The sequence below is a fragment of the Rhinoraja longicauda genome, chromosome 1 (genome assembly GCF_053455715.1).
Source record: "Rhinoraja longicauda isolate Sanriku21f chromosome 1, sRhiLon1.1, whole genome shotgun sequence".
Taxonomy (NCBI): domain Eukaryota; kingdom Metazoa; phylum Chordata; class Chondrichthyes; order Rajiformes; family Arhynchobatidae; genus Rhinoraja; species Rhinoraja longicauda.
In genome coordinates, this window is record NC_135953.1 from 48,718,794 (window position 1) to 48,788,377 (window position 69,584).

General features: G+C 42.1%; 2 protein-coding genes across 2 annotated transcripts; both read right to left on the reverse strand.

The window, feature by feature from the left end:
* Positions 1-29,270: 29,270 nt before the first annotated feature.
* Positions 29,271-47,959, reverse strand: mcidas (multiciliate differentiation and DNA synthesis associated cell cycle protein). The gene is given in 6 exon segments (XM_078410151.1): positions 29,271-29,735; positions 31,062-31,172; positions 34,680-34,909; positions 37,573-37,639; positions 47,839-47,940; positions 47,942-47,959. Coding segments are annotated over 6 exon segments (993 nt in total).
* Positions 47,960-53,478: 5,519 nt separating this feature from the next.
* Positions 53,479-57,781, reverse strand: ccno (cyclin O). The gene is made up of 3 exons (XM_078410159.1): positions 57,356-57,781; positions 56,717-56,902; positions 53,479-54,468 (listed from the first exon to the last, which is right to left on the reverse strand). Exons 1-3 carry the CDS (start codon positions 57,779-57,781, stop codon positions 53,992-53,994), a joined length of 1,089 nt encoding a protein of 362 aa, XP_078266285.1. The 3' UTR covers positions 53,479-53,991.
* Between the last annotated feature and the right edge of the window lie 11,803 nt (positions 57,782-69,584).

Genomic DNA, 69,584 nt, shown 5'->3' on the forward strand with positions numbered 1-69,584 from the left:
CTATGGCAGTGATCAGCCATGTATTTGTACTCTCCAGGGGTAGAACTGCAGTTATACAATAACATTGTTTGCATGTCCGGAAAGAAATGTTGAATACTGAGCCTGGTGCTAGTCTCGAGTAACTGTCTTCTAAGTGCTCATAAACAATGCCACCCCATTGGTAGCAGTATAGCAGGTGGAAGGATGCTAACGTTCATGGCAGTCTGCAGATAGCTTTGGACTGTGCTTTGAATGAAGATCTTCATCTGATTTAAACCATCACAGCATGGATGCATTTAAGACCCTGCATTTCAATCTATAAGCTAACAAAAACATTCTAGCTGTAAAACCTCACTCCTAATTTTTATTACCTTGTTTATTGTCATAGAGTTCTTCCATTTGTTCACATTCAAATACTCTTTCCTCGGCCTCTGTAACAGTGGAAGGACAATTGACAACAGCTTGACTTGAACACTAGTCTTTCATCCCTCAGTTGTTGTAGATTTTAACCAATTGTGCTTTTTACTCAGAGATTCTCTGATTCTACAATACAACTCAAGCATTTCATGGCATGTGCTTCCTCTGTTTTCTCTATATTCTGGATTTTTTTTATTAAAACATTTTTTTTTTAGAGAGGAAGGAAACCGAAGATTTCGGAGAAAACCCATGCAGGTCACGGGGAGAACGTACAAACTCCATACAGATGGCGCCCGTAGTCAGTCATTCGCTGTAAGGCAGCAACTCTACCGCTGCGCCACCGTGCCGCCCCCTTAACCCAGCAAATACTGCTACTTAACAAAGGAAGAGAAAACAGATTGACCAACCTGTTAGCCTGACATCACTATAAAGGAAGACACTGGAATCAGTAAAGAAAGTTATGAAAATATAATTGATTAGAGGGAATGTAGATTTACAAAAGGGAAATCACTGATCTATTGGAGGTTTTTGAGGACTGCTCAGCTAGAATAGAGGAGATGGAACAAGTAGATCATTGTTTTGGGGGGATTTTCAGAAGACTTCCAACAGGTCTCATAGGAACTTGCTGAACCAAATTAGAGCATATGGAATTAAAGGTAATATACCAGGTTGAGATTTCATTAACTGTTAGAGAATTTAGAGTGACTCATTGGTTACTGCAATGATTTGGGTTTAGGTCTCAATTACAATTGAAGTGCAATATTCTTAGGGGGCGTGACAAAGTAGAAAGGGGGAGAGGAGATGTCGAAGGATTCTGGAACTAGAAATCACAGGCTCAAAATTAAGAATTAGGCCACCAAGGACTGAAATGAGGATCATTTTCTTCACTCAGATAATAATATGAATCTTTGGAATACTCTGCCATAAACGGCTCAGGTCACTGATTGCATTTAAATCTGAGAGTGTTAGTTTTCTGGGTATTAAACAAATGAAAGAATTTAAGGATATGGCAGGACATAGTGTTTGAAATAAAAGTCAGATATATTCTTGTTGAATGGCTCAAAGAAACAAATCTCTGAAAGTGGCATCACAGGTAGAGTCTCTGAAAATGGCATCACAGGTAGATGAGGTGGTCAAGAAGACTTTTGACAGGCCTTCATTAGTCAGGAAATTGCATTGGAATGTTGTATAAAATGTTGGTGAGGCCACACTTGGAGTAGTGGGTTCAGTTTTGGTCACCATGCAGTAGGAAAGATGCCATTAAGCTGGAAAGATCTTTCTGTATCTGGACTTTCAAAAAGCCTTTGACAATACAATACAATACAATACAATATATCTTTATTGTCATTGTACAGGGGTACAACGAGATTGGGAATGCGACTTCCATACGATGCAATAAATTAATTAGCTAATCAGCATAAATTTAGACAACCCAGCGAAACAAAATTAGAAACAGTTTTAAAACAGAATAAAGTGCAAATAGGTCTATGCCGGGTCACTGTGCGATGTGACCATCCGACTCAGCAGGACCGGTTCAGAGCAGCTATGGCCCTGGGGATGAAGCTGTTCCCGAGTCTGGAGGTGCGGGCGTAGAAGGCCTTGTAGCGTCTGCCAGATGGTAGAAGTTCGAACAGACTATTGCAGGGGTGTGAGGAGTCTTTGTGAATGCTGGTGGCTTTCCTGAGGCATCGTGTGTTGTAGATGCCCTCCAAGGCTGGTAGCTGTGTTCCGATAATCTTCTGAGCTCTATAGACTACCCGCTGAAGAGCTCTCCTCTCTGCTTCCATGCAGCTGAGATACCACACAGGGATGCCATGCGTTAGGATGCTCTCTATGATGCAGCGGTAGAAGGTCATCAGAAGCTGTTGGAGCAGACCAGACTTTTTCAGTGTTCTCAGGTAGAACAGTCGTTGCTGCGCCTTCTTGACCAGCGCAGCGGTGTTAGTGGACCATGTGAGGTCCTCCGAAATGTGAGTGCCCAGAAAGTTGAAGCTGGACACTCTCTCCACACTGTCCCCGTTGATAAAGATCAGAGCGTATTCCCCATTATGTGACCTTCGGAAGTTGATGATCAGCTCCTTGGTCTTCGAGGTGTTTAGGGACAGGTTGTTTTCTGAGCCCCAGTCCGCCAGGCTCTGTAGTGTGTTTCATCACAGTTGGTGATCAGCCCGATCACCGTTGTGTCGTCTGCAAACTTGACAATGGTGTTGGTGTCGAATGCAGGAACACAGTCGTGTGTGAATAGGGAGTAGAGCATAGGGCTCAAAACACAGCCCTGTGGTGATAGTGGAGGACAGGTGCGGGCCCATTCTCACTGCCTGCGGTCACTCCATCAAGAAATCCAGGATCCAGTCGCATAACGACGAGCTGAGGCCTAGCTGGTGGAGTTTGGTGATGAGCTTGGTGGGGATGACCGTGTTGAAGGCAGAGCTATAGTCAATGAATAGCATCCTCACGTACGTGCCCTGTCTCTCCAGGTCAGTCAGGACAGTGTGAAGAGCCAGAGAGATGGCGTCCTCTGTGGATCCGTTTGCCCTGTATGCAAATTGATGCGAGCCCAGTGAGGCAGGGATGCTGGATTTGATGTGTGAGAGGACCAGCCTTTCAAAGCACTTCATGATTATAGGAGTTAGGGCAACTGGACAGTAGTCGTTCAGCTTGGTGTCTTTTGCTTTTTTCGGCACTAGCACTATGATAGCCGACTTCAGGCACTTGGGGACCGTAGCCAGAGATAACGACAGGTTAAAGATCCTGGTGAATACCTCAGCCAGCTGTTCAGCACAGTCTCTAAGTACCCTTCCTTGAACTCCATCCGGGCCTGCAGCCTTGCGTGGGTTGACCCTTCGCAGAGCGCGCTGTACTTCCTGTGTGCTCAATGTTAAGGCCTGTCCCTCCGCCTTACTTCCACTCATGGTGGTGTTGGCAGTTTCGAAGCAGGCAAAGAAGGTGTTAAGCTCGTTGGTTAGTGTGACATCGCTGTGGGGGCAGGCAGGGCTGCTCTTGTAGTCAGTGATGTCCCTGACACCCTGCCACATGCTTCTGGTGTCCGTGGTATTGAAGTCCCAATGACAAGGTCCCAAACAAGAGATTAATGTGCAAAATTAGAACACATGGTATTGGGGTAGGGTATTGACATGGATAGAGAACTGGTTGGCCGACAGGAAGCAAAGAGTAGGAATTAACTGGTCCTTTTCAGAATGGCAGGTGTTAACTTGTGAGGTGCCGCAAGCTCGGTGCTGGGACCCCAGTTATTTACAATATATATTAATGATTTAGATGAGGGAATTAAATGTGACATCTCCAAGTTTGCAGATGACACAAAGCTGGGTGGCAATGTACGCTGCGATGAGGATGCTATGAGACTGCAGGGTGACTTGGATAGGTTGGGTGAGTGGACAGATGCATGGCAGATGCAGTATAATGTGGATAAATGTTAGGTTATCCACTTTGGTGGCAAGAACAGGAAGGCAGATTATTATCTGAATGATGTCACATTAGTAAAAGGTAAGGTGCAACGAGACCTTGTGTTTGTACATCAGTCACTGAAAGTAAGCATGCAGCCAGTGCAGAAAGCTAATGGCATGTTGGCCTTGATTGCGAGAGGATTTCAGTTTAGGAGCAAGGAGGTCCTACTGCAGTTGTACATGGCCCTGGTGAGACCGCATCTGGAGTATTGTGTGCAATTTTGGTCTCCTGATTTGAGGAAGGACATTATTGCTATTGAGGAAGTGCAGCATAGGTTCACCAGGTTAATTTCCGGGATGGCGAGACTAACATATGATGACAGAATGGGTCAACTGGGCTTGTATTCACTGGAATTTAGTAGAATGAGAGGAGATCTTATAGAACATATAACATTCCTAAAGGATTGGACAGGGTAGATGCAGGAAAAATGTTCCCGATGTTGGGGGAGTCCAGAACCACGGGTCACAGTTTAAGAATAAGCTGTAGGCTTTGAGGACTGAGATGAGGAAACACATTTTCACCCAGAGAGTTGTGAATCTGTGGAATTCTCTGCCACAGAGGGCAGTGGAGGCCATTTCACTGGATGTTTTCAAGAGAGAGTTAGATTTAGCTCTTAGGGCTAAAGGAATCAAGGGATATGGGGAAAAAGCAGGAACGGTGTATTGATTTTAGATGATCAGCCATGAGCTGGCTTGAAGGGCTGAATGGCCCACGCCTGCACCTTTTTTCTATGTTTCTAAGAGTCCAGAGAAGATTCACAAGGATGTTGACTGGATTCAAATGGAGAGGTTGGGCAGGTTGGGACTTTATTTCTTGCATCACAGGAGCCTGAGGGGTGTATAAAATCATAAAGGGAATAGAGAGGGTGACTGCACTCTCTTTTTTCAAGGATAGGAGGATCAAAAACTAGGGGACAAAGGTTTAAGGTAAGAGAGGAAAGATTTAATAGGTGTCTGAGGGGCAACCTTTTCACAGAGGGTAGTGGCAAAGGAGGTAACTGAAGCAGGTACAATAACAACATCTCAATGAAAAGATAAGTTAAAAGGCACAACTTTTAGCTTACATCAAGATAATTAGTTTGCATACAAAGATTGTTTACCTTTATCAGTCTTAACCACAGTACATAAGAAGTGTTGGAAAACCAAGACCTCAAAACCAACTCCAAATTCCTGGTCCAGTCTACTGAGTAATGCCCAGAAAAGGGCAGTGAGAATCCAGATTTCAAAGGTAATATAAAAAAAAAGAAGATGCAAGAATCTTCAGATGCCAGAATATTGAGCAAAACCCAAAGTACTGGAGGAACTAAATGGGTCGGGCAACATCTGGGGAGGGAATGGACAGATGGCATTTTGCGTCAGACCCTTAATGGCTCTTTATTGTCACGTATGCACAGCACAGTGAAATTCATTTGCACATCCACAAATACACAGTTGCCACAATCTTGGCACAGTTTAAAATAATAAAAGGTAGTGTGGGGAAGTGGGAAGTGGGGCTAGGTCTAGAGCAGGGAAATATTTCAGTCTTACCTGGATATCGTTTCTCTGTAGCTGTTTCGACAAAATAGATCTGATATCATGTTTATTGAAAATATCTGTTTAATCAAAATATTGTAAAGTTTAAAAAAATTGTTTTTGATACTCTGAATCTTTTAATTCTACTGCTCCTATTAGATTTGAAAGTAAGAGAAGCAAACTTCACATTCTGGCATGACATTATAAATCTCTGAAAGGAGTCGAAATATTAGGTATTAAGTATTACCGATAAAATTGTTACCTCTGAGCTGACGATGAGGGTTCGAGCTCCACACTGGAGGTGTAAGTGTATAATTTAAAATGACATTCCAGTGAAAGAGCAATTAACACCTAGCTTGCACCAGTATCATGGACCCATGGACTCAGACAACACAAAATCATAAATTATACATCAATGGATTGCACACAGGTTTTCCAAACGAGATTGGAGAAAGTCATAGTTTGCAGAAATATACAATACCAATACACCCAATCAACTCTCAAGCAATTGCTAGTGGAAATACTTTACATTCAAACACATTTACATAATCTGGTACTGTGGTAAATCTGTGCTCTGAGCAAAAGAAAATATGAAGGACGCCATTTCCTTACAGTCAACATTATTTTTGTACTTTAAGAAGCAATTTGCTGGAAACAAGAAGCATCAAGAATAAACGAACAGCATGATACTTCAGATAAACTTGCTCACTCCCTTGGGGAAGGTCATATTGAAAAACAATGTAGTCTAATAAGCCTCACAGATTGTTAATGTGAAAGCTGGTGGGAATTATCTAGCTTTACCCTCAAATGTACCTCATTTGTTAATGATTGCAAAGTATGTTATGCATCATGTGCATGGTGCATGCACATAAGGAGGTGATGACACAGTGATATTATCGCTGGGTTAATAATTTAGATACTCAGGGCAAAGTCCTGGGGACATGGCTTTGTATACCACCTTATTAAATGGTGATTAATTTGAATTCTGGCACTAAGTCAAATGATGACCACGAAGATCAGAGTTGATTGCTTTAAAGACCCATCTGATTCACTCATGTCCTGTAGAGGAGTAAATCTGCCATCCTTACTTAGTCTGGCTTACATATCACCTCAGACCCACAGCAATGTGTTTGACTCTTAACTGCCCTCTGAAATAGTCTAGCAAGCGATTCAGCAGCAATTAGCCATGAGAAAGCCACAAAGAAACTAAAGTGGATGGAAGGTTCAGAATTGACCTCAGCCACCAGAAATGACAACAGCAAAAATTGGCCTGCGCTTCACCATCACTGAGTAAAAGGCAAGGTCATTCAGGGGATAATGCAGGCTAATTGCAACAGAGTGTGTTTCTTATAATCCCCAGGATAACCTGTTGACAATTAGGAAAGAAGTATGGATAACAATGCTAATCATTTTGAATTAAAGAAAATGCTTAGTACAAAAAAACCTAATGGTGGGAAACCTTAATGGGTCAGGCTGCAACTGTGGAGGGAAAAGATGCAAATTGGTGTTTTGGGTTGAGACCCTGCAGCAGGACTGAGAGAGAAGAGGAATGGGAACCAATATAGAGCAGCATGGGGTGAAGAGAAGGGACAGAGAATGGTTGTGATAGGAGGAATCAGATGGTCAGATGGAACCAGGCGGAGGGAGGGGGAATAAGAGAGTCAAATAAACGGAGAAAACGAAGTTGTGTGTAGTTGTGGAGAATACCGTGGGTGTGGTTTACCCAAAATTAGAAACTCTGATGTTCATACCATTGGGTTGTGAGCCACACAAGAGGAACATGAGATGTTGTTCTTCCAATTTGCATTTGGCCTCTCCATCGCAACAGAGCAACTTGAGAACAGACAGATATGAGACTGGGAAGAGGAGTTAATATGACATGCAACTAGAAATTTGAGATGGCCAAACAGAGCGCACATGCTCTGCAAAATAGTTGTTAACAACGCACAGATTGTGGAGAGAGCACCTGGCCTCTCTCTACAGGGGTCATCTCCAGCTGCTACTTATACTAATTCTCCTTTGACTGACTATTTTGTTTACTTCCTTCATGCAGTGTTGTGTGCACTGAGATAGATTGTGAAATGCCTTTTTGAACTGCTGCAGTCCTCAAGGTGTGGATTTACCCACTGTGCTGTTAAGGAGGTAGTTTCAAGATTTTAACTCAGTTACTGTGAATAAATGCCCTTTCCCACCTCTCTGTTGGTTTGGGAGATTTCAAATTGAGTGGAGTCACTCAATTTTAGATGTGGGCTGTGGCCATTCCGTGGGTAGGGTCGTAACCAGTCTAACTGAATCTTAACTAGTGTAAAAGAATATAGAAAACACACAAGTGTAAGTGGTTTTGGGTGTAACATTTCAAGTTGTCTGATATTTTAAATAAAGGAGCTGATTTTTATCTGGATGGTATTCACATATTCTGTACTAAACAAGCAGAAAATCAATTATCTGGCAGAAAATGAATTGTTCTGCTGCTTAACGGTGGTAAGTTTCTGCAGTTTCTATTTTTTAATAGTGTCATGTATAAATAGAAGTGTCAAGGTACATTTCTTTTTCAAATAATTGTAAACATAAATTGAGTAAAGACGCTTTACTTAGGCACTCATCCAAACATAATAATAGCACAGGTGGCTTGACAATTTTTCTTGCATTGAACATTAGCTGAGACTCAGTATAAAATATGTGGCATTTATGATGGAATATGGTACGTGCCAAGAAACTCAAAACAACTTCCACTAAGAGCATGAAGATAAAGAACATAACATGAATTAAGTGCATGACATTTTTTTGAAGTGCGAGAGTGTATGATGTGTATGTGAGTTGAAAAGAGTGAAGGAAAGCTCATAATTTGGAAAACAAATTATTCAGAGTCTACCAGGCTGAGGTAAACTCTGGTGGTTAGCCAATATTGATAGCCAAGGATAAATATATTGGAAACAACTTCAGGACTCTTGGATTTGACAGGCTAACAATACAGGGCTCTTAAAAATAGGTTGTGGTTTGCTTAATTGGGGGTTGGAAAGAACCTGGGGGAAATTGTACTGAGAAACAATAACATTAATGATTTGGGATGGCAAATTTTGGAGCTTTATTTTTAAAGAAAATTTGCATAACAGTTAGGAAGCTGTCTCATGCACTGACAGGCCAAGAAGTTTTAGGATTCCCCCCTGGACTACTGGTCAAACTACGTAAGACATATTAATACAAAGGAATTAATTAGGTTGTACAAAGACAAGAGCCAGCAAGTGTTAGGAAGGGAATTCTTGAGCTTTGGATCCAGGCATTTGAAAATGTGGCTACAATGATGAAATGAATAATTAAATTAATAAAATCAGATGTAACAAGAAGCAAAGATATCAGATGGGGCGGAGAAGGTTACAGAGAATAGGAGGTGGTAGGCGTTGAGTGATTTATAAACAAAGATTTAAATGACAAGGAGAGGTGGCTTGGATCATTTTCATTAGAGTTGGTCAGTGCCTGGTATAGCTATGGCACAAGTGTTACTGGACACATTACTTCAACAATAAGGTTTTGCTATAATGTAGGCACAGGTGTGATCATTCCCAGAGGAGTAGCTGTTGAATTTAGCCTCCTACACTTTGAAATCTCAATGTTATCAGTTGCTCCCTGACTGCTCAGCTAGAAATTCCGCTCCCCTCCATTCCAGGTTATTTCATCTTTCCTTCATCCTCCTCAATTTCTTACTCTCCATGATCATAATTCTTTACCTTCCAGCTCCTCTCTCCAGCTGATGATAAATGCTAATTTGTGAGGGTGAAACAGGCAGCAATGAATTGAGACCCACCCACACTGCACCACAGGTGCCCCTAGCCATTGGGCAATTTGCTTGAGCACCCAATTCTTTCTTCTATAATGTTGGTGATGACAGCATGGCTCTTGATACGAAGCCAGATGTTTAGCAATAATCCTTTGCCTCCGTGTAAACACCCATTTGTCTAACGAGGTGCCTCTAAAATAATGGACAAGGCAGAATGTTGCAGGAGAAACAAGTCATGGCTGCTTTGATGAAAACAGATTAACTTCATATTTTTGACTATGGTTGCAAATATCTTAGGATTTGGGATTTGTACCCTTTAGGTGATGTGGGTACAATCAATACCATCTTGAAGCACATAATCCTTGAATGTCCCTTAAAATGTTCTGTTTGCACGGCTCTGTCCAAGAAAATAAATCCAGTTCTCCTGGAACTGCGAGCCCCCTGTTATATCTCTAATTCAGTAATGTGCTACGCACTGAGAGATTAGTATTTTCTTCAGTATCAGCCAGGAATGAGGGCAGGTATAAAATGCATTGTGACGGAGACATTCACAATTACTGGCTAAGCAGTTCTGGGTGTGTCTTTGCTTTTAGCTGCAACCTGATCAACCTCACATCATGACTGCTTGAAGAAACAGTCTCCTCAATCATTAGTCTTCTATGTTAGATGAAAATATACAGATTCCTTGAAACCCTTTATTGAATTAATCAGGTCACGCAATGTAGTATGACACTGAAGTCTGGTGTAGTGTTACCAGATTAGTAAACATTCTCCTCACAGGAAAGACTCAAATACATTTAGATTTTGAACTGAAGCAGTACACTTTTTAAATTAAACTGTTTCTTACAATTGGCAAAATGTTTTGAATTTAATTTCACAAGTCACTAAAGTGAAATTATTTGTCATTATTTTTTTTAAATTAAACTTGTGCCACACCCTTGGGTCAGAAGAAATTATTCTGGAAAGAATTCAGAAGAAGAAATTAAACAGGCCAACATGTCCCAGCTACACTAGTCCCACCAGCCTGCGTTTGGTTCATATCCCTCCAAACTTGTCCTATCCATGTACCTGTCTAACAGTTCCTTAAACTTTGGGATAGTCCCAGACTCAACTATCTCCTCTGGCAGCTTGTTCCATACACCCTCCACGCTTTGTGTGAAAAAGTTACCCCTCAGATTCCCCATTAAATCTTTTCCACTTCACCTTGAACCTATATCCTCTGGTCCTCGATTCCTCCACTCTGGGCAAGATATTCTGTTCTACCCGATTTATTCATCTCATGATTTTATACACCTCTACAAGATCACCCCTCATCCTCCTGGGCTCCAAGGAATAAATACCCAGCCTACTCAGCCTCTCTATATAGCTCAGACCGTCTGGTCCTGGCAACATCCCCGTAAATCTTCTCTGAACCCTTTCATGCTTGACAATATCTTTCCTATAACATGGTGCCCAGAACTGAACGCAATACTCTAAATGTGGTCTCACCAATGTCTTATACAACTGCAACATGACCTCCCAACTTCTATACTCAATACTCTGACTGATGAAGGCCAATGTGCCAAAAGTCTTATTGACCACCTTATCTACCTGCGACTCGACCTTCAAGGAACCATGCACCTGTTCTCCAAGATCCCTTTGCTCTACAACACTTCCCCGAGGCCTACCATTCACTGTGTAGGTCCTGCCCCTGTTAGACATCCCAAAAACACCTCACATTTCTCTGTATTAAATTCCATCAACCATTTCTCAGCCCACCTGGCCAATCGATCAAGATCCTGCTGCAATTTTTCACAACCATCCTCACTATCTGCAAAACCTCCCACTTGTGTATCATCAGCAAACTTGCTAATCTTGCCCAGTATGTTCTCATCCAAATCATTAATGTAGATGACAAATAGTAACGGGCCCAGCACCAAAATTTGAGGCACACCACTAGTCACAGGCCTCCAGCCCAAGAAGCAACCTTCCATCATCATACTCTGCTTCCATCCATGGAGCCAATTTGCTATCCATTCAGCTATCTCTCCTTAGATCCCATGCAATCTAACAATAGACAATAGGTGCAGGAGTAGGCCATTAAGCCCCTCGAGCCAGCATCGCCATTCAATGTAATCATGGCTGATCATTCTCAATCAGTACCCCATTCCTGCCTTCTCCCCATAACCTTCCAGAGCAGTCTACCATGCGGAACCTTGTCGAATGCTGTACTAAAATCCATGTACACAACATCCACAGCTCTGCCCTCATCAACCTTTTTGGTCACGTCTTCAAAAAACTCAATCAGATTTGTGAGACACGACCTCCCACATACAAAATCATGCTGACTATCCCGAATCAGACCTTGCCAATGCAAATACATGTATAACCTATCCCTCAGAATGCTGTCTAGTAACTTTCCAGCTACAGATGTTAAGTTCACCGGCCTATAGTTCCAAGCATTTTCCCTGCAGCCCTTCTTGAATAGAGGCACAACATTTGCCACCCTCCAGGGGAGAGGGGAGGGAGAGGGGGGAGGAGAGGGTGTTACGCCAATGCAGGTTTGGGCCCAACTTGGTCTAGTTTTCATAAAATTCAACTTTGCAATATTAATATAGCACCTAAACGTATATGGTGCATTTTAATCTATTTAACATCATGCATTCAAAGTCACATGGCTTTCAAGAACATAGAAAAGCCATGCCATTAAAGAGCAATTATCTTAGTTCAGTTTCAACGGAAAATAAAATTTAAAACATAATAACCCCAAAACAGAAAAAATATACATTAACAAAACTAGCTTGATGCTTTTGCCCGTTGATTCAGGTCAAGAGGAATGACTCCTTGAAGAGCGCACTATCGGTGTGATCAGTGCACGATGACAGCATTCTGAAAAGTGCCCAGTCCTGAACATGATTTTGGAGTTACAACTGTAATTCCACTGATGTTTTCCTCAAAGTCTAAGCCCTTCCCTGCTATAGGTAGTGGCTAAATCTCACAACATTTAATTCATTGTGTTACTATTGTTTCCCTTCCCTTTTATAAAGTTGTGTGAATTATGCCACAATTGTTGACCTAAACAGAGTAGCAATTAATAACAGGCAGGTCACAGGAAACAGTAAACAATTTAATCTTGCCATGATCTTTGCCTAAATGAAAAGAATATAGGGTTGGAACTTTCTTTTAAATCCATATTTAAACACCTGTTCACAGCTTCAGTAACTGTCATTAAAATATGCATATTACATTTATATGTATAAATCAATGAGTTTTACCTTCTAATGCCTTCAGATTTCCTGGAATATGTTTAACAAAAGATTGATAAACCATCAAAGTTTGGAGATTATTCATGTATTATCATCGGGATTGATTTTAATTATCTTTTATTTGGTACTTAATAACATAAATCTCCACCTTATTGCCTGAGCTTAAAATAACAATGAGTATCCTCAAAGGAAATGCAGATTGATGGTTTCTGTAACTGGTGGCTGATTGGTAACAGCAGTTATACACCTGGGCATACCTTGTGTCTTTTCATTTGCAACTGAACTGAGATCATGGCTCTTTTCCTGTGTGGTTTTTCTATTTTTCATGCCATGTGACTTCTTATTTCTTGTGTTTCAATTTTTCAAAATTAATACAGAGCCTTCTAGGAAATTGTGCATTTTAATCTACATAACATCATATAAGAAATAAGGAGTCTGATCTGTGCAAGGCTCGGTCCCACGAACAGTAATGAGCTGATGATCAGATAACTGGATGAAATTCATCCTCAGCAATAGTAGAAAATTATTCATCTGATCTCGGATTGCCTTGATTCAAGTGAAAAAAAGAACAAATATATTCCTGGACCTATCATCCAGTTTGTTTTATTTTTACAGTGAAATGTTTATTTATTTGATTTTGAGAAGTTTTTCAATTTTTTCCATTCCTGGTATCTTTGTGCATCACCTTTGGTGGAGTGTTGTTAATTCCTCCTCAGTATGATGTGTCACCAGCAGGGCAAGATCTCGTGACAATCTTTACTTGATTATTTCGAGAGGATAATAAATTCTCTCCTTCAATCATCATGGGAATGGTAGAAACAAAGAACTGCAGATGCTGGTTTATACCGAAGATAGACACAAAGTGCTGGAGTAATTTAGTGGGCCAGGCAGCTTCTCCGAAGAAAAAGGATGGGTGACATTTCAGGTCAGGATGCTTCTTCATGGATTGCACCAATGCTGTTTTAACCTTAATCTAGTGACAACACAGGATAAGTTATAACTTGCAGGAGAATTTGGAAATTATGGGTATTTCATTGGAAATGCTACTCCCTTGTCATACAAGTTGGTGGAGTTTGTGGATCTGGAACCCACTGTCAAGTAAAATCTTGGTGACTTTGGTACAATTTGTAGAGAGTACCCAGAGTCAAAGAGTCATACAGCATCGATACAGGCTATTTGGCTCAACTAGTCCATCCCGACCAAGATGTCTGTCCAAGTTAATTCTATTTGCCTGCCTTTGCCAAAATCCTTCTCAACCTTTTCTATGCACGTTGATGTCTCATATCTTTAAATACTGTAATTTTAACCACCTCTATAACTTTTGCTGGCAGGTTGTTCCATTTACCCACCAACCTCTGTGTGAAAATGTTTTCCCCTCTCACCTGAAACCTATGCCCTCTAGATTTCAACTCCCTTATCCTAGGGAAAAGATTGTGATATCTTAATTATCTACACCTCTCATGATTTTATGCACTACAAGGTCTCCCCTCAGCCTCCTACATCCAGGGGGAAAAAGTCCCAGCATATCCAGTCATCTTAACAACTCAAGCCCTCCAGTGCTGGTAACATCTTTGCAAATCTTTTCTACACCCTTTCCACCTTAATGACATCCTTCTCACAGCTCAACAGCCAGAAATACGCTCAGTCCTCCAAGTGTGATCTTAGCAATAGCATGTCAGTTGCAACATAATTTCCTAACTCCTGTACTCAGCACCCTGACCAATAAAGGCGAGTATGCCAAATGCCTTTATCAAACCCCATCTATTTGTCACTTTCAGGGAAATATGTACCTGTACTCCTCGGTCTTTCTGTTCTACAACATTCTCCAGAGCCCTACCATATATTGTATAAGTCTGCCCTGGTTTAACTTACCAAAGTGCAATACCCTACACTTGTCTCGGTTAAATTTAATCTGCTATTTCTTGGCCCATCTACCCCGTTCATCCAGATCCTGTTGTAATCTAAAATGGCTCTCTTCACTATCCTGTATAATACCAATTTTGGTACCATCCACAAACATACTAACCAGGTTAAGAATATTGTCATCCAATGTAAAGGACATAATAAGTTATAAGGACAAAAGTTAATATAAAGGACAAATAAATGACAAACACAGTGGTCCCAATATTGATCTCGACAGCTCACCATTAGTCTCAGGCCTGCTGGTAATATCTTTGCAAATCTTTTCTACACGACTTATACAATATATGGTAGGGCTCTGGAGAATGTTGTAGAAAAACAATCCTCCACTCCTAATTTCTGACTCCTTCCAAAAGCCAGCTGTGTCACCATGGTCCCATGGATCTACCATATGGGACCTTTCCAAAATGCCTTGCTAATGTTTGTGCCTACTGCACTTCTTTTGTCAATCCTCTTCATCACAAAGCTCAATCAAATTTGTCAGACATCATGTCTCACACACAAAGTCATGCTGACTATCTCTAATCAATCGATCAATCACCTGTTCACATTAGCTCTATGTTGTCCCATTTTTGCATCCACTCCCTCCACATTAGGGACAATTTACAGTGGCTTATTAATCCACAAACCTGCACGTCTTTGGAATGCGGGAGGAAACCGGAGCAAACCCATGGGGTCATAGGGAGAACATGCAAACTCTATACATATAGCACCCAAGGTTAGGATTGACCCAATTCTGGCACAGTGAGGCAAAAACTCTACTGCTGTGCCACTGTGCTGCCCTGTTTAAATTATATGTGGGGTTTTTTTTTTTTAAGTTTGACCAACTTGAATGGAAGATCTTGTTGGGTTAAATATATACAAATTGCCTTGACAATTCATCATTGTTCTGAAAGCAGAATGTGGTGCCGGCTGCATGTCAATCTTTGCTTCCAGAATCAGTGCAGCCAGCAAACAAGGACTAACTCTATTTGCTTCCACTTGCAGAGGTGCCTAAAAACAGAAATCATTAAGATAAAATGGTCCCTAGAAAATCCATTTGCGAATTAAAGAGAAAAGGACAATGTCAAATTAGCAACAACCATATAATCTATTCAGATTTTATTTAGATCATTTTTTAATTTCCATCACTAGAAATAATATCAATAATAGTTTTATAATAAGTCATTGGCCCTCAATGTTAACTCTTTGTCCCTGCTTGGATGCTGCCTGACTTGCTGCCAAATTACAGCATTTCAGTTCCAATTTCATTCTTTTTTTTACTGTTATTTTGCATTAAACAAAATTGCGGCTAATATGGCTTGTTCTTCTCTCAGGTCTCTATCCAATTAGTGTAATATCACATCCTATTGAGTTAATGTGTGCCAAAATCCTAATGTGACATTCCACATGATTGCCGTTATTCAATAACTTAACATAGTAATCTCCCCATTCATAATCCACTAATTATTTGATCATTTAACCTATTCCCAGAGATATTTATTAATCTCCTCATCACACTGATGTTCCAATATACTGTTACCACTGACTTGCTCCCAAAGGGAGTATTTCTCTCTATCCAGGCTACTTTACAATAGCAAACTCAACTGACTCATAGTAAGCTAGGAGATGCATGAATTAAAGTCACAGTTTCCCTTTTACCAGGGCAGTCCTGTCTTTCCCAGTCAATTTACCTCCTCACACCACTTAAAACAATTCTTAACCTCCAGTTTTCTTCTTTTCCTTACCTATTTCTATCAGGAGTGGCATTATTGTGAATCCCTAAATTATACCCAGCCCTTTTATCCAAGCTCATTGAACTGCCACACCTACCCATCCCACCTGCTTCAATTCCCAAATGAAATGTACTCCATTGCCTAATCCTTCACCGCTCATTACTTTGATTAACTCACATGTTCGGAAAGATTGCTTAAATCACAGGGTCATCTATAATCTGCTTCAAGTTTCCCAATTATTCCTTTCCTATGCCTTTAAAAAGATTATTTCTTTAATTTCTTCATTGACTGTTTGTGGCCTCATCATTGACCTCCTTGCTATTGTTTTCTCATTCACTTTGTTCCCTCTGATCAGCTAAGTGGTTATTCCAATGGGAGCTATGGGGAAGCAAATGATCCTAAATGTCATGAGAGACAGAAGCTTGCCAGCCATCCCCTAGGATCTGGAAGCAGGTACAGTGGGAGCTGTCTGCTCTGTCCTGATAATTGCTCCTGGGACTGCGGTGGAGGAGGAACCAACTGGCTCTTAGCTGTTTCTAAAGGAGAGAAGCTCCTATGCAGATATTCAATGAACCAGTTTACATCTGCAGTGAAAAAGAGCTTTCCTGATTTTGCTAAAAGCAAAGTTCATAAAAACTCTTGATTTATTCCAGTCAATTTTTACATAGTTGTCACAAAATTAGGCTCCACAGCACCAACTTCCATAGATGCACCATAGAAAGCAATTTATCAGCATGCAACACAGCTTGGTTTGTGAACAGCTCCATCCAAGACCACAAGAAATTGCAGCGAATTGTGCACGCAGTCCAGACCATAACACAACTCAAACTCCCTTCTATTGAAGAAGAGTCTCGACCCAAAATGTTACCCATTCCTTCTTCCCAAAGATGCTGCCTATCCCGCTAAGTTACTCCAGCATTTTGTGTCTACTTCCCTTCTATTGACTCCATTTATACCTAACGCTGCTTTGGCAAGGCCAATAGCTTTATCAAGGATGAGTCGCACCGTGGCCACTCCCTCTTCTCCCCGTGGCCACTCCCTCTTCTCCCCGTGGCCACTCCCTCTTCGCCCCTCTCCCATCAACCAAAAGGTATAGAAGAGTGAAAACGCACACCACCAGATTCAGGGACAGTTTCTTCCCAGCTGTTATCAGGCAACTGAATCATCCTACCACAACCAGAGAGCAGTGCTGAACTACTATCTACCTCTTTGGTGACCCTCGAACTATCCTTGATCAGACTTTTCTGGCTTTACTTTGCACTAAACGTTATTCCCTTATCATGTATCTATACACTGTAAAAGGCTCTGTATACACTGTAAATAATGAGAGGCAGTGATAGGGTTATGAATCATCCTTCTCTCCAGAGAAGCTGCCCGTTTCACTCAGTTACTCCAGCATTTTGTGTCTATCTTCGATTTAAGCCAGCATCTGCAGTTCCTTCCTACATCTATAAACCAAAACTCGTTTGTTTGTTTCTGAACTACAGCCAAAACGGTACACGATAGCGTGACAATTTTAGGCCTACCTTATTTGGTGCTAATGGAAGAAGTTTTATTATAATCGGTGTTATATTTTTTAAGTTATTCACATTTTAAAGTTTAAATCTATCTCCTAGGGAGGGTGGGAAGTTAAGGGGGTTGAGGGGGATGGAGGTGAGGGGCGGGGGGGAGGGGAGAGGGGGAGGAAGGAAAGGGGGAGGAGGAGCGGGGGGAGTGGGGGAAGGAGGGGGGAGGAGGGAGGGGGCGGTGGGGGGGGGGGAGGGAAGAGGGTGCTGCACCAATGCAGGAGAGGTTTGGGCCCAACGGGTCCACTTGGTCTAGTACTTTTAAAAGTGTCCGTTTAAAAAAAAATCAAACCCGCTTTAAAAGAAACAGTGTAGGGAGGTATTGCAGATGTTGGTTTAAACCGAAGATATGCACAAAAAGCTGGAGTAACTCAGCGGGTCAGGCATTTCTGGAGAAAAGAAATAGGTGACGTTTCATCTGGAGGAAGATAACTTCTTCAAAGTAGGCATACCTTGAGGAGAGTTTGCAATGGAACAGACGAGATGCGCAGGAAGGAATTGCAGATGCTGATTTAAACCGAAGATAGATCTAAAAAGCTGGAGTAACAGAATTGTCCATGTTCATCAGAAGAAAGATGTGGAGGAACAGGCTTATAGAGGTAGGGGGTTTTGAATTTCCCAATTTTAATTAGGATGGACTTAGTACAAGAATCTTAGAAGGGGAAGAATTTGTTAACTATGCACAAAAAAGTTTTTGAGACAATGTTTAATCGATCCTAATAGAGACTTATCTTAGGTAATGATCACCTCTCCAGCCCACAACAGCAACTACCAAGAAAGGCGAAGGCAGCAGCTATATAGCAAATAAACCACTAACAAGTTCACCTCTAAGTCACTCACCATCCCGGCTTCAAAATATGTCAAATTGTTACCAGGTCCAAAACCTGCAACTCTCTATCAGCACTCTGCAAATACCTAGATCACAGGGGTTTCATTGATTCAAGAAGATGGTTCACCAGCATCATACAAAATGCGGCACAGTGGCGCAGCAGTAGAGTTGCTGCCTTACAGTGCCAGAAACCCAGGTTCCATCCTGACTACGGGTGCTGTCTGTGTGGTTTGTACGTTCTCCCTGTGACCCAGTGGGTTTTCTCCGGGTGTTCCAGTGTCCTCCCACACTTCAAAGATGTGCGGGTTTGTAGATTAATTGTCTTCTGTAAAATTGTCCCTAGTGTGTAAGATAGAACTATTGTAGGGGTGATCGATGGTCGGCGTGGACTCGGTGGGCCGAAACGGCCTGTTTCCAAGCTGCACCTCTAAACTAAAACTAAATCAGAACTTTTTCCCGGGGAGAGAAAGTCAAAGACTAGAGGACATAGCTTGAAGATCAGAGGGAGAAAATTTAATGGAGATGTGCGAGACAGATTTTTTACACACTCAATGGCGGGTGGTTGGAGCATTTTGCCTGGGGTGGTGGTGGAAGAAGATGTGATTGTAGCATTTAATTGGCTTTTGTGCAGACACATGGTTATACAAGGAATGTTGAGATATGCATCACATGCTATCAGAGGAGATTAGTATAACTTGGCATCATGTAGAGCGCAGACACTGTGAGCAAACGGCCTGTTCCTGTCCTGTTCCAAAGCCCTTCCGAGTGAGACAGAGATTTATGTGCACCTCTTCCAACCGTATCTATTGCATTCAATGGCTCCTTTACATTGGTAAGGCTAAGCTTAGACTAAGTGTAGATTAAGTAGCTGTTTCACTAAACACGTGCTCAGTTTGCCAACACTTGCTGGATCTCCCAGTTTAAACATTAAGCTCATTTCCCTTCACAGAGATGTTGCCAGAGAAATTAGTTCATGTTGAGCAGGACCCATTATAGGCAAAAATCAGAACAACCAGGCTTTTATAGGACTACAATGGGCACTGTTCCAGGCCACCATCAGAATCCAACAAAGGTAGGGGCACTTTATTCTATTCAACATCCATTCTCATCGGATCGCCCAGCTACCTCATTAAATCCCATTGACCTCCTCACAACCTCCATTGAGCTTCCCCTGCTCCAGCAAACTAGGCAACTGCCCACTCCAATGCACACCCTAGGGTACCAACTAATCCTCCTCTCCAAGGCACTAATCTCCAGCTTCTACCTCCCCAGATTAAGATCTCCACATCCCAAACCCCACCCTCTCCTGGCATCCGATTTCTGCTCCCTTCCCATACGCAGGCTCCGATCAATGTTCGACCCTCTAATCCAATCAGGACCTGACCACCAGCTCTCTCTCCCTACCCAAGCATAGGCTTGCTGTACTTTGCTCCAGGTGCTCGAAACACCATGTAGGAAAGTGTGCAATGTTACTGAAATTTGCAATAATGGCCCTACGGCCATAGCAACAGTTGTGTGTGATATGACCACCCTTCAATGCATTTTAACACTTCAGTTTCTAAGCATATTCTGGAGTGTGTCCAAAATGTTTAAAACATCAATGCAAATTGAAAAATAAAACCATTACTTCAGTGCGAATGATAGCGATCATCCTAAAATATTTAGCATCCAAACAATTGAACATATCTTTGGCTAGCCTCATAATTCAAGTTCATAATTATCGTGTAAAAGTGCTATTACAAAATCAGAATGTGCTTAATCCCCTAACTACCTCCCTCATATAGAGAATGGGTTACAACTCACCTTAATTTATGTCACTTTCTAGTAAAGCCTCCTTTATCACAAAAGTCCAAAAGAGTAACATAATTAATCAAAAGTAGAAATATTTTTGCGGGTGTATAGTACATAGAAGTGTGTGGTTTGATAATCCACGAGATGGAAGGCTGAGTCAAAGCAAACTATTTTCCATTTCTTCATTCAGTTTTAGTTTTATTTGTCCAACAAAATTAAAGTCAAATAAATAGTTCTAACCAGGAGTGAGGTCCTTTAGAAATCATTGTCCTTTTTTCAAGCTGTTGACGTCCAAAATTATTCTTGATGCTTTATTGTTAGTCAAGAACGAGACTGCATTCAAAGACAAAATGCATTCTAATTTATCAACAGAAAGTATTTTGACAATCATTTTCCTTAAATGTTATTTTAATTTTTTAAATAGTGACAGCAAACACGTGCACCATCGACATTTCCTGAACGGAAAGCAAAGTACAGCATGGGAAGGAGAACATTTTAACAGGTCAAGCAGCATCTTGGAGGCATAAAGTGTGGATTGATTTTCTGGTGAAAGTTGTTTTTTGGACTAGAGTGCTGTGTCTCCAGGATCGGTGCTGGGCCCAGTGCTATTTGTGATTTATGCCAATGATCTGAATGAGAATGTACAAGGCATGATTAGAAAGTTTGCATCAGAACATATTCTTTGTGACATTACCTACCTTTTTAACTCCCTTTGCACCCCAGATAATTCTTGAAATCCTGTGACCTCAGGAAGCATGGAGGAGTGCATGCCCCAATCAGCATCAATGGTGCTGAAGTTGAATGGGTTGAGACCTTCAAGTTCCTTTGTGTTAGTATTATCAACGATCTGCTGTGGACCAAGCACACTGATGCAATGGCTAAGAAGGCACACCACGCCTCTACCTCCTTAGGGGACAGAGAAAATTTAGAATGTCTCCAATGACTCTTACAAACTTCTGCAGATGCACCATAGAAAACATACTGAAGGTTGCATCACAGCTTGATTTGGGAACAGCTCTGCCCCAGTCCACAAGAAATTGCAGAGAATTGTTGATATAGCCCAGTCCATCACACTGAGCAGACTCCCCACCATTGACCATCTAGACCACTCTGCCTCGGAAATGAAGCCAACATAATCAAGGACTTGTCCTATCTCAATCATTCCTTCCTCTCCCTGTTACCATTGGACAAAGGGTGCAGAAACTTGAAAGCATGCACCACCAGACTTAAAAATAGATTATTCCACTCTGCTATCTGGCTTCTTAATGATCCTTCCATTAGCTAGGGTACTGTCCAAATCACCTCCACTCGATTGCGGACATAAGACTTTGTCCATGGAACTGGTGCACTACAATGCTGAGAACAATATTCTGAACTCTGTATTCCCTTCACTCTACTTGGTTTGTATAATTCAATATTCCAAGCAATTCATCATCAAAGGTGGAAATATAAATAAATGGTCATGGCAATCTAATTTTATGCAGTACTTATCAGAATATTGAAGATTAACTCCATCTAGCAAACAATACATATTCTTATTGCTTTTAATATTTATTTTAGTTAATTTTAAGATATGCGTCTTGACAGTAACTAAACAATTCAGCCAAAGGAATGATGTTGGGTTGGATCTGACACACCTTTGTGTGCTATTTGGTCATTGAAATTTACATTGAGTAAATGGCTTTGGCAAAGCCACATTTATTAGAATATATTATCATATCATCATATATATACAGCCGGAAACAGGCCTTTTCGGCCCACCAAGTCCGTGCCGCCCAGCGGATCCCCGTACATTAACACTATCCTACACCCACTAGGGACAATTTTTACATTTACCCAGCCAATTAACCTACATAACTGTACGTCTTTGGAGTGTGGGAGGAAACCGAAGATCTCGGAGAAAACCCACGCAGGTCACGGGGAGAATGTACAAACTCCTTACAGTGCAGCACCCGTAGTCAGGATCGAACCTGAGTCTCCGGCGCTGCATTCGCTGTAAAGCAGCAACTCTACCGCTGCGCTACCGTGCCGCCCTTTTATGTTTCCATGCCTAAAATTGCACATCATTCCTAAAATCACAACATAAAGTATTTTTCAATGATGTAACCTCTATGCTCCACTTACATTATGGAAACATTTCATTTGCTGTACCTTTGAAATTTATGAGGCAATTTGATAGTAACAAAACATGTTTGTACAATGCTTTGTTAGTTTTGAATAGTGTGCTTGGCATTAAATGATCACAAGGTAATGGTAGGTGAAGGAAGCAAAACCTAATTAAACAAATACAAAATTAAAGTAAGCACAACTTCTTATGGATCCCTTGAGGCATTTAATCACAATCCCCCAACTTACCAATAGACAATAGACAATAGACAATAGGTGCAGGAGTAGGCCATTCAGCCCTTCGAGCCAGCACCGCCATTCAATGCGATCATGGCTGATCACTCTCAATCAGTACCCCGTTCCTGCCTTCTCCCCATACCCCCTCACTCCGCTATCCTTAAGAGCTCTATCCAGCTCTCTCTTGAAAGCATCCAACGAACTGGCCTCCACTGCCTTCTGAGGCAGAGAATTCCACACCTTCACCACCCTCTGACTGAAAAAGTTCTTCCTCATCTCCGTTCTAAATGGCCTACCCCTTATTCTCAAACTGTGGCCCCTTGTTCTGGACTCCCCCAACATTGGGAACATGTTATCTGCCTCTAATGTGTCCAATCCCCTAATTATCTTATATGTTTCAATAAGATCCCCCCTCATCCTTCTAAATTCCAGTGTATACAAGCCCAATCGCTCCAGCCTTTCAACATACGACAGTCCCGCCATTCCGGGAATTAACCTAGTGAACCTACGCTGCACGCCCTCCATAGCAAGAACATCCTTCCTCAAATTTGGAGACCAAAACTGCACACAGTACTCCAGGTGCGGTCTCACCAGGGCCCGGTACAACTGTAGAAGGACCTCTTTGCTCCTATACTCAACTCCTCTTGTTACGAAGGCCAACATTCCATTGGCTTTCTTCACTGCCTGCTGAACCTGCATGCTTCCTTTCATTGACTGATGCACTAGGACACCCAGATCTCGTTGAACTCCCCCTCCTCCTAACTTGACACCATTCAGATAATAATCTGCCTTTCTATTCTTACTTCCAAAGTGAATAACCTCACACTTATCTACATTAAACTGCATCTGCCATGTATCCGCCCACTCACACAACCTGTCCAAGTCACCCTGCAGCCTTATTGCATCTTCCTCACAATTCACACTACCCCCCAACTTAGTATCATCTGCAAATTTGCTAATGGTACTTTTAATCCCTTCGTCTAAGTCATTAATGTATATCGTAAATAGCTGGGGTCCCAGCACCGAACCTTGCGGTACCCCACTGGTCACTGCCTGCCATTCCGAAAGGGACCCATTTATCCCCACTCTTTGCTTTCTGTCTGTCAACCAATTTTCTATCCATGTCAGTACCCTACCCCCAATACCATGTGCCCTAATTTTGCCCACTAATCTCCTATGTGGGACCTTGTCGAAGGCTTTCTGAAAGTCGAGGTACACCACATCCACTGACTCTCCCTTGTCAATTTTCCTAGTTACATCCTCAAAAAATTCCAGTAGATTTGTCAAGCATGATTTCCCCTTCGTAAATCCATGCTGACTCGGAATGATCCCGTTACTGCTATCCAAATGCTCAGCAATTTCATCTTTTATAATTGACTCCAGCATCTTCCCCACCACTGATGTCAGACTAACTGGTCTATAATTACCCGTTTTCTCTCTCCCTCCTTTCTTAAAAAGTGGGATAACATTTGCTATCCTCCAATCCACAGGAACTGATCCTGAATCTATAGAACATTGAAAAATGATCTCCAATGCTTCCACTATTTCTAGAGCCACCTCCTTAAGTACTCTGGGATGCAGACCATCAGGCCCTGGGGATTTATCAGCCTTCAGTCCCATCAGTCTACCCAAAACCATTTCCTGCCTAATGTGGATTTCCTTCAGTTCCTCCATCACCCTAGGTTCTCCGGCCCCTAGAACATTTGGGAGATTGTGTGTATCTTCCTCAGTGAAGACAGATCCAAAGTAACGGTTTAACTCGTCTGCCATTTCTTTGTTCCCCATAATAAATTCCCCTGCTTCTGTCTTCAAGGGACCCACATTTGCCTTGACTATTTTTTTCCTCTTCACGTACCTAAAAAAACTTTTGCTATCCTCCTTTATATTATTGGCTAGTTTACCCTCGTACCTCATCTTTTCTCCCCGTATTGCCTTTTTAGTTAACTTTTGTTGCTCTTTAAAAGAGTCCCAATCCTCTGTCTTCCCACTCTTCTTTGCTATGTTATACTTCCTCTCCTTAATTTTTATGCTGTCCCTGACTTCCCTTGTCAGCCACAGGTGTCTCTTACTCCCCTTAGAGTCTTTCCACCTCTTTGGAATAAATTGATCCTGCAACCTCTGCATTATTCCCAGGAATACCTGCCATTGCTGTTCTACCGTCTTCCCTGCTAGGGCCTCCTTCCAATCAATTTTGGCCAGCTCCCGCCTCATGCCTCTGTAATCCCCTTTGCTATACTGTAATACCGACACTTCCGATTTTCCCTTCTGCCTTTCCATTTGCAGAGTAAAATTGGCAACTCATTTCTCTCTGAAGCTTTCCAGACCTGAAGAAAGACTTTTGACCTAATATATCTGATATTCCTAAATTATGAATCCATGACTTAGGAGGAGTAGACCACTCAGCCCCTCAAACTTGCTCCATGATTCAATAAGATCATGGCTGAAGAGATTGCAACATAAATCTACATTCCCATCTACCTAGAGTAACCTTTCCCTCCCCGTCTAATTCCCCCTCAAAATTTCCCCTTTATCCCGCCCCCCTGACATCAGTCTGAAGAAGGGTCTCGACCCGAAACATCACCATTCCTTCTCTCCCGAGATGCTGCCTGACCTGCTGAGTTACTCCAGCATTTTATGAATAAATCCCCCTCAAAGACTCTGCTTCCAGTATCCTTTGTGGATGAGAGGTCCAAAGAGTCACGATGCTCAAAAAGAGAAAGAATTTGTTCAATCGCTGTCCTTATCAGTGATCCCTAGTTCTAGATTCTCTTACAACAGTTGACAACCTCTCCACATCCAGCGCATAAAGATTCCTCAACATCTCTTATGCCACAATCAAGAAACTGATTAGGTGCAATCGATGAGGTGCCAGAAGACTGAAGGGAGGCTAATGTTGTGCTTTTATTTAAGAAGAACTGCAAGGAAAAGCCTGGAAACTATAGACCAATGAGCCTAACATCTGTGGTAGGCAAGTTACAGGAATAAGATATATGTGCATTTGGATAGACATGGTCTGAATTGGGATAGTCAGCATTGTTTTGTACGTGGGAGGTCATGTATTATGAATCTGATTGAGCTTTTTGAAGTAACCCATAGGGTTGATGAGAGCAAAGCCGTAGACATTGTCTCTGTGGAATTCAGCAAGACTTTTGATGCATGGTAGACTGTTCTGGAATGTTAAATCACATTGGATCCACGGAGAGCTCGCCAAATGGACAGAGAATTGCCTTCCTGGAAGGAAGCAGAGGGTCATGGTGAAAGTTGTTTTTTGGACTAGAGTGCTGTGTCTCCGGGATCGGTGCTGGGCCCAGTGCTGTTTGTGATTTATGCCAATGATCTGAATGAGAATGTACAAGGCACGATTAGAAAGTTTGCAGATGACACTAAAATGGGTGGTACTGTCGATGGTGAAATTGTTATTAAAAATTACAGCAGGATCTTGATCAGTTGGGAAGTGGGCTGAGGAATAGCAAATAGAGTTTAATGCAACTAAGTACAAGGTGTTACATTTTGGGAAGTCAAACCAGGGCAGGACCTTCACAGTGAATGGCAGGACCCTGGGCATTGTTGTAGAGCAGAGTGACCGAGGAGCACAGGTATATAGGTCCCTGAAAGTGGTGTCAGGTATATAGAGTGGTCAAGAAGTTTTAAAATACATTGGCCTTCATCAGTCAGAGTATTGAGTTTAGAAAAAAAGACACAAAGTGCTCGAGTAACTCAGCGAGGCTGCATCTCAGGAGAACATGGATGGGTAAGGTTTCCGGTCGGGACACTTCTTCAGGAAGGTTCCGACCAAAAATGTCACCCATCCATGTTCTCCAGAGATGCTTTTTGAGTTACTCCGGCACTTTGTGTCTTGCACTGGTTTGGATGTTATGTTACAGAAGTAAAACACATTGAGGCTGCATTTGGAGTATTGATTGTGTTTTGGTCACGCTGCTATAGGTAAGATATCATTAAGCTGGAGAGAGTGCAGAGAACATTTACAAGGATGTCACCAGAACTTGAGAACCTGAGCTATGGGAGAGATTGGGCAGGCTGGGATTTTATTCCTTGGAGTGCAGGAGGTGAGGGGTGATCTTATAGAAGTATATAAAATCATGAGAGGAATAGATAGGGTGAATGCACAGTCTTTTGTCCAGAGTAGGGGAATCAAGCACCAGAGGACATCGTTTTCAGTGAGAGGGAAAGATTTAATAGGAACCTAAAGAGCAACATTTTCACACAGAGAGCGATGGGTATATGGACCGAACTGCCAGAGGAGTTAGTTGAAGCAGGTTCAATAACAACATTTAACAGACTTTTGTACGGGTACTTGGATGGAAAAGGTTTAGAGGGTTATGGGCCAAATGCAGACAGGTGAGATTAGTGTAGAAGGGACATTTTGATAGGCATTGGAAAGTTGGGCTGAAGGGCCTTATTCCATGCTGTATGACTCAAATCTCTCAATGACACCTCCACTATTCCAAAGCCAAGATGAAATTAACACTGTTTCTCAGGGATTTCTTGAGGCATTTAATTGCAGACCTCCACTTCTTAAGTGGTTGACTCATCCTGTCTGTGATTCAGTACAATACCTTGAAAATAAGTCAGTATGTAAGTAGCTGAGAGCACACTATTACATTTCCTTAATACCTCCCACATGCATTACCAGGATATGGTACGCTTTTGTTTACTATTCAAGATCCAGCCGAGATGTACTGCCTCTGTGCCTTTTTGCTCTTGAACTGATGGCTTGCTAGTTATTTAGTCAACTACATAGTGTGGGTCTGGAGTCACACAGGCAAGACAAGGCAATGCTGGCAAATTTCGTCCCCTGAAGGACATCAGTGAACCGTATTTATTTTTATGATAATTTTTGTAATCATTGTTACCACGGCTAGGAGCGACGAGTTTTTCTTTCATATTCTAGGACTATGATTCTATGACTCTGTGACTCTACGACTCTGTGACTTTGTGCATGTCTCTATGACTGTGATTCTATGACTCTGTGACTCTATGATTCTATGACTCTGTGACTCTACGACTCTGTGACTTTGTGCATGACTCTATGACTGTGATTCTATGACTCTGTGACTCTATGACTATGGCTCTATGACTGTGACTGCCTGACTGTGACTCTATGACTATGGCTCTATGACTCTATGACTCTGTGACTGCATGACTCTGTGACTCTATGACTCTGTGGCTCTCTGACTCCATGACTGTGACTCTATCACTCTGTGACTATCACTCTGTGACTCTGTGACTGTATGACTATGACTCTGTGACTCTATGACACTATTGTTCTTGTTCTAAATTTGAGGAATTCACAAATACCACGCTAGATTGAATTTCAAAGTAATCTGTTGTTGAAATAATAAATGATACGAAGCTCTCCATGAAGTAATGGGGTAAATATTTAACAGCCATTCAAAACAATAGTAAACAGATCAAGTTGGCAGATCATATTTCACATTTGAACCAGTTCAAAACTTGGATTTCCGTTTTAGGGGTATGGGTAATCTGATCCACAGATGGATAGCTGATAAAATTTGGGAATAATGGGAACTGGTCCCATAAATAGAGCTTGGCTGCAGATGACAGCACTTTTGTGGCCATATTGAACTAATTTACCTTTGTCTCATAAGTTCCAATATTTAAGTAATGTTTTGATAGCTTTGGAATTGTTTTGTTTCCAATGAAGGGATACTTATCTCTTCACATCAGATTTTTACATTTCTTCCAATACTGTGACAAGGTTTTGAATGGACTTTGAAACGATCAAAGCTGAATAAAACATTAGCACAGAATTAGAACATTTGATGCATTTAAACTTTAATCATACAAAGATGCCTGTTCAATTGTATCCACTGATGTGTACAGCAGCATAAGAAAACAGTCATAATATTTTTTTCACCTGAATAAGTAGCATGACACATCTCTATTTTTTTGCTGTACAAAATTACTGAACTATAACGATTGGGTTAAAAAGCAAAGAGAATAAAACTATTTACAAATCAGCTATGTACAGGGAATAAGTTAAGGAATATGTTTCTTTCTACCTATTGAAAACCCTGAAGATTTGTGTAAGATGGAGTTCAGTTGATAGCACTATGGTTATGCATTCTTAGACAACCCTGGACTTGTGTACCAAAAGGTAGGCTGATGACAATTCTGAGGGAGCCCTGTCTTCAGGGCATGAAGTTAAATCGTGGCTCCATCTGCTCTTTCAGATGCATGTAAAACATTCCATGATGCTCTTTAAAAGAGTTATCCCTAGTATCATGGAAAATTTATCACAATCAATATTATTAACATATTTCACCTTATATTATTGTTTGTGGGAGAGTATTATGTGCAAATTAGTTACTATATTATTTACTTTCTACCAATGAGTACATTTGGAAAAGTACTTCATTAGCTGTAAAGTGCATTGGGCCACCTGGAGTATTGAATGTGGTATAAAAATTCAAATCTTTATTTTATTTCCAGTTCTGATTTTTTGTGAATAATAGTTGAATGAAGTATGGTATAGCACAGTGTATACACACATGAGAATCACCATTACCAATAATTGCAAAATATTTGGTGGACCTGAAATATAATTCCTTTGAGGAAGATTTTAAACATCGAAGTGCTGGCAGTGCAAGAGTGCTGCATGGAATTCTTTCATGTATTTTAAAGTAAAATTAATTAAGTCCCACTGGTCAGTGTAGTTAGCTGATCATCCCAATCAATTTGGAATCCATCGGAATTTGAAGCCACCACTGGGTGTCCTGGTGGTAAATGCATTACCTTGAGGAAATGCTAATGTCCTTATTGTGCAGTGATCACGAATTGAAGTCTTAAATGACACATCATTGTCCAACTCACTGCCACTTAAGTTGGCTGCATTGCAGCCTGTAGATGTCTTAAGTCCATTGAAGCTTCCATACATGTTGATGGTTTCCTGTTCTTCAGTATAACTTTCTTCTCCTGAAATGCGATTTACTTTAAGTTGTTTATAGTTTGTTTCATTCAGTTTTTCCAACGCTGCACTACATTTCTCTGAGATGTCTCTTAAGATCTCATCCACTTTATCACTGTCCTGGGTATCAAAATAGGTTCCCTCAACTCGTTGCCGCTTATCTGGGGACCTTGAGGGGACAATCTCAGATGTGCTATTTCTGGTATCCCGGCAATCTTGATTCATAAGTTTCTGATAAAAGATAAAAGCGATGATTAGATTTTATTTATAATTGCACCTTTCTTACAATGTATTCTCACCAATCTCATACAGTTGTCATGTGACATCCTAATTGCTATACTCATTACCCTTACTGATGAAGGTAAGCAAGCCATTTACCTTCTTCACCACCCTGCCTACCCGTTTCACTGCTTTCAGGGAACTCTGCACCTTTACCCCTGTTTCTTTCTTCTCTACAACATTCTCAAGGGCCCTACCATATACTGCTCAGGCCATGCCCTGGATTGACTTACCAAAATGCACTATCTCACACTTCTCAGTGTTAAATTCCATCTGCCATTCCTTTGCCCACTTTCCTAGTTGAACCAGATCCTTTTGTAAACTTAGATAGTCCTCCTCATTGTCCACAAAACCACCAATTTTGGTGTTAGATGCAAATTTGCGAACTACATTGTCATCCAAATCGTTAATATAGGCAATGAACAATAAAAGACCCAGCACAGATCCTGCAGTACACCACTTGTGATAGGCTTCCAATCAGATAAATAACCCTCCACTCACACCATCTCACTCTTTTCAACAAGTCAATTTTGAATCTAGTTGGCTAGCTCACTCTTGCCTGAAAGAGAGCCCAATGCTTCATATACCTCAATTCCTCCCCCAGCCCCCAGCTTCATAACCATGTAATTATCCGTACCATCTTCCTGTTCCTTGCCTCTCTAATTTGTGCCTTGGGAGTAATCCTAAGATCCTTAAACTTGTACATTTCAAATTACTACCCAACACCCTAAATTTTAATTGTAGGACCTTATCTGTCTTCTTACCTATATCATTGGTACCAATATCGACCATGACCTTTGGGTCCTCATCCTCCCTGTTCAGAATGTCCTGTACCTGTTCTGAGATTCTTTTGACCCTGGCACTAGGGAGGCAATACATCATCCTGGAGTCTCACACATGGCCACAGAATCTTCTCTCTGTGCCACATACTCCATAGTTCCTTGTACCTATTGTTTGCCTAGTTTTGCCACTACTTTGCCCCACAGCAAAACCAAAGGTGATGCCAGCGATCTGGCAGCTGCTGCTATTTTATCAGGAATAGACTCTCCAGCCCAACAGTATGGAAAATGGCATGTGTGTTTGACAGGGAGGTAGCCACAGGAAATTCCTACGGTACCTGTCTACCCTTCTTGGTGGTCGCCTCTTAATTTCCAATTCCCTAAAACGCCTAGTGCTTCTTCAAACAGCTTTTCTTAAACCAGGTATGCACTTTATGTGTAATTATGCCAAGCTCCTCATAAAAATGGAGATAATGGTGTGAATATTTATAATACTTACATCAAGGATTGATGCTAGATGTTTTGCCTTACTAGCAAGTTCTTTCAGCTGGATATTCCTCTCCTTCAGTGATAATATTTCACAGTGCTTTCTCTTTAAAGTGACTTGCAACTGCAATAGAGATTACTCATCATTCACAAAGGCTAGCACTCCACAGGTTGAGTATATGATGCATCACATATTCTAAAAGGATAGAACTACCATTATATTTAATGCTTCATGAAGATAGAAGTAGATGGTCAGAATTTGTCTTATTCATATCCACATTCATTCTTTTTTTATTGAGTTACTTCTAATATTTAAGAACTTACATTTTAAAAACTCTGCTAGATACATGATAAGAATTCTTGCTCCCATTATGTATCTGGCAGGGGATTCCAATTTCCAACAACTCAGTACAAATAATTACATCCTCCTCATCTTTATCTACTACAAATGTGTATTATTTTTCTCTTAAAGATACAATCGCCTTTTCCTCAATATAAATCCTTTTTACCCATTACCTCTCCCCACTTTCTGAGAAATAGTGATGACATCATCAATTATGCAGGTTCTGAACACAGGAAATAGCTCAGTCTTTATTATTTTATATATTTTTCACATTTATTACGACTCCTGGTATTTTCTCAGTTTTAGTGGATTTGGTGTTAGTTGCCCAAGTTGCTTCTTGCCTGTTGTTTGCCATGTCTGTCATCAGCGTAATGTCTATACACTGAGTGTCTTCAATGGTTTTAATATCTTGTGTAAAACTGCTGACCATACTTTGCTTAACCAATGTTTTATTCAGTATATCCTGTGACATAATGGAGTCGCCTGGACCATTGAATTGGATAAGTGAATTTAAGTACCACCATAATAACAGAAGGAAGTTAAATTCAAGTAATGAATTAGACCCATTATCATTTTTTAAAAATGTTGTTGACATTGCACGGTGGCACAACGGTAGAGTTGCTGCTTTACAGCGAATGCAGCGCCGGAGACTCAGGTTCGATCCTGACTACGGGTGCTGTACTGTAAGGAGTTTGTAAGTTCTCCCCGTGACCTGCGTGAGTTTTCTCCGAGATCTTCGGTTTCCTCCCACACTCCAAAGACGTACAGGTTTGTAGGTTAATTGACTGGGTAAATGTAAAAATTGTCCCTAATGTGTGTAGGATAGTGTTAGTGTGGCGGCGCGGACTTGGTGGGCCGAAAAGGCCTGTTTCCGCGCTGTATCTGAAATATGAAATGAAAAAAAAAAAAATGAAATAGTGACCGTGAAAGTATTGAATTATTGTGAAAAAGAACACATCTGGTTTACTAATTCCTTTCAGAAGGGGAACCTGCCACCTGTACCTGGTGTGTATTGTGGCTCCAGATCAATACCGCTCCATTCAGAACCTATTTAGAACAGGCAACAAATACTGGCCGAGTCAGTGATGTTACTTCCCATGAATGAATAAAACATTTGGAGTCCTCTTAATTTGAGACATAGTACAGTTGACATTATCCATTATCAATAGATATGAGGAGATTTCTGCTCATTTGTTTAAAGGTGAGTGTATGATTTTGTTTAGTGCGGAACAAACTTTTCTGGTCTTCAAGATCACATTTCACTCAAGCATTTCCAGGAGAGAGAAAAATTGCTTAACAAAACCAGCCAGTCGTGCTAAATATGTGAATCTTATATATACACGGATATCTAACAAGAACCAGCTGGTTTTGATAATAAACATATTCTTTATTCCGTTTGTTCTTTCCTGATATCTTAATGTAGCTGACATTTACTGCAATCCCTAGATGATTCAACTTCTTAGAGTAAGAGTCATCCAGCACAGAAACAAGTTCCTTTCTCCCAACTTGCCAACCTAGATGCCCCATCTGTACTAGTCCCACCTGCTGCAGGATAGTTCCACGATGGTTTCTTCTTAAAACATATTGTTTAACTGTCAGCAAAATGCATTAATCTTTAAGAGCTATAATATTTTCAACAAATGATTTAACAATTTTCCAGAATTTGTAAATTTTGTTTTATTGCACGGTCTTTAATTATCTATCTATCTATCTATCTATCTATCTATCTATCTATCTATCTATCTATCTATCTATCTATCTATCTATCTATCTATCTATCTATCTAAAACTCAGATCGTATATATATAGATATATCCGTATGTAAATATATGTATTTCTGTGATTTTGCCAAAATGGTAAACCATAGCGGCACCATTTTTGCGCCACCTTAATGACCACTCTCGCAGCCACTCTTTATAACAAGTTTTATTTAAATCGGTCGTATATTTCTTAAGTTAGAGAGGTTTTCAAGTTCAAAAATCTCCTTTCTAAACACCTTTTCCCAAGTGCTGCTCTGCATATGACGTCACCATAGCGTACGCACGGCCTCTCTCTTCACTCGCACAAACAAGATGGATGCCATTAGCGGAGCCGCCCGCCCGCAATCAGGGGCTCCCCTCTCTTCTCTCCTCTCTCCCTTCGCTTCTCTCCTCTCTCCCCTCTCCCCCACAACCGCCGCGAGTAATCCCAGCTCGGCTAGGTCACAGCCGCCTCCACGCTGCCCGTCTCCAGTAGTCCGGGGATCCCTCCTCCTCCCTGCATGCTCGGTAAGTGGCTTTCGCCGCCAACGGCTCCACGGAGAGGAGTGGGGAGCGAGTGGGTGGAGGGGAGGATGGGGGTAGGAGGGGGTGAGGGTGGGGGGATAGAGTGGGGGAGGCGGGGGGTGGGGGAGGAGAGAGGGTGGCTGGTGGGGAAAGGGGGGTGGGGAGAATAAGAGTGGGGGGAGGGTGGGAGGAGGAGAGAGTGAGGGTCAGAGGGAGAGTGGGACTGGGGAGGGGGACAGCGGGGGTGGGGGAAGAGAGGTTGGTGGTGGGGGGAAGAGAGAGTGTGGGAAAGGGAGGGGTGGGGGAGAATAAGAGTGGGGCTGGGGAAGGAGAGAATGGGGGTGGGGGGAAGAGAGAGTGGGGGAAAGGGAGGGGTGGGGAAAGGGGGGTGGGGGAGAGAGAATGGCGGTGGGGGAGGAGAGAATGGGGGGTGGGGGAAGGAGAGAGAGGAAAAGGGGGGTCGTGGGGAAAGGGCAGGTGGGGGAGAGTGACAGTGGGGGTGGGGAGAGTGGCCTCAGTCACACCCTCTCCCCTTCCCTGCCCCCCCCCCCTCTACGAGGTATGGGAGGGGGAGGGGGCAGTGGGGGTGGGGGGGAAGAGTGGGGGTGGGGGGGGAAGGGGGCCAGTGGGGGGAAGGAGAGAGTGGGGGTGGGGAGGGGAGGGAGGTGGGGGGAGGGTGGGGTCAGGAAGGGGGGGAATAGGGGTGGGGAGGGGGGAATGGGGTGGAGGCAGGGCTGGGGGAATGGGGGTGGGGCAGGGAAGGGAAGGGACAAGTGGGGGTGGGGTAGGGGGGATGGAGTGGGTCAGTGGGGGGGAGGAGGGGGCGATAAGGGGGATTGAGTGGGGGGGTTGAGGGCGCTACACCAATACAGGAGAGGCTTTGAGTCCAGGGCTCACTCAGTAACGACACCCTCTCCCCTTCCCTGTTCCCCCTCTACAAGGAATGGGCCCAACAGGTCCACTTGGTCTAGTTATGATTAAATCTATGCTATCATACAACAGTATTTCCAAGTGTATTTCTTACGTGTTCATTTTCCTCAAGAGCATCTCCCAGAGCTTTCTGATTTTCTTCAGCCACATCTCTCCAAAACTGCTCAGGCGGGTGCGTCTGGTCGGTTTGCAGATTCATCTCAATCAGAGAGTTGTGCGCAGCCGACATGGAAGAAGAAATGCACGCGTCCAGATGAGACACATAGTCAGAAAACGGCAGGTCTGCATCTGTCATGGACATGGGTTGCATCAACGATGTTGGATCTGTGGAGAAAAGATTAGCAATTCTATAATGTCTCCTCTCCTTATCTCTTGTCTCTAAGGCTTATTATTAGGCTTATTATTATTATTATTATTATTATTTATCTCTTCTAACTCCTTTTTATCATTAGCCTTAACACTTACTCCACTCCACCCATCTGCTTTTCAAAGCCCCCTCACCTGTGTATACCTATCACTTGCCAGCTTTATCCCCCACCCCACCTCTGTTTTCCAGTTTTCTCCCCCCCCCCCTCCCCTCCCTCCCCCCTCCCCTCCCCTCCTCAATCAGTCTGAAGAAGGATCCGGACCTGTAACATCATCTATCAATTTCCTCTGTAGATGCTGCCTGGCTCATTGAGTTCCTCCATCACTTTGTGTTTCACTCTAGCATGTGGGGTGTTGGATTAATGAAACATTGAGTATAAAATCAAAGCGCTTACACAGGCGATAGCGCAAACCAACCTCCCTTCCATTGACTCCATCTACACTTCATGCTGCCTCGGCAAGACCACCAGCATAATCAAGGAAGCCCTCAGAGATAGTTTGGAAAGCCCTTCGGTAATGAAGGAATTCAGTAATGAGACAAAAGAACCTTTGATTCTTGGAGCAAAGAAACCCATGGAAAAAATTAATACAATGGTTCAAACATGTTTCCTGCCTCTAACGTGTCCAACCCCTTGATAATCTTATACGTTTCGATAAGATCTCCTCTCATCCTTCTAAATTCCAGTGTATACAAGCCTAGTCACTCCAGTCTTTCAACATATGACAGTCCCGCCATTCCGGGAATTAACCTAGTAAACCTACGCTGCATGCCCTCAATAACAAGAATATCCTTCCTCAAATTTGGAGACCAAAACTGCACACAGTACTCCAGGTGTGGTCTCACTAGGGCCCTGTACAACTGCAGAAGGACCTCTTTGCTCCTATACTCAACTCCTCTTGTTATGAAGGCCAACATTCCATTGGCTTTCTTCACTGCCTGCTGTACCTGCATGTTTCAGTGACTGATGCACCAGGACACCCAGATCTCGTTGTACGTCCCCTTTTCCTAACTTGACACCATTCAGATAATACTCTGCCTTCCTATTCTTACCACCAAAGTGGATAACCTCACACTTATCCACATTAAACTGCATCTGCCATGCATCCGCCCACACACACAACCTGTCCAAGTCACCCTGCAACCTCATAGCATCTTCCTCACAGTTCACACTGCCACCCAGCTTTGTATCATCTGCAAATTTGCTAATGATACTTTTAATCCCTTCATCCAAGTCATTAATGTATGACCCGCTGAGTTACTCCAGCATTTTGTGTCTATAGACAAGTACAAGCAGTTTCCACTGACAAGAATATGAGTATCTCTAAAACATAGCTTGAAAATGACTTACAAAATAAATAGCCAGCAGGAATTGCATGAAAGAGCGGTGGGAGTAGATTTCACAGGAACTTTCAAAATGAAAATTAACCAAGTCCTTTAGTAGGAAATGCGGATCCATGGGAAAGGGCAGGAGAGAGGTGCAAATGGGCCAGCATGGTCACGGTCGGCCGAATGGCCTTTTGTGGTGCTATTTGTTTTCTGTGATGAACACACTGCATTGCGCTCCAGTTGCTTCCACGGCTTTCCCTGTACATTGTCAGGATTATTAAGGGGCCCGTGTGACATTGATGCTGGATTTAAATCAAAGAAGCAATATGCAAGAAAATCCCTATTTTGAAACTAACTGAACAATCTCCATCCCCGGGATAAAGCTCTGGGTCTATGTATCTGGACATCCAGTGAGCGCATAGTTACTGAGCAAGGGTGCCCAATGGTGGTGCGATGTATCATAGCACAACCTGACCCGAAACGTCACCCATTCCTTCTCTCCAGAGATGTTGCCTGTCCCGCTGAGTTACTCCAGCTTTTTGTGTCTATCTTCTGAAGGAAGGATTGCTTGCTGATCTTTGTAGACAATAGACAATAGGTGCAGGAGGAGGCCATTCGGCCCTTCGAGCCAGCACCGCCATTCAATGTGATAATGGCTGATCATTCTCAATCAGTACCCCGTTCCTGCCTTCTCCCCATACCCCCTGACTCCGCTATCCTCAAGAGCTCGATCTAGCTAATTGCGGCCACAATTGTTGTCACCTCGTCATTAGCGACACTGCCGTCCGCGTCTAGATTATCAACGCGTGCCCAACATTAATAAACAACCTCAGACGTCCTACACTAATTAATCCCAAGAATGGTTTTGCTCGATGCCGCGTTGGCTCATGTTTCTAACAACAGGTGGCTTTCGCAAAATGTAAAAGATGTACGAGGAATAACCTAAATAGCTCTCTTTTGTAATTCCGAGTCGCTTCAAGTATCAGTCGAGTGCCTGCAGAATGACTAAGGTTCATCTGAACCCGTTTTGCAATGTTTTCAGAAGAAACCTCTTTAAATGGCAGTATCGCCACAATATCCTAACCTTTGGAAGGCTGCAGAGTTAATGGCCCAGCAAAGTCAAGATTCCTTTTTAAATGTGCTCATTGTTATATCTTTCACCAATGTGTTCCCTTGTTTCCAATGGCAACGACTGATGAGAGCTTGAGAACTGCATTAATATGTAATCAGGATTCCTTTAAAACTGCGCGTACTTCCTGATGGTCAGCACACGGTGGAATGACTCTGTACTTACCACACATGATATCCACATCTTTGAAATCCTGCAGATCAAACACTGATGCTTCCTGCAACTGCAAATTCTGAAAAAGAAAATACATTTCTGTAATGAAATTCCATCCGCCAAATAAAGATGGTAGTTCATCCTGTAGCTATTGTTTACAAGGAAATGTAAGTGTTGTAAGGCATTTCGTCAACGTTAAGTGCCAAGTTCCCTTTTTATTGTTTCCGATTTTAACCTCGCCCAGTCTCCCTCCAGCCACCGCCTCCGTTTTCCCCACTTTACTTTGGCCTATTAACAATTGCTTGATTCCGAGTCTGAATCCTTGCAACTATCAAGATAAAAATGTATTGCCTATTCCTCTATTTCTAAAATAGATTTATGTTACAACATTCGCCTACTCTCCTGTTAGTGCTGGATTCAAATTTCCCTTCTGAAATGTCTCGAGTGTCTTACATTTCATTCACTCTATATGTTTGTATATGCATTTCATGCAGACGCGCGCACAATTATTTGCACGCAAAAATAAAGCTTTTCGCTGTAACTCGGTACACGTGACAATAAACTAAACTAAACTAATGTATAGGAAGGAACTGCGGATGCTGGATTACACCGAAGAAAGACACAAAATGCTGGCGTAACTCAGCGGGACAGGCAGCATTTCTGGAGAAAAGGATTGGGTGACGTTTGGGATCGAGACCCTTCTTCAGACTGCGGGTCTCGACCAGAAACGTCACCCATTCCTTTTCTCCAGAGATGCTGCCTGACCCGCTGACTTACTCCAGCGTTTTGTGTGAAACTAAACTAATATTGTATTATATTGTACATATAAAAAATCATGTATTACAAGCAATATTTAAAATAAATACCTGGAAGTCAAATTCCCATTGAGGAAATGGCATGTAACAGGTTTGGAGAGCCATTGGAAGAGCTTCCTGTTCGTCTGTCCCTATTAAATTGCACTAACTCCTCACAAACTACCTGTTCCGTGTATTTGGGCAAATACGATTGCAATCAGCCTGACTGACAATTACACTGGGAACTGTTCTTGAGGTCGACAACACAATGTAAAGCTGCAAATGCAGGTCACCATCGAAGTGCTCAGTTCCCTGGCTGTGAGTTTGTGAGCGGCTCTGAGCAGCATCTATCTGTGCACTCTTACTGCCGATCCATGATCTGAGGTAGTGCACTGGCTTTTAGTTTCGCTCACTGCCACTCGACTTGGGAACAGCTACTACACGGCCAGCCCTTACTTCCCTTCAATAGGGCAGCCACACGAGCCAACCACAGCACACCTGCAGCCTACAAAATATCTTCACACTTCAACACAGTCAAAGATTAACCCAGCTTGTTGTTTCAGCGGCTCGACGCTGATTCTCGGCAGCATTCCTGCCCCGCCCGGAGCCCGTGTGTGGTCGGGGTTACGTAATGCGAACTTTCCAAACAAGGGAGGGACCATAAGGAGATCGGACTGTCCTTAATTACAACCTTCGGAGACGTTAACATCCAACACACAGTCAGCTTTGGCGCCTTCCGCCTACACTGGGAAAGGTAAACACCAACTTCCTAATGGGCATCACATAGACTGATGGAGACTCAGGAAACTGCAATCTTGAGCAAAAACACAAAATGCGTGAGGAACTCAGCGGGTCAGGCAGCATCTGTGGAGGGAATGGAATCTGAAGAAGGGTCCCGAACCGAAAGGCCGTCTGTCCATTCCCTTCACAGATGCTGCCTGTCCCGCTGAGTTACTCCAGCGCCTTGTGTTGTGCAGAAACTGATGTTTTTTTACTGGTTATTCCCACCATTTCATTCACACTGCCCGCTTCTCCAAGGTACTGTTTCTTTTTCCGAAGGTAACGGGTACTGCTGGCAAGTCAGTGTTTTTTGCCCTTCTCTGACAGACTACGTGTCAGAAGATGAACAAACTCTCTCTCTAAAAGGGTCACTAACGCTGGCTCACCCTGCTGTGGTGATTGTTTAAGTTTATTATCGTCACGCCTACCGAGCCACAGTGAAAAGCTATGCTTTTTCATGCGATCCAATCAAATTTGATAACACTGTACATAAATACAAACAAGCCAAACTCAAAGTGCAATAAGTAGAGCAAAGGAAAAGATACAGAGCTCAGAATATAAATCTCAGCATTATTGTGCACCAATCTGTGGAATTCTTTGCCACGGAAGGCTGTGAGGGTCAAGTCAAAGGATCTTTTCAAAGCAGATTGATTAGTAGGACTGGCTGTTACAACCCCTGAAGTTTTGTACTACAATTGACTTGCATGGTGTTGTTCTTGAGGATGACCACTAGGTGATGGTGCTACCAATAGATAGATTCTTGATTGGTATGGGTGCTGGGGGTTATGGGGAGAAGGCAGGAAAATGGGGTTAGGAGGGAGAGATAGATCAGTCATGATTGAATGGTGGAGTAGACTTGATGGGCCGAATGGCCTAATTCCGTTCCTATCACTTATGACCTTATGACACCAGTTCCATAGGAAGTCCAATAGCCACAATGGGGTGGAGATGAATCGAACAGTACCCTGGATTATGGAAGGCCCGTTCATAAACCTGATATGTTCCTGAGTCTGGTGGTACATGCTTTCACGCTTCTGCCCGATGGGAGTAGAGAGAAGAAGGAATGACTGGGGTGGGATTATGATTTTGATTATGTTGGTGATGAAGGTACAAGTGTTACATAAGGATAAGGATAAGTTCGCCGCATTGTGTCCTTAAAGCTCTGTGTACTCTTCTGTGGCAGGAGAGAGTGGTTAGTTGCCCTGGTGGTGTTGAGGAAAGGATGAGAAGCTATGTTCATGGGGGGTCTGATATAGATTCACCAGTGTATTTTGTAAAACCGAACCCAATCAAGAATTGATGTAATATTCTAAACTTTTTTTAAAAAAAATAAGATTTCCTATTTTATTTCCTCAGCTCTGGTAGGGCCCACTATTCCTGCTCAAGTAACAAAGTTGAGGGTGGAGGGAGAGAGTGAATATGTGTAGGAATCAGATCAACTCCCATTTAACCTTCCCCGGACTGTCATATTTTGTCCTAAACTACAGCTGCTGATAGATGATGATCGGTTCTATAGATTTGAGCTACTCTTCGATTCATCTCTACCCCTTTCCTTCCTGTTCAGTAGAATTAATTCCAACCTAACCTTCCATGCAGTGGTAAAGATGAGAGCTCCTACATTAACAACATTAATGGTGAGCCATCAACTTTACTCAACATATCAAATGACCCATGTTGTCTGACACTGAACTACACATGGAGAAACTTATTGCAATCATAGTTGGGGAAACAATAAAGATACACCACAACTGGCATTAATATGCCTAGATTTAATAAGCCTGTATTTCTAGGTAATCGAAAAGGCAGCACAGTGACGGCACAGTGGTGCAACTCATAGAGCTGCTTCCTCACAGCTCCAGAGACTCGGGTTCGATCCCGACCTCGGGTGCTCTCTGTGTGGAGTTTGCACATTCTCCCTGTGACTATGTGGGTTTCTCCTGGGTGCTCCAGTTTCCTCCCACATCCCAGACATATGGGTGTGTAGGGTAATTGGCCTCTGTAAATCGCTCCTAGTGTGCAGGGAGTTGATGCAAATGTGGGATAACATAGAACTAGTGTGAATGGGTGATTGATGGTCAGCGTGGACTCTGTGGGCCGAAGGGTCTGAATCCATCTGTATCTCTAAACTAACCTAACCAATGACTCTGACCAAAAATAAGTTTTTTTAATGTGTAGTACTAACATCGTGATGGTACCAAAAATCTAAACCCAACAATCAACAGTTCTTCAAGGGAGATAATGCAACAAATAAATAGTGTTATGTAACTTAATTAAATGTGTCCCAATGACCACTGACCCTTGATTCAGGTTGGCCAGGCACATGAACATCTTGCCCATAATAATCTCTCTGTAATAATTATTATTTTCGGCAGCATTTGCTACATATCTTATGATTGAAAATTTGAATCAGTTTTATTAAAGTTTATGTACAACAACAACAACTTTAATGCTGACCAGTTCGTTTATGACAATTATGACTTTCAAAAAGGCACTTTGACAGATTATTTGGATAGGAAGGGGGTAATGAGCCAAATTCGGGCAAATGCAACCAGCCCGGAATGCCAACTTGTTTGGGCCCAAGGGCCCATTTCATGCTGTATAGCTCTGTGATTCTATTTAACAATAGAGGTCCCATTCGGTACATGAATTTGATAAAAGTAAGGAGTAAGAAATGTTCACAAATTGTTCAGGATTTAGTTTTCCATGCCTTGTGTTTCAGTTTCAATTGGTGTTCATAAATCAATGTCTAACTGTTAATGTCATTAGACTACCTTCACTGATTTACAAATACTAATGTACTGCCAGCTACTGTATACTCCAAAGGTCCCCACTGAGTAAATTACTGACACCGTGTGTAATTTCTCCTTTGCTTTAGTAATTAGTTCCAATTAATTTTTGGTAGCCACAAAATGCTGGAATAACTCTGCGGGACAGGCAGCATCTCTGGAGAGAAGGAATAGGTGATGTTTTGGGTCGAGACCCGTCTTCAGACTGATGTCAGGGGAGTGGGCGGTACAGAGATAAAATGTAGTCGGAGACAGTAAGACTGGTGTGATAACTGGGAAAGGGGAGGGAATGGAGAGAGAGGGAAAGCAAAGGCTACTTGAAGTTAGAGGTCAATGTTCATACCGCTGGGGTGTAAGCTACCCAAGTGAAATATGAGGTGCTGTTCCTCCAATTTGCTATGGGCCTCATTCTGACAATGGAAGAGGCCCAGGATAGAACGGTCAGATTGGGAATGGGTGGGGAAGTTAAAGTGCTGAGCAACCGGGAGATCAGGTAGGTTTAGGTGGACAAAGCGAAGGTGCTCAATGAAACGATCGCCGAGCCTGTGCTTGGTCTCGCTGATATACAGGAGTTGACACTTGGAACAGCGGATACAGTAGATAAGGTTGAAGTAGTTGCAAGTGAACCTCTGCCTCACCTGAAAAGACTATCGGGGTCCTTAGATGGAGTCAAGGGGGGAGATAAAAGGAAAGGTGTTGCATCTCCTGCGTTTGCAGGTGAAAGTACCTGGGAGGGCGTGGTTTGGTTGGGAAGGGACGAGTGGACCAGGGAGTTTCGGAGGGAACGGTCTCCGTGGAAAGCAGAAAGGGGTGGAAATGGGAAGATGTGGACAGTAGAGGGATCACGTTGGAGGTGCAAAAATGTTGGAGGATTATATGTTGTATGCGACGGCTGATGGGGTGGGAGGTGAGGATAAGGGGGACTCTGTCCTTGTTACGAATGGGGGGAGGGGGAGCAAGAACGGAGTTGTGCAATATCGAGGAGATTAATTAATTTTGTTTGTTTATAAAAATGGCACAATGGGATCCTCTCCAGTGAGGCACTAATAAAAAAGCATGTCAAATTAAAAATCAATACGCAGAACTTCCAGACAAATAGGATCTCACTTTCGCTCCATCACTAAGTTGTGCTTACCCACTCATTTCCGATAAGTATGAATTTTGTTAAATCAGTAATGTTATCTTTTTTAATACAAAAAATGCTTAACTTTGCCTTTAATATTAGATTGCTATCCATATAAATGTTGTTCCTAACACTGAAAGTTTGTGTTAAAAAGCTGTTCATGTGAAATGAAAGTACCTCAATTGTTAAGCATTTGAAATACAACCAGAACATTCTGGAACTGCAATGCATATTGATCGTAAAAATGTTCATTTTGCTCTTTATAAATTCTGAAATACCCATTACATATTTTTAATATTTCCTCTTCTTACTTAAGGTTAAAGACAGCAACAGATTACTATTTGACATGCATAATAAAATGATACCAAAAGAATAGAATTATTACGGATAATTTTGTGTCTATTGGGTTCATTGGACTATAATGGCCATATTGGCATTTCTCCCTAATTAGTGAGTCCAAAGTGGGTTCTTTAGTCAAATAATGTTCATATTATACTGCTCCAAATGGATATCCCATGATAACTATAATTAACAGAATAACTCCACAGATTCAGCCTATCATGTTTTATAGTTTATAGCATACTGACAATATAACCTCATGTGCAAAATACAAACCTTTCTTCCTATCAACCATTGGGTATAAGAAAGACATGATGTTAAAACAGGTGCACTATATTTGTGAAAGACATAAAATGTCAACATTTCCAATCTCATATGCAACATAATTGGCATAAATGTTAACTCGGTTTCTCTCTCCATGTTTCCTGAATTGCAAAATATTCCCAGCTTTTCTTTTGTTTCGCTACCTTTTACACATGCACCCCTATCTGGACCTTATAAAAACAAACAGGTGAGGAAATAGAATATTGGCTGTTGGCATAGGAAGCCCATAATGGAACTATTGGATATTAACCACCAAAACCTCTTTACAGGTTACAGTGGAAAGAACCAGAAAGGCCTAGAAGGAACCTACTACAATTAGTCTCAAGAAGGGTCTCCACCCAAAATGTCACCCATCTCTGTCCTCCAGAGCTGCTGCCTGAACTGCTGAGTTACTCCAACACTTTATTTTGTTTTTAATTGAATCAAGCAGAATAAGTTTGAAAAAGGCAGCAGTGAGTTTTGATGCATAGGTTTCTACATAACCTTCTCATCCTTCGACCCTGTATCTGGGGACGTTAACAGTAATAAAGCAAAAGCTAACACAAAACACAGCCACGAGCACCCTACCCATCACATCTTGGTCCTACCTCTTACATCTATTATGACACAGGCAACTCACTCCTACTCAAAACTCTCCTATAATATCCAATGATAGGTCATCAACCTGAAATGTTAACTTTGTTTCTCTGTCCATAGACTCTGCCTCGTCTGCTGAGTATTTCCGCCATTTTCAGTTTTTATTTCGATTTGGTAAGTTGGGCCGAATGGCCTGTTTCCACACCATATGACTCTATGATTTCATAGATTCAGGATTTGATGTTATGTACTTTCCAACTCTGGCAATCCCAAAGCTGCCCTGCAGAATCAGACTTACAAAAAGTGGCTTAACTGCTTTTAGTTTTCATAATGATTGGCAACTTAATGAATGCCTGCTCCTACTAAGAGGAAGTTTAACCCAACCTGCTCAACCTGCTCAACCTCTCCCTTTTGCTCAGGCCCTCCTGTCCTGGCAAGATCCTTGTAAATCTTCCCTGTACTTTTTCCAACTTTACAACATCTTTCCTTTAACATGATGCTCAGAACTGAACATAATACTCTAAATATGGCCTCACTAACATCTTATACAACTGCAACATTACCTCCCAACTTCTTTTCTAAGTACTCTGACTGATGAAGCCCAATGTGCCAAAAGCCTTTTTGATCATCCTATCTACTTGTGATGCCACCTTCTAGGAACTATGTGCCTGCACTTCTAGATCCCTCTGCTCTACAACACTCCCCAGAGCCCTGCCATTCACTGTGTAGGTCCTGCCCATGTTAGACTTTCCAAAATGCAATACCTCATATTTCTTTGTATTAAATTCCATCAACCATTCCTTGGCTCACCTAGTCTACCGATCTAGATCCTGCTACAATTTTTGACAAACCTCTTCAGTATCTGCAATACCACCCATTTATGTATAATTTGATAAAAACATTACCTTCCCATGCACATTGTCATCCAAATCATTGATATAGATGACAAACTGTAATGGGCCTAGCACCGAACTGTGAGGCACACCACCAGTTACAGGTCTTCAATCTGAGAAGCAACCTTCCACCATTACCCACTGCTTCCTTTCGTGAGGCCAATTTTCTATCCATTCAACTATCTCTCCCTTGGATTCTCATTATTGAATAACAATAAACAACCTGATGAATACTGCAGTTGGTGTTTTTGTGACAAGTGTTTAAATTATAATTGTCAAAGTATCGAACTATTGTTTGTAGGTAACTGCTCATTTATTTGTCTTATTTTATTGTCTTTATTTATTTGTTGGTATTTTAGATTTCTATGTTATTTTCCAGCTGGATACAATATTAGTTTCTGCTTCAGCAACTACAACAAACATGCTTTCAGCCACAATAGGTTGAGTACATCAATTTACTTTGTAATTAGGCAGATCTCTATGTTATGTATTTTCATTTGACAAAACTTATATGCCCCATGGCTCATAATAAAAAAAAAATATTTACTGGGCAGAACCGAACGACAAAACTTGATTTTGATCATTGTTATGAGATTCAAAGAACCATATTTTAAATGTAAACAATTAAAGTTGCTTAAATGTGCTTTCCAAATTAAAGATGTTAATTAAAGCCTATTTAGAAAATGTGTTATGTCAGAACCATACACACTATACAACAGTATTATGTTATATTTAAAGTAATTTTCAAAATTTATGCTACCAAAATGTTTTTAAATGATTTTATTTCCAAGAGCTTCTGTGTGATGTACACCACTCCTTCTTTTCTCCTCTCCCATCAGACAAGAGGCACAAAAGTTTAAAAAAGCATAGCTCCAGATTCAGGAACAGTTTCTTCAGGCAACTGAGCAGTCCTCTCATCAGTTAGAGAGCTGTCCTGGACTCCCACTTACCTCAGTTGAAACTTTTAAACTATCTTTAATTGGACTTTATCGGACTTCAATATTATATCTTTGTGCTAAATGTTTTATCTTTATCCTTTATTTGTGCACTGTGGACGGTTTGATTGTATTCATTTATAGTCTTTTCTAGCATCTTGCTGGTTGCATCCTCTGATGGAGGTTATTTGATAATTAAAAAGTTGGCAGAAGCCATGGCAGAACTAGGGTGACAGCAGCTATTCCAATTTTTTTACATAACTTAGGACAGCTTGTTTGACAAGTAGGAGAGAGGTAATTAATTTACAGGGAGCTGTAGGGGTTATCCACATAGATGGTAAGAACATTTCAGTTAAGCCAAGTCCAAGAAAGTTTAATGGATTCCCTTGTGGTCAGTTTCACTTGGAACATCAACTGAAAAAGGGTCTCGACCCGAAACATCACCTGTTCCTATTCTCCAGGAATGCTGTTTGACCCGCTGAGTTACTCCAGCTTTTTGTGTCTATCTCCAGCTTCTAAACAACTCAAGCTCAGTCACAGCTCGATGCAGTATAACCTACTCACTCACTGAACAACAATCATTATCCATCAGAACTCTTCGCTAGCATTGTTATGATCCATAACAGGAAAAATGTTCCCGATGTTGGGGGAGTCCAGAACCAGGGGTCACAGTTTAAGAATAAGAGGTAGGCCATTTAGGACTGAGATGAGGCAAAACTTTTTCACCCAGAGTTGTGAATCTGTGGAATTCTCTGCCACAAAAGGCAGTGGAGGCAAATTCACTGGATGTTTTCAAGAGAGAGTTAGGTAGAACTCTTAGGGGTAACAGAATCAGGGGATATGGGGAGAAAGGAGGAAGGGGTAACTGATTTTGGATGATCAGTCATGATCATATTGAATGGTGGTGCCGGCTCGAAGGGCACCTATTTTCTATGTTTCTATGTTTTTTTTCTTTGACTGGATAGCACGCAAACAAAAGCTTTTCACTGTACCTCGGTAAACATGACAATAATAAACTAAACTTAACTCATCTAGAATAAAGAATTCACTGTTTCATGTACATTGAAACATACACAATGTTATGTCTCACTCATACAAAAATATAGAATAAATCACTGACATTCTCACACAATATGAAACACATACATATTTTAAAGCTTATTGTCTATAAGAATTATGCAAACAGAATATCTACTCTCTTGTCCAGACACGTAGTACATTCACATTGTAATACCTCTCTCACACACATACACACGCAAAGCAAATTCGCACATAGTCAACACTTGTTCAAATATGTAATTGGTTCATATTCTCCCAAACAGATAAAATAGATTCATTCACAAAATGCTGGAGTAACTCAGCAGGTCAGCCAGCATCTCGGGAGAGAAGGAATGGGTGACGTTTCGGGTCGAGACCCTTCCCCAGAGTACTCCAGCATTTTGTGAATAAATCGATTTGTACCAGCATCTGCAGTTATTTTCTTATAGATAAAATAGATCACTAACTCAGGGCAAACTCCAACATATACACAAACGGACCGAGGACATTTCTAATTCGTTCATCTTCAAAACCATGCAATCATTTATAGATTCGTCCATATATACGAAAACCGTCATTTTTACTTTCTCGTTCATGCTACAGTGAACCTGACACACACTCTCACTCTCATTGATAGACGCACTACCCAGTCATTTCCACATTCTCATTCACTCTAACATTCACTCTAACCTGGCGGGTTGGTGCATTTGATGATTCCCGTTGTAGAGCAGATGTGCATTCGGCCAAGTCTTGCCATACCGTTTCATCTATAGTCACCAATGCTAACAAAAAAAGAACACATGCACAACATGTTGGACTTTGAATAAAAATAACACGAACATGGTTTACATCTGCGTTGTAAAGTCAAGTAAAACAGCTGCCTGCACCTGGGTCTGGGGCGATCGCCGCTGCCTCCGTATAGAGGGCCACCTGCGAGGAAGTGCCACACATGTTCTGCCCATCTCTCTGCGCATCACGGGAAAACAGCAACATAAAGCAGTGTTTTTGTCAATCTAATTTTGGACATTAAAATACACATATTATTCACATAAAGGAACAATAAAGCTATTGGACGGGAGCAAAGAGCGACAACTTAAAATCAGTTCCAAAACTTGCAATCCTCTGATGAATATGCCAATGGAATGAACGGATTATATTCAGAATTGCCTCTTGACATGTATTAAATCGGCGACCTTGGCGAAGTAATGCACGATATTAGATGCAAGTAGAAATGGCATTTACATCGCATCCTGTGGGCCGGCGTAATCACCCAACGTGGAAATCATACTTCAGTGTTCTGAAACAACCTCTGCTATATATAGCACGGCAGCCCATCGCCGGTGAAGGTGTACCTTCTTGTCAACTTTGGGAAGCAGCTTGGCAGAAGTTCGCATTGGTAACTCTGCCATCCTGTTCGGGTAAATTTCTCCAAAGACTTTCCTTCCATTTTGCATTTCGACTGCCTTTCTGGTTATAGTAATATAACTATTTATTTTCGCTAATATGTGCTGACAATTTACTTTATACGCCTTCGCTTTATACGCCGAAGTCTTAAATACGATTATTGTCATGAATTGCCGATTTATGGTATAAATAACCTAAAGGCCGAGGATCAAATGATTGTCGGTCGGAAAGCTATCGGCCTTATAGCGGGGATATGCAGAGTTATTGCTTTATCCAATCAAACGTTTCCTATTTCGTCTCCACGGGGAAAAAAGCGTCCCTGGAGATGTGTAATTGCAGCAGGAAGGAGCGTTTAACGCACCTTGCGGGCAGGCAGGGTGAGCGCCAGAGGTGGCGCCTTCAAGACAAGGCAATCTGTGCATGAGAGCGGCGCTAGATTTAAACCCCCGCAATCTCTCGAGACTGTCCGTTGTTTTTAATCTGCGCCCTTTTCTCGTTCGTTGGCGCCACTTCAACTGTAATTCCACAAAACTGCAGAACTGTTCAGAAATGTAGCCTTTAGCGAGGTCAGGCCCGAAGTTAAATCTCCTGCTATACGACAGTTTTCGTCTTCGAGGGACAGAATTAATTGGTTTGTGATAATACTAAAGGACAATTAGTGTATTTTGTCAGTCTCACATTCATGTGAAAGCAAAACACAGTCCCGCTGTGAAAGTGTTTCATCACGCACTATTTCCCTGTTTAACAAACACGACTAATTAAAACCATCGAGGCAATGAATTGGATAATTGTACTTAATTATGCCAAATAATTAAGAATTGTTCGACTGCAAAACTACCTGTGTACTGATTTTCCGTGGCAATGTCAGGCTTTGAGTTTCAAAGGACAATAGATAATATATTTAGGTAATTTGGGGGGGTTATACTTAGAGAAATAAATGCACCGTATTTATATTCAAAGTGTTAAGATTCACATGTTATTGCTTGGCTGAGCATACAAGACCATACCCGAAGTACGTTCCGAAAAAGAAATGGATAAATATGATTGATCTCTATTAATGTCCTTCGCGTGTAATTTTTAATTTCTCGATAAATATTTACATGTGCGGTATTTTACTAGCATCTTTTTTTTTAAATTAGTAGATTTGGGAGGACACTTGCAAATATGTTAGCACTAATTTAATTTTTCTAATGAACAATAGTTAATTACGAAATTTCGTTTCTTTTACGCAATAATCTATTATTTCAACCAAATGTAAAATGTAATCTACAATTATATTTAAACCGAAAGTAAATGGAGTCAATAGACAATAGACAATAGACAATAGGTGCAGGAGGCCATTCGGCCCTTCGAGCCAGCACCGCCATTCAATATGATCGTGGCTGATCATTCTCAATCAGTACCCCGTCCATGCCTTCTCCCCATACCCCCTGACTCCGCTATCCTTAAGAGCTCTATCTAGCTCTCTCTTGAATCGAAGAGTCGAATCTTCCTGCTCTTGGTTTAGTTGATGTCCACGCAGATTTACGTGCATGACAAGGGAAAAGGAGAGTATTAAGAACACTATACAACCCATCTGATCTCTTCCGCCGGCCTGCTAGACTGGTCTGTGTACCAACTCCACGCGTGTATGTTTGATTTGAGTATCATGCTGATACCCCGTTTCACATTCTCCTGTTCGAGAAGAATCAAAGTTGGCCAATAAAAATACTGTATTGCAGATGCTGGGAATCTGAAAGAGACCCAGCAAACGGAGACAAAGGAAATTGGGTTACTGAAATCTTGAGGAAGGAATAAAGTGCTGGAGTGACGCTGTGGGTCAGGCAGCATCTATGGAGGGAATAGACAGACGATCTTTCTTCAGAATGATGGAGTGAGGAAAGAAATCACAGAGGGTTGGGGCAAAGCCTGAGTCCCCCATTTCCCTTTAGTCTCCCTCTTTCTACCCACCCCTACCCCCACCCCATCAACTTGATGACCCGACCCATCTGCATTTAGGTCTAAGTCAGTTATATATACATCACAAACATCAGAGCCCCCAGCACAGATCTATGTGGAACTCATGAGGGAAGGAACTGCAGGTGCTGGAAGATAGACACAAAATGCTAGAGTTACTCAGCGGGTCAGACAGCATCTCTGGAAGAAGTCTGAAGACCCAAAACGTCACCTATTCATTTTCTCCAGAGATGTTGTCTGACCTGCTGAGTTACTCCAACTTTTTATGTCTATCCCTGTGGAACTCCACTGGTTCCAGTTGAGAATTGGCTCTGTCTCAGTGATTGGCTTTTTGTGAACCTAGGGCCGCAGCAAACAAGTATGAATGAGAGAGAATGACTCAAATGAAAATCTATTCTATTTTAGCAGTTAGGCAACAATTTACAGTGACTAGATTTCAAAGTCATGTATTGAAAGTGAAGAGCTTTGGGATATTGTGGAAAAATTGTGGAAAAACAATTTCTCTCCTTATTTTACTTTTATCCTTCGAGAAATGAGTCGCACCCTTTAAAACTGAAAGATCGATTTAATATATAGGCATGATCTGTGCACATTGTTCACATTACAGTTTGTCTGTCATTGAATAAAACAACGTTAAAATGATTTTTGCAAGCTGCCTAAGATAAAGGTTAAAAATAAAGTAATTTCCCAATTGCACTTCACAATTCTCCAAGTCAGTGAAAGGATTGCCCAAGGTCCAAAAATGGAGTCAGCTGCAGGCGTGACACCATAATTATATGTTAGCTGTGGATGTTTTCCTTTATCCATGGATCAGAAACTGGAGAGTCTAGACCCGCTCCAGGAAGGCCAGATAATCAGAGAATGCTCATATCTTGGAAGTGAATCAATAGGCCCATCGAGACCATGGCAGGAAAACCAATCCAGCTCATCACACTGATCTGCCCTGTCCCTGTTTCCCTGCAAATGTTTTCTGGTTAGATATTTTAGCCAAATTCCTTTCAATGCTTTTAACCATTGTGTGTGCCTCCACTACTTAACCCTGGCAATACATTCCAGACCCTACCTACCAATATGTATCTTAAAAGTGTATTACCTCAGCTCTCTTTTGGTTCTTCTGCTTGTCTCCTGAAGACCAGAGACCAGAGAGGAGGGAGTCGGCGATAATGGATGGTGGGAGAGTGAACCAGGGTCTGGCCAACCGCGCTCTCAAAGCCAGTGGTGGGAGGCACCCCTGGGGCACAAAGGTGGATGGGCAAGGGGAGAGATGAAGGCTTGCTGGATGATCCAGATGTCCAAGGAAGGCAATGGATGAAGGCCCTGCAGCAGCCTAGGGCTTGCCTAGAATAGGCACCACAAATAAGACCTAGAGAATGGACTGGACTTTGAAAATGGTACCAAAACCTGGCGAGTCTTGCATGCGGATTCAGTGGGTTATTTCTGTACACTTTACTACTCAAAGATTGCGCTTAGGTATGGCAATACTTTACTGAACTGTATGAAAAAAAAGAATGACACTGTGCATTTGCACATGTGACAACAAAGCACTCAATCTTTGGCAAACATGTTCATACGGTCTCTTTAGTTCTCAACTCTTCCTCAAATATAAATAGTTTGTCTCTGTGTGCTCTTTTTCTACCTTTCACCATTCTTGATAGCTTTATTAGATCCCTTCTATTCCCAGGAGAATTATCCTGGTCCTCCATTATAGTCACGTAACTAACATTGTTCATTCTCTGAATCACTTATCTCAGTAAATCTCTTCTCCGCCCATTCGAAAGGCTTTGTGTCTTTCCTGCTGTGTGGCCACACAGTAGCACACTATTCTTCATTGAGAAGGGCTGGAATTTTATACAGTGGAATATAAAACCACAAAGAGCGTAGATAAGGTGGTGGTCACAGACTCTTTTTCCCCCTTGAGTGGGGATCTAAAACTAGAGGACAGAAATTTGTGGTATGAGGGGAATGATTCGAAAGGGTCGTTAGAGGTAAATTTTATACACAGAGGGAATTAAATGCCAGAGGAAGGGACAGAGACGGCTACAATTACATTTGTAAGGCATTTGGACAGGTACATGGAAAATTCATGCCCCTTTCATGGCTGTAAAGTGCAACTAGTGCAAATGCTGTAAAGTGCAACCAGTGTGCGTGGACACCTTGGTCGGTTGGCCGGAAGGGGTTGTTTCCGTCCTGTGTAACTGTATGTGACTTTTTGACTCCACAGACTTACAGATGCGTAGACGAGTTTCCCCGTTCATATGTATCCCTCAACCAAAATCAATCAAATGTGGCAGATGGTCATACATGTGTAAGAAAAAAACTGCAGATGCAGGTCTAAATGGAAGATAGGGTCTCGACCTGAAACGTCACCTATTCCTTGTCTCCCGAGATGCTGCCTGACCCGCTGAGTTACTCCAGCATTCTGTGTCTACCAGATGGTCATATATGTCTTTTGTTCGCAAATTGAGGGTAGATGACTCCCATTTGCTTACATTATGCTAAATGACTGTAAAATCTCCTTGGGCCGAAATGAAGCTTCCCGATCCTGGCTGGTATTATCAAACCGACCATGTCCGTCTGATCAGTGGTAGATCAGATGAGATCCCTCATCCTGCGATCTGACTGTCTCACAGGTGGAAGTTGACCACTTGGGTACGGTACCACAGGTTGAGCTAGATAGAGCTCTTAAGGATAGCGGAGTCAGGGGGTATGGGAAGAAGGCAGGAACGGGGTACTGATTGAGAATGATCAGCCATGATCACATTGAATGGTGGTGCTGGCTCGAAGGGCCGAATGGCCTACTCCTGCACCTATTGTCTATTGAGGGAGGAATCGATGCATTCAGGAGAGAGTGGGAGGTAGTGGATGTGGTGGGGGATAATGAATGTCCTGTTCAATATTGCACCCACGCAACACGAAGAATTTAATTGCTGGAAAGGTTGGAATGACGGCTTTATTAATTACAGAGCTATTTGTTGTCGCGAACTGTCGGATTCTGTAAACATAAACATCTATTTAAAACACAGTAATTCTAAACCATAAAACTAATGAAAATAATTTAATGGCTAGTCACATGATTCTACCATACCTCGCACATTCAATGTCTTCAAATACATACATTTGCCATGAAGGTTATTTACAGATTACAATTGCATTCTTTTACATTAAATATCAGTGCATTAGGAGGGTGAGGTTTCAATTGCTCTGGGTTATTGTTATCAAGTTTTCAGATTACATTTACCTCCCCGATCAAGATATTTTATTTACATTTCGGCATCATTCCAATCTACAAGTAGTAAACAATTTGACCTAGCAGAGATTCAAGTGAGAAGTAACCCTCACAAATGTAAACTACCATCCACATCAATTTACACTTTTCTTTTACCATGTCTACGTGTTCAAATTCGATGCAATTTTATTCAGCAAACGTTGACGTGATTCTCTTGGGGAAACAAGAGGCTACAGTACAAGAGCGGGTGAAACGGTTCATAATTCAGTGCTGAAACTGCCGTTTGTCTGTTCAAAAGCCTGAACGGATGCCAGTGACTCCTTGTTCAAAGCCACCAGTAGCTTCAGGGTCTCCACGCAGTCCTTCAGCATGCTGGGCGGGTAATCGCCGAAGTCTAGGTCGACAAGTTGGTCAGGATGTAACATGCGATCGGCCACGCTGAAGGCAGAGATGGCCAGCAGGGAGGGCGGATAGCCGTTGAAGGAATAGTCGGCGAAGCTGAGCTCGGCAAAGCGCCTGGCCAGACGACCAGTCCGGGAAGCCCTGCCGTGCACCTGTTGATGCTGCGGGATTTTATTGGTGAAATACTCTAAGAAGAAGTCCACGCTGGGAGCGGCCAGCTGGAAATTGAGTTTGAGCAGGATGATGCACTCCAGATTACACAGCTGCTCACGAGTAAAAGCAGCGCAGCACAGAGCTAGCAGTTGTTTGATTCTCGGCGGGTATACTTCAACCTGTGGGAAGGGAATAGATGGAAATAGGTCAAAAATAAGCCAAGTGTGGATCTTTTTTTTTTAACTGTTGCTACCATTTACTTTCCGTTTGCCTGGGTTGGCTGTACTATTTTGTTCTCTGGGTCAGGATGTTATGGGTAGGAAGGAACTACCCATATGCTACCGAAGATACACACCAACTGCTGGAGTAACTCAGCAGGTCAAGCAGTATCCCTGGAGAAAGGGGAATAAGTGACGTTTCTGGTCTGAGCTCTTCCTCGGCTTTTGTTTTTAATCTTAAGGCCTTCTTGCTGGGGGTTGGATGTGTAGAGCTACTGAACTTCCATGGTAAAGGTAAGGGAACTGGGGCCTGGAAGCCGAAAGTTACTAAAAGGTCGAAGGGCGTGTGAGGTGTCTTGGACATGGGTGGGAAGGATTGGACAAGGGGGAGAACATGGGATCGAGGTATGTGGAAATGATTTTAATGGGGCAGGAGCAGGTAGAAACAATTTGCTGAGGTAGGCAAATTGTTCGGACACGAAAAGTCACCTATTCCTTTTCTCCAGAGATGCTGAGTAACTCCAGCATTTTATATCTATCTTCAGAATGTTATGGATTTGATGTCCACACTGGCGACTGGTATGTTGTTATTCAGTCGCCTATGGATTTAACCCCTTTTTGCCCACTCGGGCCAATTTGAACAGTCCCGTGGCCTTATATTGAAACAGACCTGGAAAATGTACCTGTAATCCGATTTAATCAGTTTTCATTTTGCTTCGCAAAGTCAATTGCTGTTTTCTCAACCAACATCATACAAAACAAAAACACAGGCGAGACAGAGACGTTCGTCTTGCTAACCCTTTACATGCGCTTTACATTCTGAAACCAACTCTTCCGTTTGACCATGAAGTAAATGTGATCCCACTTCTGGAGCAGGTAATTAGCGGTAAGGCACATTATGGTGATCACATGGTCAGATATCATCAATAATGCATAGAGCAACACAAACTCTGTCCAACTGCAGCTTCTTACTGGGAAGGCGGAATTATAATGGATTAAACAGAATATAGAATGGATTAAACAGAATATAGAATGGATTAAACAGAATAAAACGAAAAATGCCCCGTAGATCTAAGAAATACTTAATGCTTATGCCCAATGCTCATGTACTGAATTCTAAGAAGTGTAAGTATAACATTAGTTTCAAAATACGATTTACAGTGACTTGAGGTTATATCGTTTTTGTCCTATTGAGGAGGTTAAAAGAGGTCCTAAACTCCCACAGTTTATGGCTCAGTGCACTCGATGTCTTGACGCTGTGGTACGTAGATCCTGGTTTGTTTGTTTGCCTGCAGTGATTTATCTGAGGTCACCTGTGGCCATGCTTGTGATTTCTAATAGAGAGCAAGTCAAATGTGAGGGGGAAGTATATAGTGACTAGCATGACCCCTGAAACCGTTGATGTACCGAGAAATCTTGGCGTCTAAGTCCATAGCTCCCTGAAAGTAGCAACGTAGTAAAAGACGGTAAAGGAGGGAGTATGGTATGCTTGCCTTCATCGTTCGGGGCATTGAATAAAAGCGCAGTAAGTTATGTTGCAGCTTCATACAATGTTATTTCAGTCACATTTTGAGTATTGCGTGCACTTCTGGACGCCCCATTACCGGAAGGATGTGGAGCCTCCGAGAAAGGTGCAGAGGGGCTTTTCAGGATACTGCCCGGGTTACATGTTCAGCACAGACATAATGGGCCGATGAAACCCGTTCGTGTGGTCTGCCGTTCCATGTTCTATGTAATAAAGCCCTGAAGGCCCATTTCTGATTGGAATCCAACAAAATAAAATAACTCCTCAATACGACCACATCGGGATGGGCAGATCAGACCTACTTTTTTAAAATCATTTGTGGAAGACCAAAACCTTTATTTCCGCATCAAAATGGTGATAGTGCACCATCCGCATAAATAAACAGTAATATAGTTACAAGTAATATAGAAATTAGTCGTAACATCTCGAAAAGACAACGAGCCGCCTCTTTCGCAAAACACGAAGTGCTGGAGGAACTCAATGGGCCAGGCAGCATCTGTGGAAGACGTATGCGGGCAACGCTTCGGTCGTGACCCTTCTTCAGATCAGAACCGCTACTTTTGCTTGGCTCCACTAACCCGCCCCTGCCTCCGCAGCGTTGTAGGATATATGATGGAGGGGAAGGGTGGGTGGGGGATTGGAAAGAGAGATGGGTTATTGTCCTTGCATTGCTTTCGCACTCACTTGTTTACATGCAATGAGCAGCGAGGTCACTCCAACTAGTTGGAAGCAATCCGAAGCCACGGGCGTCGTTTGGAGGAAACGGTCCATTATATTTACAGCGAGGCACAGCGATTCAAAACAGAAATCAAAGTATCTGTGAACTGGAATCAGCCAGCTAACGAGTTTACACCGGTCTTCCGCGGTTACCTGTGAGGGAAAAAAATAACATGTACAATTATTTATTTTACATCAGCGGTGTTATTTTTTGTACTGTTTATTTTTCCAACTACGGAAGTTTGAGCATCGACTCTCCTCCACCGTATTTGGCCATGTTTGCATGAAGCACAAGGTGTCGGGCGGTGGGGTGGCGTTTAGTGGCAATTGGCTAAGGTGAACGATTTGTCACAGAGATACGATTCAACGCACCACAACTCCAATGGGACAACCTTTAATGCACAAAATTTCCAGACCCTGGTCACGTGTGTAAACAGTATTTCGTTTCAGTGTCAGCAGAACATTATTACAGTTTCCAAATGTTGGTGTTTACGATTGTTAATTATTATTTAATTGTCAACGACACTTAGTTGACAAAATTGGAAATTATGTGAAAAAGAATTGGCCATTGGAGTTTCAATTCCATAGATTGCTGTCATTTCTTACCTGAGGTTGCCGGGCGAGACAGTTGCGCGGATGGAATTTTTCCTCGGATTCTCGTTTAAAGTGGTAACAGTTCTCCCCGTACTCTCTGAAAAGCTGCCAGTCATGTGGAGTGGTGAGCCGGTGAGGGGAGCGGCTGCTTCTGTGTGCGGGACTGCCGCAAGTTGCATCTGAGGGGCTCGAACCAGGCGACTGGTCGGCACAGATGCCGCTGTCGCATCCGCTGGAAACGGTGCTGTGTTTTCTGTACCTTGGATATCTGGGTCTTTTAACCGGGGCCCTGGCAATCGCGCTGTCAGGGATTGTCCCAGCCCTCTCCTCGGGTGTATCATCGTCATTCACGGCGGCCGGCCGCTTTCCCTTCGCCGGGCTGGACTGACCCAGCACTGGTTGCAGAGAGAGTTCTTCGCTCATAGCGGTTGCAACCATGAGTGTCGTGGCGAGGAGTTGTAGGACGGAGGTCTCATTCTGAATCCTACGTGCGCTTCTCGCCAGATCAGCCTCGCGTTATTGGTCCGGCTAGTTGAAACGTTCTCCTCCCCCCCCCCACACATCACCCAACCCCCCCCCCACATCACCCAACCCCAGGTGGGAAGCAGTTTTCCCGGTCAAATGACCGCTCAACGCACATTCCCCACCCATCCCCCCCTTCCCTTCATCTGAGGTTGGCAATAGTACTTGCATATCCACGCCACGCGTCCACCTGTTGCATGGCAACGCGCTGAGTTGTCAATTTCAGCTGGGCTGATTCTCCCGCCAGCTAAAGCTCCTAAATGATCCCGGTTAGACTGCAGAGATCCCGGTAGTTCAGCCAGAGCACTAGAAATACTAAACAACACACCTTGTTTAACAGTCAGCAACACGAGACAAACTAATCGTGATTTGGGCAGTGTTAAATGAACCGACCGTTGCATCTTTCAACGTAATGGGAACAACGATTCTCAACGTCCATCGAGCGGAACACGATCTCCATCAATTTATTTTTCCAAATCAAAGCCCCTTTAAATGGCAACAAAGTAACATCTGAACTTCATAGAAGAAAACCGCGAGTGTTGAAATTGTGTTAAGAAAGCAGTACCATGTAAATATGACTAGTTGGGTTTTTTTTCTTTTAGCAAATGCGGATAAATAAAACGTTTGTTAGGAAAATCTGCTTGTTTGAAGTTGTGTGAACATTTGACATATTTTAATGTGTCACGACTTCAAATAAATGGCACCGTTGTATAAGTGCTACCATATATAATTGTATCATATCTCGTGAAGTTTACATATTCCAAAATCTATGGGGTTAACTAGATTACTGAAGATTGCTGGTGAGCCTAATGTACATCACAAAATCAATGCGATAACGGGAGTAAACACGACTTCCAGGTTATAAAATAACGAGCCTACCAACTCGGATTACATTTGTAAAATTATTTTGCTGTCCTGTACAAATCCGAGAAGATGTACGCTAAATAAAAATGTTGAAGATTTTACTGTTCTTATTATACGGTATATATTATTGCAAATTGCTAGTTTATAAGGCGCCTCAAGACTTGTAAAATAAACGGCCTTTATTTTACACACTGCCTCTAAAGCATGGAGCCCATTGAAATGTATGGGTTCTGTTGTCCTGACAGTTTCCATCCCGTCAAAGAGAAAGCAGGGGAATAAAAGGGGAGCGGGAGTTGTTGCCGCGCTGGGCACAGTGAAGGAGCGCTCCCCTGGGGAGTGATGTCAGACAGCAGAGAGAGTCGCAGTTTCTCTGAACAAACACAGCCGGGCTGCAATCCGAGCCCGGGCACATTCCGAACCAGCACACAAAGGCCCGAGCTGCAGACAGCTAACTACTTGCCGCACCGTAAACGCTTCAGCGAGTTGATGGGATTAACACTCAGAGCGCAAGGGAAACCGCACAAGCTGTTTCTTCACTGAGACGGAAATAGTGGAACAAGTTTTTCCACCTTCACTATAATTCCTATTTTCACGTAATTACCCGAAAGTGCTAATTTGACCATTAACACGATCCCTTTAAATGGCTTTTGTTGATTGCCCCCAATTTTCACCTTGATGTAAGGATAACCAGAATGAAAAACTGAACCCAGTTAAGAATCCCATCGTTTAATAACAACTGAGTATAAATTCAAGTAATTAGGTGTAATTAGAATTTAACAAATAAAATATAAACCGGTTTATCGAATCTTAAAAAGCCGATTCTCAATTCAAATAAAAAATACCCTTCGATTCTTTAACTTCAAATTTGTCTTGAGAATAACACACATTAGAGAATAGACGTCAATATGAACAGTAATTAAATGTGCTCTCGGAATGAATGGGTAATATTGACAGTTGTATGCTTGGAAGTGTATTTTAATGTCTTGGCAAGATAATAAAGATATAACCACAGTTGATAGCGGAGCCAAAGGATATAGGGAGAAGGCAGAAACGGGTACTGAGTGTGGATGATCAGCCATGATCACGGTGAATGGCGGTGCTGGCTCGAAGGGCCAAATGGCCTCCTCCTGCACCCATTGTCTATAGTCTATCATACATTGATGGTGACAAAGTAGAGATGGTCGAAAGCTTCAAGTTCTCTGCAATAAATTTCATCAACAATTTGTCCTGGACCAGCCACATCAAAGCTATGATCAAGAAAGCACAGCAACACCTCTACTCCCTTAGAAAAGTTTGGCATGTCTCCAACAACCTCACACAACTTCTGCAGATGCGCCATAGAAAGCATTTTATTAGGATGCACCACAGCATGGTTTGGGAAATTGCAGAGTTGGGGACATGGCCCAGACCATCACGTAAACCAACCTCCCATTGACTATATCTACACTTCACGCTGTCTCGGCAAGGTTACCAGCAAAATCCAGGACCAGTCTTACCCAGGTCATTCTCTCTTCTCCCCAACCCCATCAGTTAAGTGGTACAGAGATTGAAAACACATATGTCCAGATTCAGGGACAGTTTCTTCCCTGCTGTTATCAGACAGCTGTACAGTCCTCTCATGAGCTACAGTGTGGTCTTGACCTTCCATCTACCCTTATCGGAGATCTTTGAACTATCATTAATCAGACTTTATCTTGCACTAAATGTTGTACCCTTTATCCTTTGTCTGTACACCGTGGACTGCTTGATTGTAATCATGTACAGTCTTTTCTTTGACTAGATAGCATGCAACAAAAAGCTTTTCACTGTACCTCAGTACACATGACAATAATAAACTAAACTAAAGCTGTATGAGGATGTTGCCAAGCTTCAAGGGCCCAAGCTATATGGAAAGATGGGGCAGGATCGAAATGTATTCCTTTGAGCAGAAGAGGCTCAGGGGTTATTTTATTATGCTGTAAATGTGAATGTGTAGAATCTTTATCCCAAGAACTAGAGGGCACAGGTTTAAGGTGAGAGGCGAAAGATTTAATAGCAATCCAAGAGGTTTTTTGTTTACACCAATGGTGTATGTGGAATGAGCTGCCAAAGGAAGTAGCTGAGGCTGGTACCATAACCACATTTAAAGTACATCTGGACAGTTATATGTAGAGAAAAGGTTTAGAGGGATATGGGGTAGGTGCAGGCAAATGGGACTAGCTTGGATCTGGCTATTTGCTTTAGCACAATGACGGTTATATGTTGTGCAGGAAGGAATTGCAGATGCTGGTTTAAACCGAAGATAGACACAAAAAGCTGGAGTAACTCAACGGGCCAGACAACATCTCGGAAGAAAAGGAATAGGTGACCTTTCGGATCGAGACCCTTTTCCAGACTGAGAGTCAGGGGAAAGGGGAACAAGAGATATCGACAGTGATGTAGAGAAATATAGAACAAATGAATGAAAGATGTTCAAAAAAATAACGACGATAAAGGAAACAGGCCATTGTTAGCTGTGGCCTAGGTGAAAATTAGTATAGGCAATGAGACTCAACAAGATGACTTTGAAGCCGGTACGGCTTGGGTGGGGGAGGGTTGGAGACCCCCTCTCCCGCAGATGCAAGGGTTAATTAGAGAATTCAATATTCATACCGAAGATAGACAAAATGCTGGAGTAACTCAGTGGGACAGGCAGCATCTCTAGACAGAAGGAACCTGTGACAAATTTCGGGTCGAGACCCTTCTTCAGACTAGTCAGGGGAAAGAGAAACGAGAGATATAGAAGAAATGAATGAAAGATATGCAAAAAAGTAACGATGATAAAGGAAACAGGCCATTGTTAGCTGTTTTCTAAGTGAGAACAGGAACCTGGTGCGACATGGGTGGGGGAGGGATGAAGAGAGTGGGAGTGCAGGGGTTACTTGAAGTTAGAGAAATGAATATTCAGACCATTGGATTACAAACTGCCCAAGCGAAATGTGAGATGCTGTTCCTCCAATTTGCATTTGGCCTCACTCTGACAATCGAGGAGGCCTAGGACAGAAAGGTCAGTGTGTCAGTGTGGGAATGGGAAGGGGAATTGAAGTGTTTGGCAACCGGGACATCAGGTAGGCCCAGGAGGACTGAATGAAACGATCGCCCAATCTACTTTTGGTCTCATCAATGTATAAGAATCCACACCTTGAACAACGGATACAGTATATGAGATTTGAGGAGGTGCAAGAGGACCTCTGCCTGACCTGAAAGGACTGTTGGGATCCCTGGACAGAGTCGAGGGAGGAGTTATAGGGACAGGTGTTGCATCTCCTGGGGAGGGGGTGGTTTTTGTGGGAAGGGATGTTAATTAGGGAGTTGCGGAGAGAACGGTCTCTGCGGAAGGCGGAAAGGGGTGGAGGTGGGAAGATGTGACTAGTGGTGGGATCCCATTGGAGGGGGCGAAAAGGCCAGAGGGTAATATGTTGTCTGCAATGGCTGATGGGGTGAAAGGTAACGACTAGGGGGACTCTGTCCCTGATGCTAAACAGTTCCCATATTCCATTTGAAATTCTTTGCATTCCTGAACAGTCATGTTTATGAAATATGTAAAAATGATTCAGAACATATTCTGTTGTGCTGCAGCAAGCATTGTTCTATCTGGGACATATGACAATAAAACACACTTGACATCATTCAAGCATGAAATAAAACTGAAAATTCTCCAAACGCGTAAAGTTACTCAGCATTTGACAATATAGTTTGAGTTTTGAGTTTGTTAAAACCACAAGCACAGAGAAAGAGTGTTGCAATACTTTAAACCAGAAGAATAATGTCAAGCTCAATGTTTTCGAACAAAGTATTAATTTTGTTGACAGGTTTTCCTGCTTTTCATTGCCATTAGCAACCAAAATGAAAGAAAGCAAAGTCCAGCAAAAACAAACGTTGCTTCATTCCACCCACAGAGAAGTGAGAAGGTTTCATACAATTCATTTGAACAATTGATTTTTTTCCCGTTTTTTGGGGATTCTAATTTAATTAAAAGCAAGATGCAACTAGGGCAATTATAACAATGGCCACGGTTTCTAGGTTTGAACCTCGTACTTGATAGAGATGTACTGGAGGGCATGATAAAATGGTATTAGACATAAGCGGACAAGCAAGATATTTGTGACGTACTGAGCATAACATCTCTCTTGATAGTACTCCAGAGAAGCACATTGGGATGTTCTCCAACGTTAAAAGAGCTATATAAATGCAATTTATTGCAATATTTTGACCTGCTACAATCATTCATATTTTCACTAAAAGAGTAAGGAAACTACTGCTCACAGAAGATTTAATAATAGTGATGTTGCCTCAATCATACAATGAGATTCAGCTCACTGAGGTTTAAATTGCATTACAAAGTTGCTGACTTACACATTTGAGGAAGATCTCATTAACAGTGTTTCTCTGGCCATGTTGAACTGACACCTGTCAGGTTATAGCCCAATGAAGCAAATGTCTTGAGGCATTTGCTATATTTCTTTTTTATATTTGCACATTTTTTTTAATCAGGGAGCTTCAAGGGAGAGTTGAATGACTCACAATTGGAGGTGATTGCCAACAGAGTGAAATTTGAGAAGTTGGTCATGGTGAATTTGTGGTTCAGAAGGAGGTCCGGTTTGTCAAGCTCAACTAAGCAAGAAGAGCCATTGAACCCAATGTGAAGTTCCCTGATTAAGAATCCAGACATTGAATCTTTATATGCTTTGTGTTTGCATCAGGGAGCCTTTCATCCTGTTAAACTTGAGTAAATAATTTAATTTTTTTGATTACAGCAGTTTATTTTGACGAGTAAATAGAAAAGTTGAATAGTTCACACCTAACGAGCAGCAATTATTTGAATAATTTCTTTTCATCTGAGTTTATTTCAAGTTTTTTAAACGAAGAATGGAGCACCAATTTGTGGTATGAGATTCCTGCAGTGCATGGGAACTACAGGATGCTTCATGCACCTGAAGAACTACACAGTTGTTAACACCTAATAAACAGAAATGTAGGTGTGCTTGAAAGTGCACAGCAGGATTTCTGAAGCATTTTCACCACATATGTAACTACCCTGTTACATGAACTTGCACATTGCAAAGGAGACCAATCATTGCATCCAGGTCATAATTTCTACAGATTGTACCAACCATTGTAAAACGCACTCTTTATCCAGATTGACAGCTCCTCCCATTGAGGTGAAGTATGAAAATAACTGCAGATGCTGGTACAAATCGAAGGTATCACAAAATGCTGGAGTAACTCAGCAGGTCAGGCAGCATCTCAGGAGAGAAGGAATGGGTGACGTTTCGGGTCGAGACCCTTCTTCTGAAGAAAGGTCTCTCCTGAGATGCTGCCTGACCTGCTGAGGTACTCCAGCATTTTGTGATTCCCATTGAGGTGAAGGTCAGTATGAAATGATGGAGAAAGACTGTTGCCACATCGGGTAATCCTGAGTACTCTTATAAATGGACGTGGCAACAAGAATGTTTGCAAGTAAAATTCTGGTCAATGTTCTTATGGAAAAGATGTATCAGCTGGATGCGCTGTTCCTCCAGCCTTCAACCCTCTGCCTAAATTCTCCATTCCTCTGACCGTAGTCCTCTTTGCCTCATAAGTACAGATTGAGTAGAACAATTACAAGTGAAGGGTGTTGTATTTTGGTACGTGAGACCACATGTGGAGTATTGTGGGCAATTCTGGTCGTCCAGCTGCAGGAAGGATGTCATTAAGGACAGGATGCAGAAAATATTCACAAGGATGTTACAGTGACTGGAGGGCTTGAGTTATAAGGCTGGGTAAACTGGCATTATTTTTTTTCTGGGGCAGTGGAGGCTTAAGTGTGACCTAATGGAGGTGTATAAAACCACGAGGGATGCAGATAAGGTGGATGTCACAATCTTATTCCCAGCGTAGGGGAGTCTAAAACTGGAGGTAAATTACATTTAAGGTGAGAGAGGGTCGATTAGACAGGAATCACCCTGTACACACACTAAGTTATAGGGAGAACATACAAACTCTATACAGGCAGCACCTGTAGTCAGGGCCGAATCCGGATCTCTGCCGCTGTAAGGCAGCGACTCTACCACCGCACTGTCCTGTGTTACAACACAGCGGCTATCTGGTTGGCTGCTTCCTCGTTCTTATGGTTTGATCACATTAAAATACAGAATGTCTACTCTAATGATTCTAACACTAATACCATCACATCAAATCTCAGTCAATGATATTTGTACAACATTATATTTTAATTTACATGCTATTATCTGTGTCCATGAAATATTGGGAGTTTTGGTTTAAGCAGATGAAGATGTACTACTGGGAAGCTAAAGGGGGAAAAGATTTCCATTCCTGGTGTACTGAAGTAACTTCAGAAACAAGATTAGCCCTGTGTATTCATTCTTACCCTTCCCATCCCTATAATTCCCCTCAACCATTAAAATATCTGTGGCCCTCTACTTCTGGCCTACTGATCATGAATTTAACCTTTTCACCTTGAGTGGTGTGGCCTTGCTTTCAGTTTCCTTGCTTCTTTGCTCTGGATTTATTTCCCTGAACCTTTCGATCTTTCTATCTCTGTCCTCCTCAGCAAGCTTCTAAAATCCAGTTTTGACCAAGTTTGGGATCGTTTCCTTTATGTGTGACACATTAAATTTCAATTTATAATATTGGTGTGAAACTTCTTGGGATATTTTGCTACATTTAAGGCATTGCATCAATATATTTTGCCATTATTGTGTCACAAATAGGACTAAAGTGCAGGATGTTCCGAGTTGGGTGCTGCACTGGTCATTAAAGGTAACATATCAAGTAGTGATGGGAAATTAAAAACAGTATAAAACCTGGATGACATTGAATTTCTGCAAGACATTAGTCGGACAAGAAAAAGTATAATATAATCCATCATTATAGAAATGATATAAAAAGAACAATTGTCACAGCACAAGTTCTCAACTGCAGTAAAACAGGGAGCTTGTGCCTGGTATTTAAAGTACTGAAGTTCCTTCTGAACATCAGGAAAAAAACAAAATGGAAGTATTTGAGAGGCTGGGGGTCAGGAGATTAAATGACAAGATTGCTGGACATTCAAGAAACTGCAGATCCCTCAGACCGGCTTTACAATTCACTCCTCTTCTCTCCTTTTGCCTGGTTTTCACCTCTCACCAGAAGGTTCAAACTCTGGGAAGAGACTAGAGAAATCTCCGGAAGACACTCACATGGCAATCGATCGCTCTGAGAAACTCCCACCAGGTTCCGACCAACCGTGGATAACCTGGCGCAGTCTCAACAGACTGCGGACAGGCATGGCGAGGAGGAAATCGAACATGCTGAAGTGGGGATATACTGAAGATGCAGCAGACTGCGAGTGCAGACGTGGCCCCCAGACTATGGAACATGTCCTGAGCTGCGACATGCTGCAAGACACATGCACTGTAAAGGATCTTGCAGAGGCCAACGACGTGGCACTAAAATGTGCTCACTCTTGGCAAACAGCTGAGTGATGACACGAATAAATAAATACCCCTCACCTTTGTCATTTACTCTAACCATCTGCGAATCACCCTCCCCCGTCACCTATACCCACCTATCACTTAGCAAAATAGACACAAAGTGCTGGAGTAACTCAGCGGGCCAGGCAGCATCTCTGGAGAAAAAGGATGGGCGACGTTTCTGGTCGGGACCTTATTCAGACTCGAGTACTCAGACTCAGTCTGAAGAAGGGTCCTAACCTGAAACACTTGTCTGAAGAATGGTTCCCACCCAAAATGTCACCCATCCTTTTTCTCCAGTGATGTTGCCTGATCCGCCGAGTTACTCCAGCACTTTGGGTTTATCTTCAGTAGAGATATGCATCTGCAGTTCCTTTCTGCACATTTTATTACTTAGCAACCTTTGTCCTGCTCCCACCCCACCTCTTCTTTTTTCCAACTTTCTCCCAACCCCCCCCCCCCCCCCATCATCAGTTTAAAGAAGAGATTTGACGTGAAACATCATCTGCCTATTGCCTCCACAGACGCTGCCTGACCCATTGAGGTCCTCCAGCCTTTCGTTTTTTGCTTAAGCTTCTGGACACTTCATTTCAGTTGTCCATCACATTCGCTCTCACCCTTGACATTCTACAAAATTCCCACAAAGAGCAGCATTGTGGTCAGCAACTCTGCCACTCTCACTTACTCCTCCTCGAGATTCATCTTTAGTTTCTGTCCTTACCCCATTGTCACCATCCCCAGCAAAATGAATAACTTTAGAATTTAAAGTAATATTAATATGAATAAAGAACTGCACTTTTCTTATTAAAACAAGACATATTTTCACCTCAGAAGTTGACACTATTTCCGAATTTCTTGTATTTCCTTTTGTCACTCCGCAATAGTCTGTATGTTGTTGTAAATCCTACTTCCAAGGACATTTAATTCTGAAAGCATAATGACATAATCTACCTTTTTAAAAGGCAGATACCATGTTTATTGCAGGTGTATGGATGAGGCTGTAATTATGAGCAACTAACTTCACAAATACATCTTTGTTCAACCTTATCAGGCAGATAATAGAGTTCACTTCATGATGTATAAATGTTAGAGGTCATGAGGGTATGTATAACCTGCAATAGTGTTTAAAGTGATATTGTCAGGGATGTTTTCTATAAGAAGCCAGCAGAGCAAAATAAGAACTAACTTTGAATTGTAAGAGTATTGCTGTAAGACTAAAGGATGGCTACTTTTTTCACTTTATATAAAACAATGTTTTAATCTCTGAGCTGAGAATCTATTCGCATTCTCATGGGATATGAATGTCTCTGGTAAGATTGACATTCAACACCATAGTTTATTGCTGTGCCTTGGTTTCATTCCACATCCCAAAAACCTGCTGGTTAGTAGGTTAAGTGATAGTGATAGTAGGTTAGGTGAGTGATAGAATAATCAGAGGGAAGCTAATGGATGACTGAAGACAGAATACATTACAGGGAAAATTGGAAAAAAATGACGAGCTGGCCTCATTAACTGCAACATGCTCTGCAGGGATGTAATGCTGAGGCTTTATAAGGTATATATTTCACAAAATGCTGGAGTAACTCAGCAGGTCAGGCAGCATCTCAGAAGAAGGAATGGGTGATGTTTCAGGTCGAGACCCTTGTTCAGAGGCATAGGTCGGACTGCATTTGTAGTATTGTGAGCAGTTTGGACCTCATATCTAAGGAGGGGTTGGAGGGTCAGAAGTTTACAAGAATGACCCCGGGGATGATTGGGCTAACGTATAATGAGCATTTGACAGCATTGGGCCTGTTATACTCGCTGGAGTTTAGTAGAATGAGGAAGGACTTCAATGTAACTTAACAAATGGTGAAATGTCTGGATGGAGTGGATGTGGAGAGGATGTTTCCACTAGTGGGAGAGTCTAGGACCAGAGGGCATAGCCTCAGCATAAAAAGATGAACCTTTACAAAGGAGGTGAGGAGGAATTTTGTTAGTCAGAGGACGGTGAATCTGTTGAATTCATTGCCACAGGTGGTTGTGGAGGCAAAGCCATTGGGTATTTTTAAAGCAGAGATTGACAGATTCTAAATTAGTAATGCTGTCAAAGGTTATGGGGAGAAGGCAAGCGAATAGGGTTGAGAGGGAAAGATAGATCAGCTATGATTGAATGGTGGAGTAGACTCGATGGGCCGATTGACCTAATTTTGCCCCTATCACTTATGAACTTTGTGGTGCTTCATTCGTAGTTTTCAGTAAGGAATTTTCAGGATTTTGAGTAGTTATGTTAAAATACAAGCATAGATCAGTGCAGTGTCACAAATGAATTTGGTAAATTTTAGATTCTGTTGAATTTCCACTGGTCAAAAATGTACCCCCTTTCTAACCTTGAGCTCATTTTACTTTGCTTTAGAAATACAGCATGGAAACAGGTCCTACAGGCCACCAAGTCCGCGCTGACCAATAATCACCCTTACACTAGTTGTATCCTCCACACGAGAGACAATTTACAGAAGCCTATTAACCTACAAAACTGTGCATCTTTGGAATGTGGGAGCACCTGGATAAAATCCATCCGGTCACTGGGAGAAGGTATAAACTTCACAGACAACACCCTTGTCAGGATTGAACCTGGGTCTCTGGCACTGTAAGGCAACATACATTACTGTGCCACTGCGCTGCCCCAAATGTTCATTCTAATGTTATAGACACACTCATCACCTCTGGTGTGTATATTTCAATGAAATGGAAGTTTACATTTTCTGTAGAGTCAAATACAACAATGATGTTGTATTTCCATGTGTAATTATTTTTTTGGCAAATAAATTCATTGTTCATTTCCCATTCAAATTGCTAATAACTGTAGAAAAGATTTATGACAATTGTTTACAAAGACATGAAAACAGGTTTACCTTACGGGATTGGACTTTTTTTTAAGTTAGAAGAATGAGTGGGGACAAATTAAATTATTAATGGGGTTGTCAGACTAAATGCTGAATAGCTTCCTCGACTGAGGCACATATTCAGAAGTATTGGTGGCCCTTTTTCAGACTGGGATGAGAAATTTATTCACTCAGAGGACAGTTAACTTGTGGAATTCCCTATTCCAGAAGGCCATGAAGCTCAATTATTGTGTTCATTCAAAACTTATTAATAGGTATCCAAACACCAATAGAATCAAGGAATATTGGGATGGAAAACAGCGCTGAAGGTGATTAGCAATTACTTTAACGAATGGCAGAGCAGGCATGATGGCTGGATGGCCCACTTCTGCTCCTATTTCTTATGTTCATATATTGGTACATGCATACCATAATCCAGCAACTCCATTTAGAGAAATAACTCGCTATTCTCTCTTTGGGGGCTCTAATTAATAGACAAATATTGACCAGGAAACAGGC

Coding starts and splice junctions, on each gene's coding strand:
- ccno (XM_078410159.1), bottom strand. CDS start 57,781: ATGGTTGCAACCGCTATGAGCGAAGAACTCTCTCTGCAACCAGTGCTG. Junction 56,903..57,355: donor GTCTCGCCCGGCAACCTCAG/GTAAGAAATGAC, acceptor TTTCCCTCACAG/GTAACCGCGGAAGACCGGTG. Junction 54,469..56,716: donor TGCTCATTGCATGTAAACAA/GTGAGTGCGAAA, acceptor CCCTTCCCACAG/GTTGAAGTATACCCGCCGAG.